The sequence below is a fragment of the Macaca nemestrina genome, chromosome 1 (genome assembly GCF_043159975.1).
Source record: "Macaca nemestrina isolate mMacNem1 chromosome 1, mMacNem.hap1, whole genome shotgun sequence".
Lineage (NCBI taxonomy): Eukaryota > Metazoa > Chordata > Mammalia > Primates > Cercopithecidae > Macaca > Macaca nemestrina.
The window spans coordinates 174,954,571-175,026,659 of NC_092125.1; the positions used below are offsets into that span (position 1 = coordinate 174,954,571).

At 38.6% G+C, this 72,089-nt stretch overlaps 1 protein-coding gene across 3 annotated transcripts; it reads left to right on the forward strand.

Annotated features, from left to right (window-relative positions):
- The first annotated feature begins 1,243 nt into the window (after positions 1–1,243).
- LOC105495142 (Myb like, SWIRM and MPN domains 1) lies at positions 1,244–45,140 on the forward strand. Of its 3 annotated transcripts, XM_011764392.3 has the most exons (21): positions 1,244–1,336; positions 6,009–6,087; positions 7,976–8,046; positions 10,797–10,874; positions 10,965–10,988; positions 12,125–12,203; positions 15,942–16,040; positions 18,031–18,791; positions 23,282–23,412; positions 24,755–24,858; positions 26,957–27,034; positions 28,616–28,704; positions 31,563–31,617; positions 31,911–31,961; positions 32,668–32,742; positions 33,365–33,553; positions 34,969–35,101; positions 39,072–39,177; positions 39,356–39,413; positions 40,437–40,591; positions 43,079–45,140. In XM_011764392.3, exons 1-21 carry the CDS (start codon positions 1,269–1,271, stop codon positions 43,227–43,229), a joined length of 2,634 nt encoding a protein of 877 aa, XP_011762694.1. In that variant the 5' UTR covers positions 1,244–1,268; the 3' UTR covers positions 43,230–45,140. The 3 variants fall into 3 exon arrangements, with proteins under 3 accessions (XP_011762694.1, XP_011762697.1, XP_011762696.1); XM_011764395.3 differs by lacking the exon at positions 40,437–40,591; XM_011764394.3 differs by having other exon boundaries at positions 40,437–43,220.
- Positions 45,141–72,089: the final 26,949 nt, after the last annotated feature.

Below are 72,089 nucleotides of genomic sequence, written 5' to 3' on the forward strand. Positions count from 1 at the left end.
CCCCCGCCACCACGCCCAGCTAATTTTTGTATTTTTAGTAGAAACGGGTTTTCATCATGTTGGTCAGGATGGTCTCGAACTCCTGACCTTGTGATTCGCCCTCCCCGGCCTCCCAAAGTGCTGGGATTACAGGCGTGAGCCACCGCATCTGGCCGTCAGTATCTACCTTCTTGAGAAACTTTAAACTAGACAGAAGTGGGGTTTATCCTCCAATTTCTAACAACGTGATTTCTACATGGTGAGCACTCAGTAGAGAGTCAACAAAGCCTGGATTCTGTTCCTAGCTGTCTTTGAAGCTACGTGTCCTTGGGCAGTCATTTCAGCTTTCCAGGCCTCAGTTACCTCACCCTGTAAAGTATTAATTGGTGATATTAGCTTTGCCTGCCTCACTGGAATATTGTAAGGATTAATGGTCATGAGCGTGATTTTTAAATTGCAAAGACATCTACAAAATAAATTACACAATCATAAGTTATATTCTTAAATATTTGTTGAATTTTAAAATAAAAGTTGTTCAGCACTTAGGTGAAATGCTGAACGACTTCACATAAGGGCTGCACGACCCTTTTCTTTAAAAAACAGAGAGACAGAGACTTAAATAACCAGCAGGTATGCAACCTTCACAGTTCACAAAGCAGGTCTGGCTTGACTTTTTCATCAGCCCAGAAAGATGTTGCTGTTATCCCCATTTTATCAATGAGAGCAGTGAGATCCCAAAGAATTTGTGCAAGAGCGGAAGCTCTTAAAAGCCCAAGCGGGCCCGGGCCTGGTGGCTCACGCCTGTAATCCCAGCACTTTGGGAGGCCGAGGCGGACGGATCACCTGAGGTCGCGAGTACGAGACCAGCTGGGCAACATGGTGTAACCCCGTATCTACTAAAAATACAAAAATTAGCCGGGCGTGGTGGCCCGTAATCCCAGCTACTTGGGAGGCTGAGGCAGGATAATCGCTTGAACCCGGGAGGTGGAGATTGCAGTGAGCCGAGATCGCGCCACTGCACCCTAGCCTGGGCAAAAAGAGTGAAACTCCGTCTCAGAAAAAAAAAAAGCTCAGGCGTAGGCCACTTCCCAAGGTCTCTACGTGTCAACAAATTAGAAAAGACGAAGCCCCAGGCCTCTGGGGGCGCCTTTGCTCTGGAAACCCCGCCTCCCGGCAAGGGAGGGGCTGGACGACGCTTCAACCCCGCCCCGTGACGCGTTAGGCCCTGCCCCCGGGCCATTTTCGTCTCGCGGGATCTCTCGGGAGGATAGACGGGGTCAGGTCCCATCATGGCGGCGGAAGAGGCTGATGTGGATATCGAAGGGGACGTGGTAGCGGCGGCGGGGGCACAGCCAGGGTGAGGCTTACAGACCGGGTCTTTCTGGGGCGGAAAGGGGACTGGATTCAAGGAGAGGGCCCTGGGAAAACTGCAGGTCCGGCAAGGGAAAAGGGAACAGAAGACTATCGCCTGGGCCAGGGTCTCCTGTGGGCCTGGGAGGCGCCGCGCCCGCCGGCTTGTCCCGAGCCCAGCGGGCAGGGGGGTTACCTGGAGCTCAGGTACTCCTGTGTCGCTTTCACCTTTTGCCGGATGCTGTGAGGGCACCGATTTCGCCTACCACATTGCGTTTGTTTTACATTTAGATTCCTTCTTCCGTTCCCTCCTTTTCAGGATCTCCTCAACTGTAACTAGAACAAGAGCGGCTACGGACGAGACCTGAGCACAGGGACTCTTACTCTGTGGCTTGCTAGGCGTGTGACTTTGGGCGAGTCGTTTCATCCCTTCCACATGGGGATAGTTGTAAAACTTCTGAGAGGCAGCTTGACTTAAAGGGGCCAGGTTTTAGAGTTGGACAGTTGTGGGTTTTCCTTCTGCATTTGCTCGCCCTACCAGTTAATAGCAATGTGACCTTGGGCAAGATACTTAACTTGTCTGAGCCTCAGACTGCTCGTATTTAAACTGAGAGTCATGATATGTGCCTCATGAAATTGTGAGGATCAAATGAAATGATTGTGAGATATACTTAAGCATACAGTAGGTGCCCTCTAAATGTATTCTTTACCATCCTGTTACCCTCGGGGACAGTACTGTGAGAATCCAGTGAGGGATCACATTTTTTAAAAATACCTCTTCCAGCAGAACAAACAGCCTAGTGTGATTTGACACGGAACCTCCTTTGACTCCTTGCTTTCTGAATGAAAAATGAGTCTCCTTTTTTTTTTGTATTTTTAGTATCGATGGGGTTTCACCATGTTGGCCAGGCTGGTCTCGAACTCCTGAGCTTGTGATCCGCCCACCTCGGCCTCCCAAAGTGCTGGGATTACAGTCGTGAGCCACCGCGCCCGGCCATGAGCCTCCTTTTAAGTCATGGAGTCTAGCCATGGAGTCTAGTCATTTAGTCTAGCCATGACTATACTAGCCAGGAATCAGAAGACCTGAGTTCTAAAGTCAACCATCTATGTCTATAATTGTGTACAATTTCCTTAGAATTGTATTAGCTTGAACCATATGAAATTGCCAATATTTAGACCATTTTTTTTCTATAAAGTGGCAATTTCATGTAGTTCAGCTTAATATCAGGGCCTCTGTGAACTGGGGAGAAGTGCTAACCCAGCGCTTGAGGTACTAACATAGTGTGTTTAGAAGTGTATCATGAACTCTAAAGCCCTATAAAGACGTGAGGGGTAATTAAACTCATATGGTCATTGTCCCTCAAAGCTTTGCAAATGAGTAAGGAGCCCTTAATAACAATACTTGTTGACATTCATGCAATGTTTAAATCTTCACCAAGTGCTTTTGCATGCTTGATTTAATTTACTTTTCACAACAAGTTAATGAAATAGGTTGGCAGGGATACTTATCTGCAGTCTAGAAAGAAATGGGTTGGCCTTAGAAACACTAAACATTGATCACCTGAGGGCGTTGGTGGTATGCTTCTTCCATAGATTTATCTTAATTTTTCTGATTGTGTTTAATTTTTCCCACTTTTCTTTTTCTTCCTATTTTAGTTGAGGCCTAGGTCTACTCACCAGTAGCACTCGTGGTAACAAGCAGGATTACAAAGGTTATTGGTTCCTGGTGATGGTTACAACCATTGTCTTATACAACCCCAGGGAGTATCATTAATATTATATTCTGGTAAATAGTGCCCAGTGGTGTTGGAGCTCCAATCATATGGAATTTAGTGTAATGGTACTCTCTGAAGTATGTAGTTACAGTTGATGATAGCATCTGTGAAACCCTTGAGGATTAATTTAATAGACACTTGTAAGCACTTGGTAAGTGCTAGATGTCAAAGTTAGAAGGTGGCATTGAAACTTTTTGGTTTCTCTTCTACTTCTACCATTCTTTCTCATCCTTCTTTTCTTAATGTTCTTTACATCCTGGTGTTGCAAGGAGTTTTCTCATCGGACTTTTATTCACTGACCACACAGTCCTTCTCAAGACTTCAACTTCTCTTTGTTAGGTTGAATGATACGAAGTCTTACCAGTGTTCAACCATTTTTGACTTGCCAGCTGATGTTTCCCAAATCTGTTACCAACCCAGATCTCTCTTAAGTGACAGATCCATTTATCCAGTTCTCTGAATCTATCTGTACTTGGATGTCCCACAGGCACCTCAGTTTCACCTTATAAGTTTTCCCCACCAAATCTGCCTCTTCACTGTACCCTAATATAGTAAATGTCACGTACACACACCCAGTCACCCAAAGCACAGACCTAAACTTCACCATTCCTTACTTCCCTCCTTCTACTCCTCTACCCTATCAGTTATTTAGGGCTGTTGATTCTGTCTAAATATCTTCTTAACTGTATTCACTTCTTCCTGTTCTCACTGTCCCATAGCTCTAAGTTATTGTCACTTTTCTCTAGTATTTTTATAATCTCTCCCTCTTAACTGCTCCTTGTCTTCTTGGCCCCCTTCTGTTCTATTCTGAAGTTAGAGTAATCTTTCTTATATCCAAATCAGATCATGTTACTCTCTTCACTCCCCAGTTGGTTTTTTGATAAAAATCTTCATTTTTTAACTTCCAGAGATCTGACTGATCCACGCCCCACCTACCTTGTTCATTCAGTCCAACAAATATTGATTGAGTACTTTCTACATGCCATGCACTGATATATAACAGTGTATCAAAACCAAGTCTGTGCTCTCATAGAACTAACGTTCTTGTTAGATGACATAAACAGCAGTCTTATACGTATGTCAGATGGAGATGGATGGAGAAAGATAAAGGAGGGGAGGTGAATGGTTTGTCAGCTTTATCTTTTACATTTATCCAGGAAAAGTATGTAAGATTGGAAGCTACAGGACCTCAGAGGCAGTATGAATATACTAGAAGGACTGGATTTGGAAAGTGGGAGAAACAACAGAATTGGGGCAGATTAAATGGGGGTTGTGAAGAAAAAAGGGCAGGCTTGGATTTTTGGCTTGGATAACTAGGGAGATGGTAGTGCCACTGAGTGAGATGGTGAACAATGGAAGAGTAGCAGATTTGGGAGGAAAGGTGATTTCAAGCTTTAAACATGCTAATATGTGGTAATCAGGCAGATATCCAGAAGTAGCTACCAGAGTATGAGTGTTGCTGATTCTTCTTATTGAGGAATAAAAAGATTTCTACAGTGAACTTGAAATGATAGTGGTTCTACTTTCTGAACTCTTGGCAGACCTAGTTATTTGAGCAAAGGTTTCCTTGAGCTAATACAAGTCTCAGAATCCTTTATTTCGCCTTCCTGGTAGTCTCTTCCAGGTCATAGTTGGCATTTAAGATTAAGCCTATTTGCCATCAACAATTGAGAGAAATGATTGCTTTTAGAGAATAGTTCATTAGTCCCACAATTTATTACAACTACTGCCTAATTAAAGATTCAAATTTATAAGCCTGTTGAAAGGTTTTTGCAGTCTTAGAGATGGAAAATTCTTACCACTAGACTAGGTCTAGAAAAAGTCAATAAGCAAAATATTAAATTTATATCATGGATTGAGCCCCCCAAAACTTATTCAGCCTTTTCAAATATGGGGTAAACAATGTAACTTTAAAGAGTTCTTATGAGCTTAATGAAAAGAGTGAGATAATTAACAAAGTTTGATCTCCCGTGCACATTGAAAAGCCTCCAAATAAAATTAATTTTTTTTTTTTTTTTTTTTTTTTTTTTTTTTTTTTTTTTTTTTTTGACGGAGTCTCAGTCTCGCTCTGTGGCCCAGGCTGGAGTGCAGTGGCCAGATCTCAGCTCACTGCAAGCTCCGCCTCCCGGGTTCACGCCATTCTCCTGCCTCAGCCTCCCCAGTAGCTGGGACTACAGGCACCCGCCACCTCGCCCGGCTAGTTTTTTGTATTTTTTAGTAGAGACGGGGTTTCACCGTGTCAGCCAGGATGGTCTCAATCTCCTGACCTCGTGATCCGCCCATCTCGGCCTCCCAAAGTGCTGGGATTACAGGCTTGAGCCACCGCGCCTGGCCAAATTAATTTTTTAAATTGTATGAGTTGTTATTAAAACCACGTTTTTCTTATCTATTCACTGTACTGCCCTTTGAGTATTTTCTGTTTTGGTTCTGTCATCTAGTTTTTTTTTTTTTTTTTTTTCCCATTTTATGAGTGGTGCTATTGATGGTGATTTTTATAATTTAGATACAGCTAAAAGGTTTAATCACAAAGTTGAATTCCTGTATACACATGGGTACTGGTACTAATCAACTGAAACTGCATTGTTGGTTCATAGTCACAGAGCACGTTGGGATTGCTGCTTTGGGGTATTGTTTTCCTCATGAGATTGTTTATTCTTGAGAACCAAAAGAAGTGAGCAGTCAGACTTGATGTTTCACAGTTGAGATGGGGTAGCTTAGCGCTACCATGTATTTCACAGGCCAAAGAGGTAGAGCAGGCATTTCCATGATGTTAAATCTGTTTGTTAAGGGGAGAAGGGAACTAAGCAAATGCTTAGTTCTGTGCCTAAGCTTCTGTGCTGTGTGAGTTACATTCATTAACCAGTATGATTTTCACTTATATACTCATTTTCTTAATTATTACAGAGGTGACAAAAATACAGCATCAGTTTTACAAAAAGATCACTATCTTGATTCATCTTGGAGAACAGAGAATGGCCTTATTGTAAGTATTTTATAAAAATATCAGGTGCATTAAGCTGTTATTTATTGCCTAGAGTGCTGCTGTTTTTTTTTTTTTAAACTTAGTGCTAGTTCTCAACTATCACAGATGTAATATTTTTCTTTTTTAGAAATTTAGAATTTTTCTTACTTTAGAAATAGAAACCTCCTCTTTTGACATTGAAAAATGGCCTGTTGAGGAACAGGATTGGAGCCCGCTAGATTTAGGTACAGATCCTTGCTGTACCACTTCTCAAATTTGTGACCTTCAGTTTCTTTACACCTAAAAAAGTGGTAGGTGGGCAAGGTGGCTCCTGCCTGTAATCCCAGTGCTTTGAGAAACCAAGGCAGGAGAATTCCTTGAGCCCAGGAGTTTGAGTTTGCAGTGAACTCTGATTGTGCCACTGCTCTCCAACCTCGGCAACAGAGTGAGACCCGGTCTCAAAGAGAAAAAAAAAATGGGATTATCACAGGGCTTATTTCTTGTAGTAATTACTTATTGAGTACTTATTGTGTGCGAGTCAGTAGGTCAGGCTTGGAGAATATGACTATAATGAAGACAGACATGTTCCTGCTCCCAAGAAGCTTATATTCTAAAAGGGAGTTAGATAATAAACAGGCAGACAGACTAGTAATAGATTTTGAAGGAAATAAGCAAGATGCTGACTGAGAGTACCAGAGTGGGAAACCTAGTTTAGATTTAATTGTCAGTGCGGGAATCTCAGAGGAGGTGAGATTTAAGTTGAAATTGATGGGAAAAAGGGCAGATGTGTGAACAGTTAAAATAAAAAATTCTAGGCAGAAGGAACAGCAACTACAGAAGCTCTGGTTGAAGGCCAGTGTCTAGAATATGGTGGGAAAGGGAGGAGTGGCAGCATGTGGCAAAGTTGGAGAGGCAGGCTAGAGTTCTGTCATGCGGGACTTATGAGTCGGATTATGCTAAAGGGTTTACGTTTTGTTTTAAAGGAACTGGGATATCATTGAAACATTTCTTATAGATTTAATAGAGATTAGCAATACATTTTTATAAAATTAATTTTGGGTACTGTGGTAAAGATTGGAGGGAAGTAAGAGTGGAGTTAAAGGGACCAGTTAGGAAACATTTACAGTAATTGAAGCAAGATTTGATGATTGGGACTTGGCCTGAGGTAGTAGCAGAAGAGATAGAATAGATGGATTTGAATTATATTTTGGAGGTAGAACTGGTTGATAGATTGGATATGGGCATCAAAGGAAAAGGAAAGAATCCACAGTGATTCCTGAATTTCTACATGGAATAACTTAGTGAGCAACAGGGCCTTTTGTAGAGTTGGGAATGCAGAGGGAGAAGCAGGTGGCGATAAGTGATGGTGAGTTCTGTTTTAGATATGTTGAGTTCTAGAAGCCAATTAGATATCCAAGTACAAATATTGGATGGGCTGTTGGATATTATGGTCTAGAGGTTGAAGAAGAGATATGAGCTGAAAATATTTAACCTGGAGCATTGAAAATGAGTAGGATCATGGAGATTGTAACTGAGGAAAAAGGAGAGTTAGTGGCGAGTTTTGGAAAGAGGTTAAGTGTCTAACAGAGCATCTGATGCCTAACAAATAATTCCTTTTTTGGGTGGTGATTATTACCTCGTCCTGGGCAGGAGCATGAGTCTGGGAATCCGACAGACTCGGGTGTAAAGTCTCTGCTCTTCCACTTAAAATGCGAGTAGTGCTATAGTCGCTCCGGTAAAGTATTAATGCCTATCTGAGTGTTACTGTGGTAATCAAAAATATGTCTGTGTGCTCAGTAAATGGTGGCTGTCATTTGTAATCATTATATCATGTATTTTTCTTTAACAAAACAGAAGATAATTTCAAAAAGCAATAATAAAAAGAAAAATATATTCTCCTTTTTAATAGCCTTGGACCTTGGATAACACCATCAGTGAAGAGAACAGAGCTGTTATTGAGAAAATGTTGTTGGAAGAAGAGTATCCTTTAATGATGATGAGGAAAGTACAGGTTTCAGGGTGAAAAATCTATAAATGCAAAAATTACAAGAGGCCACTGTTTACTAGATGGATTTTATTCAGCCCCAGACTGCTATTATATAATATCATGTTGCCTATGTATGCAAAAAGCAGCTTTTTATTCCTTGGGTTCTGTTTTACTGCTACATCTGAGATCTGATTGCATATTTTGAGTTTCTGTCACTAGCCAACTGTTTATGATATCTGAATATTGAGTAGAAATGATAGAATATTTAAGTCACTTTGAACCTTAAGTCCAAGCTTGCATTTTTAAAGTTATATAAGCTGAAACCCAGAGATGTTAATTTGTCCAAGGACACAGAGTTGGAACATGTAAAAGTTCTTCTCGCTTCATAATTTACAGGTGTTACGTGGGAGGAATCTAAATAAAAAGCACAAAACAAATACTATAGAACGAATATTTTTTTTCCCTACATTTGTGGATCCTTATTTATAGCTCAGTTTTCGTACACATAAAAGGAGAGGATTGAACAAAATGATTTCTGATTTTATGATTTATAAAGATAGCTAGTCATAGTCTAATAAGTAGTGGTTTATTAACCTCTTTCATCTTCATTTTACGGAGTTCTCCTCACTAAGCCAGAATTTCTCTGTTCCCACGATTTCCACTTATTGCCATGTTGATTTTAGAGTGTCTCTGTACCTTTAATTATCATAGGTTAACCCCATTTAGGCTTTCTTATTCTCTAATTCTCCCTAGACATTGCAGTTGTAGCCTAGATTATTGCTCTTCAGAGAAAGTCACATATAATTTAAAATTCTCCGACATCCTCATTTAACACAAAGGAAATTAATTTTAACTATATATTATATAACCTAAAATATTTTAAATATTCTCATTTTAACGTTAAATCAAGATAAACACATGAGATAATTTTACATTCTTTTTTTTTTTTTTTTTTTTTTTTGAGACGGAGTCTCGCTCTGTCGCCCAGGCTGGAGTGCAGTGGCCAGATCTCAGCTCACTGCAAGCTCCGCCTCCCGGGTTCACGCCATTCTCCTGCCTCAGCCTCCCCAGTAGCTGGGACTACAGGCACCCGCCACCTCGCCCGGCTAGTTTTTTGTATTTTTTTAGTAGAGACGGGGTTTCACTGTGTCAGCCAGGATGGTCTCGATCTCCTGACCTCATGATCCGCCCGCCTCGGCCTCCCAAAGTGCTGGGATTACAGGCTTGAGCCACCGCACCCGGCCAATTTTACATTCTTTGTTTTGTGCTAAGTCTTTGAAATCCACTGTGTTTTTGTTTTGTTTTGTTTGTTTTGTTTTTTGAGACAGAGTCTCGCCCTGTAACCCAGGCTGGAGTGCGATCTTGGCTTACTGAACCTCTGCCTCCCTGGTTCAAGCGATTCTCCTGCCTCAGCCTCCCGAGTAGCTGGGATTACGGGCGCACACCACCACACCTGGCTATTTTTTTGTATCTTTTTTTTTTTTTGAGACAGAATCTCGCTCTGTCGCCCAGGCTGGAGTGCAGTGGCCGGATCTCAGCTCACTGCAAGCTCCACCTTCCGGATTCACGCCATTCTCCTGCCTCAGCCTCCCGAGCAGCTGGGACTACAGGCGCCCGCCACCTCGCCCAGCTAGTTTTTTGTATTTTTTTTTAGTAGAGACGGGTTTCACCGTGTTAGCCAGGATGGTCTCGATCTCCTGACCTCGTGATCCGCCCGTCTCGGACTCCCAAAGTGCTGGGTTTACAGGCTTGAGCCATTTTTTTGTATCTTTAGTAGAGATGGGGTTCCACCATGTTGGCCAGGCTGGTCTGGAACTCCTGACCTCGTGATCCACCTGTGTCGGCCTCCCAAAGTGCTGGGATTACAGGCGTGAGCCTCAGCGCCCAGCCAAAATCCACTGTGTTTTATACTTAGAGTACATCCTAGTTCATGCAAATAGTGTTTCCACTATTTGCTTAGAAGTCACACATGTGATTGGTGGCCACTGTGCAAGTCTAGATAAAACACAAGTAGTCAGTGGTTCACTTCTAGATATGGAAACAAATAACGAGAGTATCTTTGTTCTCAGCACCTATTCCTAGCATGGTACCTGACATATACAGTATACAGCCAATAAATACTTGTTAAGTGAAGAATATCTCAGGCTAATCTTAAAGTATTTCATCAGACTAGTTTTAAGAACTTTAAGAGAGAAGTTCCCTGGTAGATTTGATCTAAATGTTTACTATTTTTATTAAGGTAGAGAAGATCCTTGGATTCTTTTCTGTAGGCTTTAGAAATGTGAAAAATTATTCCAAAATTGCCTTGGACAACCAACCAAATTTATCTTTTACATTCTCCATATGCTTTGGAAGAAAATATTTAAACCAGGGTGTCCAATCTTTTGGCTTCCCTGGACCACACTGGAAGAAGAATTTTCTTGGGCCCCACATAAAGTACACTAGCGATAGCTGATGAGCTAAAAAAAAAAAAATCGCAAAATAATCTCATAATATTTAAAGAAAGTTTACGAATTTCTATTGGGCCACATTCGAAGATTCTGTTCTGGGCCACATGTGGCCTGCAGGCAGAGGGTTGGACAAGCTTGATTCAAATGTGGAGGCTGTTTCTTCTTGTAGTCACTTCTAATTGCGAAGACAAGGGAACTATTAATAACATTTATGTAGCACACCTTTTGTATGAGTGATGTAAAAATTACATGACTATAATATTGTTTAAAAAGTTTCCTTAATAATTACACAGATATTATTTATCTAAAAAATCACTACCGGAAAAAGTCTGGCTTGATCAAAAGGAAGATGATAAAAAATACATGAAGAGGTAAAATCAATTTATAATATTTCTAAAAGTGTGGATTGTATTTTTTGAAACCTCACATGCTTCCTTATTTTCTTTTTTCATGTGATGCAGTCTGCAGAAAACAGCAAAAATCATGTATGTACTTGTATTTTATATTTCTAAATCTGTTTTCATTAGTTAAAAATTATGGAAGATTTTTTTTTTTTTTTAAATTATAGTTGGCCTGTGGAAAAGCCCTCTTGACCTTGGGTTATACAAAAACATAAAGTAGATATAAAAACAGGTTTTTTGGTAAAGATGTTGGAATGGCACAAGTATAATTTTATCATGTTATTTATTTGCCAGAATTTCTTTTACGGCCCTACATAGGCAGTTCTATCATATTGTGAAAAATATGGTTGTCTAGGGATTTATGGGGAAATTTTGAGAAGCTGTTATGTAATATATTGGAATTGACTTGATTTCTTTTATTCTGTCAGTTAATTTTCACTTATTTTTAACAAAATTTTCATTTGGATTTGTGACTTTCAAAAATTATCTGGAGAAATTAACTATTTTAAAAATATCCTTTCCCTATAATTGAAAAAATGTTATTTAGCATTTATGAATTTGGAAGTTTATGGTCCCTTAAAGGGTGGGTTTGCATATTTGCAATTGCCCAAGAGGTTGAGTACTGAGCAGCCTTTTGCTTTTGTATTTTGCTGAATAAACAATGAAATGAAATTAACAAAAGGATTAATGGCTTGCTTAAATTAAATTAGTGAGCTTCATCAGTTTTATTTTCAATTCCTTGAGATAATGAATTTTAAAAACAGTAAATATAATGCTGTAGTTTTTGACTTCTTTCCTATCTTAATATTTACATGGATTTACATGAAAGAACTAAAGAGAGTATTTGTGGAACCGATTTAAACTCTTACATGCCTTTCAGGATTTGGGAATATATTAACACCTGCTGCTTTGTATCCAGTCTAAGGGAGCCTATTTGTTTGTTATCACATTGACTTCCTTTAATGTCTTTTAGTGTTATCCTCACTCAGACCCAAGGATTATGTCTTTTGGGGCTCCCATCATCCTGAGCTAGAGACACGTGACAGGGTAAATCTCTGCCCCCAGGTAGAGGCTGTAGCCTTCTTGTTTTGTTTGTTTATTTTTAATTCCTAGACTCAAAGTATTGAATTTAGCCCATGGCAATCTATAACCTTTAGTTACATAAATATGGAATGTTCCATTTCAGAAATTTTTTTTGCAATTCCTTTTTTTCCCCTCAGGGTACATTCTCCTACAAAACCAGCCAGTTACTCAGTAAAGTGGACGATAGAAGAAAAAGAGCTGTTTGAACAAGGGCTGGTAAATAGAGCAATTTTAAATTTTTAGTAAAATAATTCTAGAAGCAAATATTGGTAAAGTTATAAGGTTAAATTAATTTATAGAGACCTGAATTTTCTTTTTAATTACAGTTTTAACACCTTTAGTTCTTCTGTAGTTAGAGTAATGATGTTTATAGTGTAGTGCAAGAGAATTCCTTTTAACTTAGATCTAAGGTACTAAAATACTAAAATAGATTTAGATCTGTAGTTTTCATTCTTTTGGTATTTAAAAAAATCCAAGAAATTGAGGTATATCTGTATACATGACACCAACTACCTGGATTAAAAGGCAGAATTATTTAGTAGTCTCTTTTTTTTTAAACAAAACAAAAACTTGTATATTTGACACTGTTGGGGGTGATCAGCTGAGTTTTTATTCAAATTCGGCATTGTATACACTGTCTAAATATTTCAGCAACTGTAAATGAAGACCAGAAACTTTTGTGTGTGAATGTCTATTACACTGAAATCCATTTAAATGTTCACAAGTTGCATAATGCAAAAGATATGTATTCTGGTTTCTAATTCTGAAAATACCCCTTAATATGAAGAAACTTAAAAAAAAAATACTTAGGATTTTTTTTTTTTTTTAATTATTTTACTGTCGAGATTAGTTTATATCTTTTCCTTTAAGGTGCATGTTACCTAGTAGTGTTCTAAGTAATTTTGAAATTATGTGTATTTATACATTACATATATAGAATATTTGTATATATTAAATTTATGTATGCTAATCGAAGTATCATTAACGTTTCTACAGATGATGAGAATAAAATGTTTGTATTTTAGTCAACACCATGACATCTATATACTGTATGATATTCTTATATAAATATATAAACGATCTTGAGGTTTTTATCTCTTCAAGACTTTTTCCTGTACTGATGATTTTTTTAATATTGATATTTCAGTCTGTTGTGTGATTATCATTTATATGATCTAACTTTAATTAATCATTTATTTAAGATTCCTGACAACTTTGGTGTTTTGCCTCTTATCAAAGAGCAGATACATAATGTTAGGTTTTAAAGGGAAGGTGAGGGTTAAAGAAGGACACACACATACAGAAGGAGGGCAGCTCAACAGCAAATACAGGCTTTATGTCCAGCATAAAACCTACAGAAGTGGGGGACCAACCTAATGCCAGAGCCCGCTGCTGCTTATAGCCTGGGGCAATTTATAGGTATGGGCAGAAGAGGTCTGGGCAGCAGGATATTGATAAGATGTTCCCGTCATGAGGCAGATCTGGCCCTTGTTCCAGCAGGATGTCATCATGGTATTCTGGGTGTATTTTGGACCTTTGTCGAGCAAGATAGGATAGGGACGTTTCTTTAGTTGGGCCTTTGTTTGTCTCGTGGTCAGGTGGTTAGCCAGGATATTTCTCATGGCCTGAATACCTGTGAAATGTTTCACTTTGACAAAGGTCTGCAAAATAGCAGGGAGCTTACAACATGGTGCAGTTTGTGCTAACACATACACACATACATACGCAAACAGATTGAGTTTAAGGTTCATTTTTTTAGGTTGTTATTTTTTATGTTGGTGGTACTTATGGGGACTACATTTGCATGGTTTAAAATTCAAAAGGTTCCTAAAGTTATAGGGTATTAAGTCTTCTCACACTCATCTTAGCCTTCAGTTCTCTTTGCCTGGGGTAAGCAGTGTCTTCTTTGTGTTTTCCTCCAGAGATATTTGTCCATATATAAGTAAATATGTGTTTATTTATATAGTGATATAGAGACGTCTGTTTACATTAAGGGAGATTTTAAACTCGGAATGTTTGCTTACACAACAAGCATGGAATTATTGGTTGTATTCTCAGCTTTTTTTAACCCATTGATAAAGTTTGCTTACAGACTGAATTCTCTCAGGCTTGGGAGTAGGAAATTGGGTGGTACTGAATGATGAAGAAAGGCTTTTTTCCTTCCCTTTTTTGGGCATGGGACTCTCCCTTTGCTCTATTTTGAAACTGGTGAATTTTTCTTTGCTCCTTTTTTTTTTAACCTTTTTTTTTTTTTTTTTTTTTTAAGAAACAGGGTCTCGCTATGCTGCCCAGGCTTTGAACTCCTGAGTTCAGGTGATCCTGTTGCCTCAGTCTCCTGAGTAGCTAGGACCACAGACACATGCCACCGTGCCTGGCTTCTTTGCTCCTCTTGTTCGTGTTCTTTCCCCAATTTTTCTAGTACCCAAGTCCCTACTCTTCTACTAATCATACCTTAATCCAGATCTGTCCTGTCTCCACAAATGTTCCATGCTACCTACCAGTGTTACCTATTTGTCTTCATCCCACAATAAAGATAAGTAGTTCTTCAGTAAAATTGATCTCAGCTAGGTGTTAAGAGCAATCTTAATTAATTAATTTATATTTACTAATAATTTTCAGAAGTTCTTTAAGAAATTGTCCAAATGTCATGTTTTCTAATGAATATCAGAAATTTACTTAAATTAAGGTTTATCCTTTGGGCCAGATCTTTGAAAATGATTTGCTGCTGTAAGGCATGACTGCCTGGGCTGTAAATCTGACCCTAGGGCCAACTTTCCTAAGTTGTGGCTAGTTTTTTGTTTTTTGTAGTTTTAAGAATTCTAAAAATTTAGAATTATTGAGCTACGTTAGGAAGTAGAGAATATCTTAAGTTGGGGATATTGCAAAGAGGCTTTACATATTATATTATAGTTAGACTTGATACCCAACAATCCCTTTTAGCTGTCAAATTATGTGTTCCTTTCTGTACTTGAGAACACTCAGGAGCTCCCTCACGTTCTCATTTTTTTCCCTCCACAGCTTCAGTGTTATGAGGTACATAGCCTTTGACACCAAGATGTGGGAGGTGTCAGAAGACATTAGTTGGAGGGTAGGCAACATAGTGAGACCCCATCTCTACAAAAAATAAAAAATTAGCCAGGCAAGGTGGTGCGTACCTGTAGTCCCAGCTACTGGAAAGGCTGAGGTGGGAGGATTGCTTAAGCCCAGGAGGTTGAGGCTGCATGAGCCGTGATCACACCACTGCACTCAGCCTGGGCAACAGAGTGAGACCCTGTCTCAAAAATGAAATAAAAACCGACAAATACATTAACAGGGAAAACTAGAGTTTATTAATGTGTGCAACATATACACATGCAAGAGAAACTCTGATGAGTAATGAAACGGGTAGTTAGAACTTTGGGGCTTATAGCATCTTAACAAAGAAGACATTTGTTGCAGGACTTCCTCATTTGTGATTTAGTCTTTTAGGTCAGTTCACTGTGATACCTGACAGAGTAAAATCTGCTGCAAGACACCTAATGGATATTGCAAAATAGGGAATCTGGGTTAAAAAAAAAAGTGTTGAAATTAGCACAGAACATGTTCAGTCGATCATATAAATGGAAAATGTAACCTATCCCCCTTTCAGGCACTTATTTATTTTAAAAAGTTATTTTAGATTTGGAACATCATAACTTACAATATGAATTCGTACAGTTAGGTGATATCTTCATTTAGATAGGTGTTCTTTTTAAAAAGTAGTTTCTAAATCATTTCCATCAGTTTTCAGTAGTTCAGATTCCAAAAGAAGAATGTAGGCTTTGATTTTAAGAGCATAGTCTATATAGAAGACTTTATCGTGTGCTTCAGAAAATAAAGATGTATTTTTTTAATTTTTATTTTTTAATGTGGTAGGTGCTTGGACTATTCATAAGTAAATCAAAAGCAATTTTTTTTTCAATTTTAATAATACAGGCTAAATTTGGCCGAAGATGGACCAAAATTTCAAAGCTAATTGGAAGCCGCACTGTTTTACAAGTGAAGAGCTATGCAAGACAGTATTTTAAAAATAAGGTAAGCAGAATATCAATATCCTAGTTAATAATGATAGTATTTAGAAAAAACAAAGTAAGCAGAAGTATTTCTTTCATTCAGGCATTAAGGTCTTACTGTTAAAAGTTTTTAAAGTATTTTATACCCACATAGTACTATACAAAACCTCAGAACATATCTCAGTGTTTTGAGTATTACCATTAAATAGATATCATGGTACTCTATTTAATTTTATAAAGTTAAATGGACAAAATAGTTATTGCTCAAAAATATCCTATAAAGCAAATTGTATTTCAAAGAGAAAACCTTAGAGATCTTATCTTAATGTTTCCTCTAGAAAATAACTTTTCCTTTTGAAATATTTGCATTGTAGAAACTTTTAAGAATTATTAGAGCTTAGAGGAGGTAAATGCTATACTGATTCTAAAATCTGTTAAATAGCAATGAAATTTTTACAGTTGTTATGAAGAATCGTCTGAAACTTTAATAAACTGCAGTGTTAAGAAAGGTTTGTGATCTGGTTCCTTAATGTTTCAAGTAATTTGTGCTATATGCAACCATGTCGTTTTGATATTTATAAGTTTTTAATATATCCTCTTTGAAGCCTAGGAACATAATTATATAAAATTGGTGAGTGACTTGAGTGAAATTTGATACTATCTTTTCATGTAGATGATGAGTTCTACCCTGTATGTAAGATTTGTTTCAGTGTTATCTAGACATAGGTGGTAACTAATGGAATGGATTCATCATACATCGATTGTATGCTCCATTTTTCAACAAGACAGAAGCATTTTCAAGGCAGCTCACCAAGGTTTAGTCAATACCTCAGAACAGAATAAAGCTTAACTTGGTTATTCTTACTCTTAGGCTTCCAAGATACATGCTGTGTATCTTGGAGTGCCAGTTTCACTCAAAGAACTGGGGTAGAAGGATACATTTTTCATTTTGTAACAGAGATTAGTATATTATGAAATCAGTGCAAAATTTCATCTGAATTTTTAAAATTATAGACAGGATACTTAAACAGCAGGGATGTGAAAAGCTGTTTCAGGCAATATGTCCAAATCTCTTTTTCCCTCCTGCTACCCTTTTATACTCTACATAATAAGCCAGTTAACCTCAAGTATTTAATCCTGGAATTCCGTTGCGCTACAGGATCTATAAATAACCTCTTTCTGAGAGCTGTCATATCCTTTATGTATGTTAGTCATTTATAAGACTTTTTAAAAACTTTGTATATAAGGATTTTATTTCATGTTATATTTGCTCATTCACTTTCATTATCTTTTATTGTTGTTGTTACATTACCAGATATTTATATCTGTAATAGCAGGTATGGGAGATAATTTTATGGCTTAAAATATAATCTCTCTTTTTTTTCAAGTATCACATTAAAATATCATCTCTATATTATAAGCTCATTAAATAAGCCTGCAAAAGACGGTTTGTTTCTGTTGTCCCTTGTTTAAATGAAAGGTAGTTTTAATGTACTCAGTGAAGATGTCAGATTAAGGATTATTTTAGCATTGTAAGAAACAATCAGCTATGGTATCAGATATTCTGAGAAATAAGCCTTTAAATATATTTCAATATATTGTACAATACCTTAGTATGATAGTTAATTTGTTTAGTCCATATGCTTGATCTGAGCCAGGCTGCTGTTTTCAACTTAATATTGAAAAATAAGTAGTAGTTAAATATAGGTCATGATTATTTGATTAATACAAATCACCAGACCCATGAATTAGTTATATAGTTATAGAAATTTTAAATGGTGATCCTTTACATTTGAAATGCGGTTATAGTCTCCAGTCATACCACCCTGAATACACCTGACCTTGTCTAAAATGCACTTGTAAACCCTTTAAAGAAAAGCACATTGAAGGTATAATGTACCATTTACACGTACTCAGTTTAATAACACTGTATTTATCCTTTTTTTGTGTGTGCCAGTGATTAAATTTTTAAATCTTAATATTATGGGGATTTTATTTTGATATTTAATAAGGTCAAATGCGGTCTGGAGAAAGAAACACCCAATCAGAAGAACGGCCATAATCTTCAAGTTAAAAATGAAGATAAAGGGACAAAGGCATGGACACCATCATGTTTAAGGGGACGTGCTGATCCCAATTTGAATGCTGTAAAAATTGAAAAGTTATCTGATGATGAAGAAGTAGACATCACAGATGAGGTGGACGAGTTGTCTTCTCAAACACCCCAAAATAATTCTAGCAGTGATCTCTTCTTAGACTTTTCTAATAGTAAAATGCATGAAACCAATCAAGAATTCATTGCTTCTGACAGCCAGGAAGCTCTCTTTTCCAAGCCTTCCAGGGACTGTCTTCAAAATGAAAAGCAAGATGAAATACTTTCAAGCTCAGAAATTACACTGTGGACTGAGAAACAGAGCAACAGTGACAAAAAATCAGTCGAATTAAATGACCAGAAATTTAATGAATTGATTAAAAACTGCAACAAGCAAGATGGAAGGGGAATAATAGTTGATGCCAGGCAGTTGCCTTCTCCAGAGCCTTGTGAAATTCAGAAAGATTTGAATGATAATGGAATGCTTTTTCCTTCTTCTTGCCAAGTGGTAGAGGAAAGTCATGAGGAAGAAGAGCTTAAGCCACCAGAACAGGAAATAGAAATAGATAGAAATATCATTCAAGAAGAAGAAAAACAAGCAATTCCTGAGTTTTTTGAGGGGCGCCAAGCTAAAACACCAGAACGCTATTTGAAAATTAGAAATTACATTTTGGATCAATGGTAAGAAAATTATATTTTATATGTTATTTTAAAACCTGATATTTTGAAGTATTTTAATTAAGCCTATACAGAATTTAGAATTTTGCTAGTAAATCTAGAGATCACTACAGTAGGGAAGATTTAAGATTTCTCGTAATGAATAAAAAGTTTTGGTAAACATTATCACCTATAACTCTTATAACCCATCTTTTTGCCTATTCATTAGATTGTGGGCCTGGAATAAAAGGGATAGATTATTGCTTTTTGAAGCAGTCTCCTAGAACAGTGTTAGGAAGATATAGAGAGAACACCACTGCATGGGAAAAGGGAAATAATTCCTTCAGGTTTATCATGTGCTTTGAGTACAAAGAAAGAAAAATTTGATGACAGCAATAGTATTAAATGTGGCCAGATTGCAGAAACATTTCTCCTAAGTAGTGATCTTAAAGTGCTTTTAACTTTGAACTTGTGGCAATAATGTGCTATAATTTCTTCATCCAGCTTTATCAGGATACAGTTTTCTGATAGTTGAAGCTTATTCTCTAAATTGTCAGTACTATTTATTTGAATTATTTAATGAGGGATAGGGAACAAACCCCAAAATTTCCCACCTTATTAGCCTAATTTGAATTTTTAAAAATAGCTAATTAAACCATCATTAAACATTTATAATTGCTGGCTGGGCACAGTGGCTCATTCCTGTAAATCCCAGCACTTTGGGAGGCTGAGGCAGGCAGTCACTTGAGGTCAGGAGTTTGAGACCAGCCTGGCCAACATGGTGAAACCCTGTCTCTTCTTAAAAAAAAAAAAAAAAATATATATATATATATATATATACACACACACATACACACACACACACACAGCCGGGCATCACGCGCGCGCACACACACACACACACACACACACACACACACACACAGCCGGGCATCGTGGCAGGTGCCTGTAATCCCAGTTACTCAGGATGCTGAGGCAGGAGAATCTCTTGAACCTGGGAGGCAGAGGTTACAGTGAGCCAAGATCGTGCCACTGCACTCCAGCCTGGGCAACAGAGCGAGACTTCATCTCAAAAAAAAAAAAATCGTAATTGCCAATACTGTTTCAAAAGCTATCAGATTGTACAGGGCCATCTTTACAGAGAGCTTCCTAGTTCCTTGAGCAGGGGTTCTGCTTTGTCCCTTGTTCTCTTTTGTATCAAAAGCCTTCCTGTCCTACTGCAGTAACTTTCTGCTATAACCTAGAAGGGTTACCAAAGGAAAGCAACTTGCTATAATAAATCAGTAACCTTCATTTTACCCACACAATATAAGTCTTTGGTTTTTATAGAGGGCTGTATTCTAAAAGGAGGAGGTTTGTTCTTTTTCTTGACTCTTAGTTATCTTACAGATGGCAGAGGTGCTGAAAGTACAACATGTGGGTCAGTGTGGCATCATAGTATAAAGAATACTTGTAAGGAACAACTCCTGACTTTACATAGTGCTTTACAGTTTTTAAAGAGCTTTCCTACATCATCTTACTTGTTTTTTTGAAACAATCCTGTAAAATATGCAGATGGTATTATGTTTATTTGCTAGAGAATGATTCTGAGATCAGGAGAGGTTTAGGGACCTGCCTTTGATTATACAACCAGTTATTGACACATGAGGACTAAAGTCCTTCATGTGTCTGTAAATCACTCTTTTATTCTACATGGCCTAATTCACACTATTGATAAAGACTAGTTAAATTAGATTTCTATTGGTATCTACTTTTGTTTTTGGAAATAAGAGGGCAAATGGCCAAAATTTAAGGACCTTGAAATAATAACTAACTCAAAAATGTCCATATTGGCCAGAAGCAGTGACTCACAACTTTCATCCACGTACTTTTGGAGGCTGAGACAGGAGGATTACTTGAGGCCAGGAGTTCAAGACTAGTTTGGGCAACATAGCAAGACCCTGTCTCTATAAAAAATTTTAAAAAACTCAGGCGCGGTGTTGTGTGCCTGTAGTCCTAGCTACTCAGGAGGCTGAAGCAGAAGAATCACTTGGGCCCAGGAGTTCGAGGCTGCGTTGAGCTGGGATCATGCCACTGTATACTAGCCTGGGCAACAGAGCAAGATCCTGTCTCTTAAAAATGTCCATATGAATGATCACTGTATTCTTGTTACTTTAATCAAATTCTATATTTGTTACTTTGAATTTTGAATTCCAAATGAGGCAGATTAATTTATATAGGTACTATAAATTATATGGCAGTAGTTTCCTTAGTCATTTGCCTTGGTTCATGAAACTGGCTAGGTATTGCTGTTTCATTATGGTTATTTAGCAGAACATTGTGAAAGCAAAATTGTTTTGAACAGGAACTCACATTTGTTCAGAAATAGAAGAGAGTGAGTGGTTAGGCACTGGAGGTGGTGTTTAAAAAAAATAGAAGAGTTAAAGTTTTAAAATAAGAAGCCTGCCAGATTTGTTTATAGATAAAGATCCTTTTCATAAAAGCAGATGCAGTTGATTCCCTGGTTAGGGGAATATTTTTATTAAAATAGTAACCAGTACCATTACTGAATGCCTCCCGAATACCATGTACTATATTTAAATCATCTCCAATCTTTTTGACAACCTCGTTCTCACTTTATAGATAAGAAAAAGGAGGTTCACAGAGGATAAAAAACTTGTTCCAGGTCACACTAGGTAAAGGGGATATTGGAGTCTGCAGTCTTGACTCATTATTTTCACACTTCCATCTCATGGCCTTGACCCTGACTTTTCACTCTGCCTTGGATGTTCTTCCCCCATATTTTGGCAAGTGTTGCTTTCTTGTCTCGTTGAAGTGCGGGCAAGGGAAATTAGAGGCTTATCTAAAATATCTCACATATCTCCTCCGTTTCATTCTCTTGCTCTGTATTTTATTTTCTTCATAGAACTTGCTACTACCAAAAATACTACATTTTTATTTGTGTACTGTCTCTTCTCCCCTCAACCCCCATGATAATGCAGGCAACATGAGGGCAGATATTTATCTGTTTTGTTTGTTGTTGAATCTAGTTCTTAAACAATGCTCAGAATATAGAAGGTACTCTGTTAGGGGGAAAAGATTGAACATATGAACCATCATTATTCCATGAACGGATATTTTTAGAGTCCTTACCATTTGTTCAGCACTGCTAGATTACTGAGTTCTGTTTAAAGCCTTTTACTTTGAGTAGTCTTCAGTTAGCTCAGTCTAGTTTTTTTCAGACTCCTTTGGTTTCTTGGTAGCCATACTCTTGCCTGCTTTATTGCCTTCATTTGTACAATTTTGTTTCCTTTTCTTGCAAGACACCCTGAAATCTCAACATTTCTATGAAGTTGTGATACACTCCCACATCACAAATTATTTTTACCCTCTATTCTGCTTAGTGAGGCCTACCCTAAACACCCTATCTAAAGGAGTCTATGCCTGTTTGTCCCAGTCTGTCCCCTTGACCTTCTTACTTAGCCCTGTTGCTACCTGAAAGTGTAATATATATTGTTCATCAATTGTTGACAGTCCCTCCCTTTAGAATGTAAGATCTGTAAGGTTAGAAATTTTACATTGTTTATCTGTGTATCTCTAGTGCTTAGAACAATATATTTATGGAATAAAATAATGATCACGTGAGAAATACCCATGTTATATGAGATATCTGAATACCTAAATTTATAGTATCTATACTTGAATCCTGATTCTTGCCCTTCCTTAAGTAAGTGCCTTACTCTGACCCTCTTGTTTCCTTATTTCCAAAATGAGAATCTACCTTGTATAGTCATAAAGATTAAGGATATGTAACTCAGCACAGTAATCTGGCATAAGCACTCAGTAATTTGTTTCTACTAAGTTTTTTATTACTCTAATTTTATGTTGTACCATCTAGCAAGGCACATTAAGTATATTCAATAAATACATGTTTTATTATATAAACCTCTTGTTTCTTTCATAATCTTTGGGAGTTTCTTGATTCCCCTTTGGAATCCCTTATAGTGTCTGTTTCTGTTTTCCACTGAGAGTAAGCACTTAATATTTGTTGTCATCATAATTAAAAACAAATATAAAACGTTTAAACATTTATAAGATAGCTGATAATTGAAAGACACTGTTAAGTAAAATAAGAGTAGATGAACCTAAGTAATGTATTACAAATTGGAAACTTCTAATACTAAATCTTTTCTATATATTATCAAAATGCTCTTTGTAATTAAAGATTCAGTTTGTATCTACATAAATAAATTTCTGACTTCAAGGTCCTGGGATAACTGGAATCTATGAATTTACCATTGGGGAAGAAATATTGCTTGTAAAAAATTACACTAATAAGTTATTGTATTATTTAAGGATATTTTATTTCAGAAAAAAAGTACATGGGTATTATATGTTAGTATTGTATTTGTTACACATTTATACATTGAAAGGGGTTAAAATGTAAAGATATTTCAATATTTAAAATTTTCCCCAGAAATCTTTTTTCATGTTTTTATTTATCCAAAATAATTGTACTTCCATCTCTTAATTAGGGAGATATGCAAACCGAAATACTTAAATAAGACCTCAGTACGTCCTGGCCTGAAGAACTGTGGGGATGTTAATTGTATTGGACGGATTCATACATACCTCGAATTGATAGGAGCAATCAATTTTGGATGTGGTAAAAATAAAAACTCAACATCTTTTATTTGATATTTTTTATCCTTATAGCACCTATTCATTTCTATGATGGTTAGAATTCAAGTAGTTCTAGGTATATAGAATTCAGAGATGCTTTAACATTATGAAATAAATGTTTTACTAAGATTTTACTGTTGGTTAAACTGTACTTTCATTTGACCTACAACGAAAATTGAGAGTATAATTTTAAAGCTAAAATATTCAATCTAAGTAATAGAAATAATTTAAGAATACAGTTCTTTAGCAGATAAAAGTAAAATTATTTTATGAAAAGTCTAAAAATAGCCCATTTAATTTGCAAATACTGTATTCATGCTAGAAATACTGCCTAGCAATGTTTAAATAAAGGAAATAATTTGTGAGCCTCTACACTTAAATGTAATAAAAGCGTCAAAATATTTTTCATGGAAGACAATTTCTTGTACCTTAGTTTTTTCAAATTGAAAGTTAATGAATATACATATTTTAAGATATATTTTACTCTTTTTTTTTTTGCTCTGTTGCCCAGGCTGGAGTGCAGTGGTGCAATCTCTGCTCACTGCAACCTCCACCTCCCGGGTTCAAGTGATTCTTTTGCTTCAGTCTCCAGGGTAGCTGGGACTACAGGCGTGTGCCACCATGCCGGGCTAATTTTTGTATTATTAGTAGAGATGGGGTTTCACCATATTGGCCAGACTGGTCTCGAACTCCTGACCTTGTGATTCACCTGCCACAGCCTCCCAAAGTGCTGGGATCACAGGTGTGGACCACCGTGCCTGACCTCTACTCTTTTCTTGAATTAACATGACACAACCATTCATAGCTACAAAGTTATAAGGTACATAAAACCTTGTAACCCATGGTTTAAGAAGAATATATTCTGTGTTTGTCTATGGAAGTGAGACCACTAATCAGAAAATTTTTTGTCAGATATGATTTTCTTTTATATTGAGCTAGACAGAATTTAATTTGGCCTGGAATATGTCCTTCATTTTAGTGTCTTTGTTTTCCCAAAGCCTTGAATATTGAGACTAGCTTTTCAGGAAAACTAAAGGATTTTTGCTTCCTCAGCCACCAAAAGAAAAATTATATCATGTTTTCTGTATTGGACTGCCAAAGTTAGTAAAAATTAAATTACCCATTTTCCAAATATTCCATGTTATTGAGATTTTCTTATAACAGCATTACTTTTAATTTGAGGGCTGCTCAGTAGCACATCAAATATATGATTGTGAAATAAGAGTCATAGAAGCTCCACTATAGTCAGTGTACATGTGTCTTTCTATTTAACAAATGAGTTTCACAAAATAATAGATGGTTTTGTCTTTCCTGAATTCCAATAGAACAGGCTGTGTATAATAGGCCACAAACAGTTGACAAAGTACGAATCAGAGACAGAAAAGATGCAGTAGAAGCATACCAACTTGCCCAGCGTCTGCAGTCTATGGTAAGCAGTCATCTCTCTCAGTGATCTCTCCACATTGCTGCTTACTAACTATTTAGTGCGGTTTACCTACTTCTCTTGAGCTGTTTAATAAATGGCCATTTAGTAGAAAAACATGTTTCCTCTTGTATTTCACCTTAGCAATTTGCTTTTCTTTGTTTCATTCAATTTCATGTTGCTTTCTAAGGCAAAAACAAACCTAAAAACCCTTAAAACGTGCTAGCAAACTTGATGCAGAAGCATGTTTTCCTAAAGTGGTCTTGGGATGCTTTGTTTTAATTTATAAATCTAATGTGTCTTTTAAAAGTATATAGTTCAGTTTTTTTTTTTTCTCTCATTTATTTTTCTTTTAAAATTCTTAAGAATCACCTTTTTGGAATAACTAGCCTTTTTTTTTTAATTCTTGGAGTCAGTTTTATAATATTTTAAAATTTGTAAATCATACTTTAAAAATAAAGTGACCCGCTAGGAGAAAAAGAAACATCTTGTGAGAAAAAACAAATAAAAATGTGATCCAACACTCTTTTTTTTTTTGAGACGGAGTCTCGCTCTGTCGCCCAGGCTGGAGTGCAGTGGTGCGATCTCAGCTCACTGCAAGCTCCGCCTCCCGGGTTCACGCCATTCTCATGCCTCAGCCTCCCGAGTAGCTGGGACTACAGGTGCCCGCCACCATGCTGAGCTGATTTTCTTTGTATTTTTAGCAGAGACGGGTTTCACTGTGTTAGCCAGGACTTAATGATCCGCCTGCCTCGGCCTCCGAAAGTGCTGGGATTAGAGGTGTGAGCCACCGCGCCCTGCGGATCCAACACTCTATAAGGCAGAGTCATAATATGATCTTGTTAGTTTTACTAATGGATTAAATTAGTAATAGGTAAGATATGAAAAAGAAAGTATAGGTGCTAAAATAGCTGTTTTTTCGCATTTAGGCTATAAAACATTTCTATCTAAATTTACTATCTTAAAGGATGTTATCAATTAGAGTTGCTGGATATGGTGCTAGTCATACACTGTCCTTTGGGAACTGGTCCATTTTACAGGCGTCACTATTGAGATTTGCAAAACTGGATTTTAGTAATGTAGTCAACCAACTTTGTAATTTTTCTTTTTTTTTTTTTTTTTCTGAGGCAGAGTCTTGCTCTGTCGCCCAGGTTGGAGTGCAGTGGCGTGATCTCGGCTCACTGCAAGCTCTGCCTCCTGGGTTCATGCCATTATCCTGCCTCAGCCTCCCGAGTGGCTGGGACTACAGGCGCCCACCACCACGCCCCAGCTAATTTTTTGTATTTTTAGTAGAGACGGGGTTTCACCATGTTAGCCAGGATGGTCTCAATCTCCTGACCTCATGATCCAACCGCCTCAGCCTCTCAAAGTTCTAGGATTACGGGTGTGAGCCACCACGCCCGGCCCAACCTTGTAATTTTTCATTATTTGATCAATTAGGCCATCTCCTTTCTAAAGCTGGAGATAGAATTATTTTGCTTCTAGTTTTCAATATTACACCTCTTACTGTGTGTTCTTGCAGATTTTCTACCAGAAGTGGTTGAAAAGGAAGCCATTTTCTTGGTGGTTCTTTTTGATCTTAAAAATATTTTTGTTCCTACTCGGGAGTCTGAGACAGGAGAATCACTCAAACCTGGGAGGTGGAGGCTGCGGTGAGCCGAGATCACACTGCTGCACTCCAGCCTGGGTGACAGAGTGAGACTCCATCTCAAAAAAAAGAAAATTTGTCATAGTGTTTTAGCTCCTACATGATGAAAGGAAATATAAAAGCTAAGAAGAAATGCTAGCAAAATATAGAAAATCATTACTGATTTTATTTTTTAAATAGCCCTCTGCTGCCAACACCCGGCCCACACCCTACCCACCTGGTACTGGTGCTCCTGCCCTTACCTCGCCATCACTGATTTATGATATTTGTAACCAGAGTGCTAACTATTGAACATAAATTAATAAAATTTAGTCAGGCATAGCCAGAGATTACACTATTTAAATTGATAGATTAATTGACTTTTAGATAATTATTGTTTTCATTTTGTGTGTTAATGTGCTGTGATTTCTCCATATTAATCTTGCTACCTTTTGCTTTACTTTAATCTCATCGCAGCGTACAAGGAGACGTAGGGTCCGAGACCCATGGGGAAACTGGTGTGACGCAAAGGACTTAGAAGGACAAACGTTTGAGGTAACTTTGACCTTTCAAATGGCTCATCAATGAAAACTGGTTTTTAAATATATATTTGTACATCTTAATGTCATATGTGTTGTACTTGTTTCATACATTAACATGTATGCCTTCATTCCCATGTTAATTTGTCTAAAAGTCACCAGTAAACACCAAAGTAGAAGGCATTGGTGGTGCAGTTAACTAGGAGTTTAACTCATTTCAGAACTTTGGTTCTCTGTCTCTGTATTCTTGTCTCTAACTCAAGATAAGAGTGTCAGGAAGTTGGTATGCCCAATTCGTTTCATTAAACATTTATTGGAAGAGGTTCTGATATACCAATTAAAATATTGTTCTAAACATTATAACAGCTAGTGCAGTAGAGTGAATAGAATGTGTGAATGTGTACATACTGGCTTTGTTACTTTGAGCAACTACTTAACCTCACAGAATCTCATGCTTTTTTAACTTACGAATTGTGAGTAATAATAATACCTCCCTCAAAGGATTGTTGTCAGAAAAAAATGAGGTAGACTATATAAAGGTCCTAGTACTAGGTATTCAGTAAGCCTTGTGTGCACAAGGTGCTCCACAAACTTGAGTTGTCTGTCTTTCCTCCTCCGCATTTCCTGTCCCCAATTTCTCACCTGAGTACTATTCTAGGCACAGTAATTACTAATTATCCTTCCCATAAGGGGCTTGTATTTCTAATAGGAAAGACAAAACCTATGGTAAGTTCAATAAGGTTGGTCCCAAGAATTGTAAGTTTCTCCCAAAGGGTGTGATCAGGGCAGGTTTCATAGAGTATGTGGGGTATAATCTGATCTGAAGGATCTGCAGAAGAATCTCAAAATGGAGATGAAAACACTTTAGGCTGAGGGAACAAAGCTGGAGACATGGGAAAATACCAGATATACTCTGGAAAAGGTGCATAGTTCATTTGGACTAGGATGTAAGGTTGATCATAGAAATGGAATAAATAGAGATTTACTTTATTTTATAAACACTCATAAAGGGCTTCCTGTGTGTCAGACACTGTCAGTATTTTATAAACATTAACTCAGTCTTCAAAATAATACCATGATAGTGGTATTATTGTTTACTTTTTATTATTACTTTTGTTGTTCCCATTTTTAAAGATGAGGTAGCTGAAGCATGAAAGCTTTAGAATTTGCCTACGGTCACCAAGCTAGTAAATAACTGGGCCAGACATTCTAGATCCAGAATCTGTTCTTAATCATTACTCTGCACTGTCTCTCAGTTGTGAAAGAAAACTCAACACAGTAGAATATGGTAAGTATAAATGGGAAATGAAAGACTCAGGTGATTCTGAGGTTTTTGAACCTGGGTGACTGGTACCATTGACTGAAATGGGAAAATCAAGAGGAGTAAATTTTCAGTTTGGGATGGCCGTATCTTCTGAAACGATTTTTAAAAAATACAGTCCAGCCTTTCTACATGTTGGTAGCAAAAAGGAAACCCATCTATATCAGTTTAGTCTCTCTTGTCCTCACATGCCCTTAAATTTGGTTTTAAAGGACTATTTTTATTCTGCCTCTTAGTAGTTGATGGACTCCTTAATCAGTTGGCATTTTGTTTTAGCATCTCTCTGCTGAGGAGTTGGCAAAAAGAAGAGAAGAGGAAAAAAGCAGACCTGTTAAATCTTTAAAAGTGCCAAGACCAACAAAAAGGTATAGTGTTATATAAATGTGGTTTTTAAAAATTTGTCACAAATGGCTAAATAATGTATGAAAAAATATTCAATAGCTGCATTATATTGTTCACGTTAAGTTAAAAAAATACTGCTACAATTTTTTGGATTTTTTTGTTTCACTGATTATGAATTTGGGAGACCTTGAACAAACATTTTAAATTTGTTCAGATTCATTGAACGTATGATCCAGCATATGTTGTAAAGGGGCCTTGTTTAGAACAGGTTGGTCATTCAACTCTAGACACTATGGACAGGAAACTTCATGAAATGACCGAGTTTTCTTTGGGTGGTACTAATTGTTAGCAAGTTGTTGGCATGGTGGTTGTTTTCTAATGCATGTATAATCTAAAATTTGAACCTTTTAAAATTAAGGGTCACCAAATAAGTTAAATGCCCCAATTTTCTATTCCCTCTTCCTGCAGATGTGCCATTGAATAGACTGTAGTTTTGTCAGTGTACCTTTTTAAAAAGATACCCAGGAATGCCACTAGATTATATTTTTGCCTGATAAATGTCCTTGGGTAAACCTTAGGTTCTCATTTATAAAACAATAATTAAAATAACACTGTTAGCTGTGTTTTAAGCACTTTATTAGCTCATATAATCTTTATGACAACCCTGTGCATTAGTTAATATTCTCACTCCCATTTTATAGGTGAGGAAACTGAGAGGCGTAGAGAGGTTTAATAACTTGCTCACACTGTTAAGTAGTGGAGCTGTTGATTTTAAACCCAAGTGTTAAGCTAGTCATACCCCTAGTCATTACATTATATATTCATACCCCTACCCCTAGTCATTACATTATATATTACCTCTTTAAAATAAAAATTTAAACTTACACAGTTGTCGTGAGACTAAATTAGATAAGCTATGTGAAAAATAGTCATCCATAAGCTGGGACTCCTCATCCAGTATCCAGATAATTGATTTTCTGCCTCTATATGTGAGACTTACATTTATTGTGATTTTCAAGTCGCTGTCCAAGGTCTTCAGGATCTTTTTGAGTCCAGATCCACTTTTCTTGTTTTAGCCTTTGTAGCACAGCATCATTAACATTTCAATAAGCTTGTCTTTCCTGCCATTAATCACTGATTGAAATGTTTAATTGGAAATGTAAACCTCATTGCATATATTTAAACAATGAAGACATTCATTCTTCAATCAGCTGTATAGATTACCACAATTAACCCATATATCTTTATCTTATGCAGAAGGATAATCATAACAGATGTCTTGTTTAATTTCAGATAAAATATATTTTAAGTCTTTAGTTTCTAACAGATCATTCCTATGAATAGTGTCTATAATAAGGTCTGCTGATCATGACTTTTCATGAACTCATTATTTTGCTTAGTCACCTCTTCACTTGGTTAAGGATCACAAATCAGCTGTTTCATAATTTTTTCTAGAATTTTACTACTATTCAACATCTAATTCGTCCTTTTCTGCAGTCTGCTTTTTTGTATTGTGAAACAAGCTCAATAATTGTCCATTTCTAGTCCTTCAATAACTTTCCCATTCTCTGCAGTTCCTCAACAAACATTGACAGCGGTTCCATATCCGTGGTTCTTAAGTACTCCAGGATGTTCTTTCTGTGCTATTTTCTCATCTATCTTGGCCTTCAGTTTCTTTTTTGTTGATTAAACACTTTCTAATTTAAAGGTCTTTCTTTATCCAACAAGTATCTTTGAATGTCTACGGTATATGTCAGGCACGGTTCTGATCACTTGGGATACATTATTAAACAAAACAAAATGTTCTCTTGAAGCTAACCATCTGTGGTTGAATGAGAACGGAATTGCCCTGCTCTCTTCCAGTTGTGTTAATGCGAATGTATTCCTGTGTGTTTTTCTTTCCCTAAGATAGCCTAAAAAACCTTTTTATTGTTCTTAATATAGTTTTCAAGCCTCAATTCTTTACTCGTCAAAGACTTTCTGATATTTCTCAGATTTATGTGTGCTTTTGACTTCGCTTAGGTTCTCCCTTTTTCACCTCTTTTTACTTTTTCACTTCTTGTTTTTTGGAGACAGGGTCTCACCCTGTCACCAAGGCTAGAGTGGAGTAGAGTAGAATGGTGAAATCATGGCTCACTGCAGCCTCCACCTCCTGGGCTTAAGTGATCCTCTCACCTCAGCCTCCCGAGTGGCTGGGACTATAGGCACACGCCACCATGCTCAAATTTTTAAATTTTTTTGTAGAGATGGGGTTTCACCATGTTGTCCAGGCTGGTTGTGAACTCCTAGGCTCAAGGAGTCCACCCACCTCGGCCTCCCGAAATATTGGGATTACAGATGTGAGCCACAGCACCTGGCCACTTTTTCACTTTAATACAAGAGTTTATCATAGGACTAATACATTAATATCTTTACCAGAACCGTTTGTCATTCATTCATTCAAAAAGAGTTTTAAGTTCCTACTCTATTGTTGGCACATTATTGAACTGACAAGTGTTTTTGATAAACTTCCATCTTTCTTGAACTTTTTTGGGGGTCTCATAACAGATAATTATATTTTCATTGAACTTTTTGAAATCTCCTTTTAGTGTGGGACATATGTCTGATAGTTTATAGTGTCCTCTTTGAGTGTAATAGGAAATTAAGACAATGGAGTAACTTTATCTCAAAGTTCTTGGGGTTTTTTTTTGTTCTTGTTAAATCTAAAAGAACAGTGCTTCTTTCAAAAGGGTTTATGGAATCTCCTACAAAACTCTCCTAGTTTAATATTTTTCTCATTTAGACAGAATTTGGGTTCAGATTATTGATATACACTTTCAAATTTGCAAATGTTATTTTCCTAATCTTGTTGATATTGAAAATAATTTTTTTTCTTTTTCAGCTCATTTGATCCCTTCCAACTGATACCTTGTAATTTTTTTAGTGAAGAAAAGCAGGTACTATTTATGCATTAATGAATGACCCTAGACAATCCCCGCTTCCCCCTGTCAAACAGGAAATACTTACTCTTTTTCCATATGTGCAAGGCATGACTGAAACTGAGAGACAATTTCTCCCTGCTGGGGTTTTAAATCATAATGTTTTTTAAAAATCTAGTTTGTGCTGAGCTTTGGTTAGTGCTGAGAACTTGGTGGGGTGGATGAAGGAGAACAGGGTGGGCATTCCAGGTGGGGAGAACAAAATCTCTGTTTTTATGGTCCCCCGTTTTGTTTTGTTTTTTATATTTCAGGAGCCATTTCAGGTGAAAGTGGCTTCAGAAGCACTTTTAATAATGGATTTGGTAAGGATAATCTATTGTGTTTACTTAGTTATTCTGATTTCTACTCTTGTGTATTTTTATTGCAGGCGTAAGACAGAGTATGGAAGACGTGTATTTTGGATCTTAACTATCCTCTTTTACAAGGAATCTAAAAATAAGTCTTTTCTTTTGGAGAAAAGCCAAACAATTGCATGTTTCCATATTTTAGAGAAAATAAATTAATGTGAGTTTTTGCAGACTGTTTACCATCATTAACCCTACTTTAATTTTCTAATATCTGTGTCTGCCACCTTTTAGATCACTGAAACAAAGCACAACTCCTGTAATTTGGAGGGTTTTTTTGTTTATACTAAACTACCAGTACCTCCAACAGTTTTTGTGTTTGTGATGTCTTTGTGTAGAAGGATTTAGAGTGATTTTTACTTTGTATCCTTACATAGTACCTTCCTTGAATAGGAAGAGTGTATCTTCATTTTGCAATTGCAAAAGTAGAGTCTGAGAATTTTTAAGTGTTTGGTTGAAAGCTTCTCAGCCAGCAGTGAAGATAGACCTGAAATAGTTTCTGTGCACTGATCCTAGCATCTAGTTCCTCTCCTATGCTACTTTATTTTATAAAAGCATGATGACTGTACTTACAAATGACTTTCTTACAATAAGTGAGTTTTGTTATTTTTTTTGTCAGGTGGGTTTGTGCGTTTGGGCTAAGTCTGTCTTGTATTTTTTTTAGCATGCTCATGTTTCTATGGCAGAAGTGATTGGTCTGTTAGGAGGAAGATACTCAGAAGTTGATAAAGTAGTTGAAGTAAGTTCTCTCTTTTAAAAAATGTTTTAGTTATTTAGTCCTACTACCATACCAAATATTTTTATAGAATTCAGTGAATATAATTAAAATACATACTTTACCTATGATATATATGAGAATATGCAAATGTAGCAAGTTATCTATTCCCAGAAGTAACTTAACATTCCATATGCCGAGCACCTTTTTCTTTTTACCACCAAGAGAGAACATTGCCAGGCCTTGGGTCCTCATTACCTTTATTAGCAAAAAACTACAACTTTTAAGAGGCCAGAAATATGTACAAACACTTGTAGTTGAAAGTTTGTATGCATCATTCTGTTGAAATTGTTGTCATAAGTAACAGGAGTCATTGAAAGAATACCTTTGTACGGGTATTATGTGGGCTGACCTGGAAAACTAACCATTATTATGACCTTGTTTGAGTAGAAAAATGCATGCTAAGTTCCTAGCATATAATCAGACTTTTGGAGTATAAGTCATTTGCAAGTTAAAGGCGCCTATGATATTGTCAAATAAAAGTCTTGGCCTTGAAAAGTTTCTGTATCTCTGAAAGAATTATAACATTAGAGTAATAGAATTAACAGGATTTTAGTATAATCATTTGAGGATCAATCGTTTATAGGTCTGTGCAGCAGAACCATGTAACAGTCTGAGTACAGGACTACAGTGTGAGATGGATCCTGTATCACAAACACAGGCCTCAGAAACCTTGGCTGTTAGAGGCTACAGTGTTATTGGATGGTATCATTCTCATCCTGCTTTTGATCCTAATCCTTCCTTACGAGATATTGACACACAAGCTAAATACCAGGTATTACCTGTATATTTATATTCTGTAAATGGTTGCACACCCCCTCAGTGCTCCCTTTTAAATAGATAAACTTTAAACATTTTTTGTATTTCATTTCTAATTTTCTTTATAATGGGGGTTTTATCTATTTATTTTTCTTTTTGTTTTTTTTTTTTTTTTTGAGACAGAGTTTCACTCTTGTTGCCCAAGCTGAAGTGCAATGGTGCAATCTCGGCTCACTGCAACCTCTGCCTCCCAGGTTCAAGCGATTCTTGTGTCTCAGCCTCCCAAGTAGCTAGGATTACAGGCATGTGCCACCACACCCAGCTAATTTTTTGTATTTTTAGTACAAATGGGGTTTCACCATGTTAGCCACGCTCGTCTCAAACTCCTGACCTCGGGTGATCTGCCCGCCTCGGCCTCCCAAAGTGCCGAGATTATAGGCATAAGCCACCACACCCAACCAAAAAAAGAAAAAATTATGTATACTGGGGGTTTTAAAAGAACATACATTTTTTTTTTCTGATTGAGAGATTGATAATTGTTTATGTAAACATTTAGAAAGTCAGTTATTTTATTAAGTACAGACAAGCCATGAATGTTACAGTGATAAATACTCCCAGAGCCTTTAAAAATTGATGGGAACAACTAGGACAGGTACTAAATATAACTGAAATAATAAGAGACATAATGTATTTTTTAATAGCTGGAGAAAAAGTTTTATTTTAATCTGGGATTTTACATTTGATATGTGACTGGGTTTGCTGTAGGGTATTTGTAAATTATTACTGTATTGATAAGAATTACAGATGCAGGGTGGTGAATATAATTAGTGAATATATTCATGGCAAATACAGATTGTGTAGGCCATTTTTTTATTTTTAAGGGTCATTTTGGATTTGGTTGAACACATTTTTGCCTGAAAAATGTACAGTGTGAAATGAATATTTAAGGCATTTGATTTAGTTGCAGTTGGGATGTGAACTTTTTTTGTTGTTTTTTTTTTAGAGACAGAGTCTTCTTACTCTGTCACCCAGACTGGAGTGCAGGTGGTGCGATCTCGACTCACTGCAACCTCCACCTCCCAGGTTTAAGGGATTCTCCTGCCTCAGCCTTCTGAGTACCTGGGGTTACAGGAATGTGCCACCACACCCAGCTAATTTTTGTATTTTTAGGAGAGATGAGGTTTCACCATGTTGGCCAGGCTGGTCTCAAGCCTGATCAGGCTGACCTGACCTCAGGCAATCCACCTGCCTCAGTCTCCCAAAGTTCTGGGATTACAGGCGTGAGCCACCGCTCTGGGCCAGATGTGAACTTTTTAATGCACCTTTTTGTTCCTGCTTTTCCTCATTAGATGTTTAAAATGTTAGTATGGATAAATATTGGCTTTTGAGTTTATGCAGTTGAAACTAATTATATTTTTCTTGTAATTGTAGAGCTACTTCTCCAGAGGAGGTGCAAAGTTCATTGGAATGATTGTTAGTCCCTATAATCGAAATAATCCCTTACCATATTCTCAGATTACCTGCCTGGTTATAAGTGAGGAAATTAGCGCAGATGGCTCTTACCGTAAGTTTTCAACAAAAATAACTTTATCCTATTTCTGCTCTCATTTATTTGACTCATACAAATCAAAAGATTTGCAACTGTGCAAAAGTATTTAATGCAAGAGTTTGTGCCCTCAACTAGGGAATCATTATTTGGGTGCCACCCTAGTGCAGCCACCCTCTTCCCTTTCTTAATCTCCTGCTATATTCAAGTCCCCACTTTTGTTACCATGGCCACTGGGCAAAAGGATTGAAATATGGGGAAAAGTTATGGCCAGGCAGTGTGTATGCTAGGCACTGGAGATACTGCAGTAAACAAAACAGTCTCTGTTCTCATGAAAATTTTTTTATAAATGCAGACTGGCTTTCTCTGTGATGGTATGCAAATGAAAAAAAAAAATGACCACCAACTCTCTGTCACCTCCCAGTTTAGGGGTTAACAATGACTAACTGAATTTGTATATTTCGTTGCTCCCATTGTATCTCAGGAAAGAATTTGATTGGCATAGACCATCATTTGACTTGATTCCTCCGAGGTTTATGTCCACTTGTAGTCCAGTCATTTCTGGGTGGATAGGGAATTAGTATAGCAGACTAGGAAAAGGAAGGGAGTGTGGCTAGAAAGCAAATAATCAGAGGAAACAATAGGCTAAATAACTCTAGGATATTCTGTCATTACTACCACTGCTCTAGGTCAGGTCCCCTGGACGCTGCCACTACAGTTACCCCACATTGTACTCTTTCCCATTAGATCATGAGATCTTTGAGAATAAATACTGTATTGTACCCATTTTTCTATCCAGTTTCTAGCACAAGGCCTGGCATAAAGTAGATACTAAATGAATGTTTGTTTAATAATTAATTTCTCTTCATTCTTAATGATCTCACTTGGATGCCTTATATTTTATAAAGACTTACCAGCACTGCCCCCATGTTATTTAGTATTAGTTGCTCTATTTTTTATGTATCTGCAACACTTTATTCCTCCCTTCATGGTCACTTTGTCTTTTAATGCAATTTATCTATTTAGGAAGTCCTAAACAAATTGTATGCCCGAAGAGCAGGGACTATGTCTTATTTGTCTTTTTCTCCAGTAGCACCTAATAAATTGCTTTGCATCTAGGAGGTGGTCAACACTATGTGGGTTTTTATTGAGTTAATAATATTGGCATTAACTTTAGTCTGGAATGTCTATTTTGAGCATAGCACGTAATACATAATACTCTTAAGCTCAGTACAGTTTTATAAAAAGAATCGCAATTGTTCTCTCTTTAATCATTTTATAATCTCACAGACTGCTAGGTTTTGATAATGAACCTCAATTCTGGTGGTGTCCAATACAATAGCAGTACATGTGACTTTAAATGTATGTTGATTAGAATTACATGAAACTTAAAATTTAATTCATGGAATTCTACTCTGGCCAAATGAAGTAACAAGAACTTGTCTGAAACTACCAAAACACTGGACAAAGTATATAAAATAATGGTATTTAAACACAACGTTGAGCAGCAAAGGAATGCAGTTGCTAAGATATGGGAAACAAATGAAAAGAGCCCGAAATTACCCTAGCTTACTGTTTAAGAGGGTTTTCAGATATGGCACAAGAAGGAGAAACCCACCGAGAGTCAGGCAGACTCAGTTAAGGTGATGGAGATAAGGAGACCAAGACAGCTGAGTTTGTGAGACAGCGCCCCAAGAGAACAGAAAACAGAATGGAGAGTGAACTCTGGAGATTTGTAGAAGGGTATCCCTGGAGTATTTGGCAAAATACAGATCAGCACATGCATGTGAAGAAACTAGCCCAGATGGGAAAGAACCACTTGAAAGCATTAGAGGGAACTATCCATAATGCTCCCGTGAGCTACCATTGGACACAGCTGTCTTGTAAATGACTTGTCCACGCTTAATGCTGCATATTAGATCTTAATCCTGGGTCTTTTGCTTTGCCCTTAGAAATCCTCTGGTGCAAGAATTAAGGTTTTCTAGAAGCCATGGGATACCTTGTGCTACAGTACTTTTAACTCAGGTCATATCTTTATAATATCTCTAATGGTTTAATGTTTTCTTTACTTGTGACAGGGAGGAAATATATTTAGTGATTAGTTTTCTTATATTTTAGTGGATAAAAATATTCTCTATAAAAGGAAACTTTTATTGACTTTAAAAGTACCTTTTTTTTAATTAAAAAATATTCTAAAAATACCAAATAGACCTGTATATGATTTGTGTGTGTGTTTTCATGTTTTTGCATCAGCATAGATTGAAAATGCATTATTTACCTTTCTTTATTTTCATTTTCAACTTTCACTGAGAGCAGGAGTCACTCTACTGGAATCAGATCCCAGCTCTGACATTTATTGCTTATTTTACCTTGGGCAGTTTACTCTCTCATTCTCCTTTGCCACATCTGTAAAATGAGAAAAAATTACTACCTTGCTTACAGTAGGTATATGGTTGTAAGGTGTGTCAGTAATATATGTAAAGTGCTTAGAAATAATAAGTTTTCAATGGATAGTTATGATTATATAGCTGGTATCCGTATTTAGTAAGTAATCAAAGCATGTCAAGTAAGTAATCGTTATCACCAAAAGGAGTTTGCTTAGTACTCCACGTACTATAATGTGTCACTCTTTAAGTTTTTGGAGAAGAGGAAAATTGAGCAATTAAATAAAAAAGATCAGTCATCATCATCAGGCTTGCTGTCCCCTGTCCTTCTTCTAAACACCTGAAAAAATACCTTTTTAGAGCATATTGACAGTTAAGCTATGCTTTATTTCATTATGAGGAAACAGTTGTATTTTTCCCTTTTTTTTTCCATGACTTCTGATTTGCTGGCATTTTATTTATTTGAAAAGCCTTATCATGGTAGAAACCCAGTTGAGAGGCAGTATTATGTAAAAGTTAAAAGCAGAACTCTCGAGTCTTACTGCCTGGGTTCAAATCCTGCCTATGCCTTTATATCTGATTATGAGCAGGCTAACTTTTCTATGATGTAGTGTCCTCATCAAAAAAAAAAAAAAAAAAAGGGCAGGGGGCTGGGCGGGAATAATGGCAGCTACTTCATTTAAGTGATTTCACATAAAGTTTTAGGTGGCACATAGTACACATTGTAAGTGTTACTATGATGGTATCAGCCTTTGGTAATGAATCAGCTGAGCTTTTAAAAAAATGCTACAGATACATTTGCATGGGGCTCTTGAAGGATATGTGAAAAATTGCTAAGATAGCTCATTGTTTCGTATTTTTTCCTTTCTAGATGAATATATGATGTCCACCCCTTGGGCTTCTTTCTTTCCTCCAGAGTTTAGTGTAACAACTTTGACTCAAAGCAGTTGCTGCCTCCCTAGAGTTCATCCTATCCTCTTGTCTAGTCTTAGATTAGCTCTTCTAGGGAGGTGGAATGAGTTTGGGCTCAGAAGTGAGGCGAACCTGCTGGGTTTTAACATCTATGTCCTGCCACTTTGCTAGCCTAAATATGTTTTTTAATGTATCTCAGCTTCAGTTTTCTCACCTGTTAAAAAAAAAAAAAAAAAGATATGGCATTGTTGTAAGCTTAATAACCTGTATATATGTGTTTTTTAAATTATCACTTGGATGGCAATGTGTCTCAGTTTGTCTAGGATAATCCCAGTTTAAACCTGTGGTTCAGGCATAATTATTCATAGTGCCTTCTTTCATTCAAAAAGTCTCTTGGTTTAGGTGATAAATTACATGATCATCCTATCATAGTGCCATGCATAGAGCTGTCATGTAAATGGCACTTCTACTCTTCTTTATTATTATTAATAGCTTGGCATTAATATGCTTAGTGGACCAAGTACAGTCAGGCAATAAATATTTAATGAATGCCCACTATGTTTAAAGTGCTGTTCAGCTGGTCTACGAAGCTGTGGTTGTAAAAACACTGAAGGGAATTTTAATTATAATTAAAAGGAGATTGGCGAGTTAAGAAATAGTTGATGAAAATGTGCTTCTTTATGCTTTTCTAGGCTTACCTTACAAATTTGAAGTACAGCAGATGTTAGAAGAACCTCAGTGGGGATTAGTATTTGAAAAGACAAGATGGATAATAGAAAAATACAGGCTCTCCCATAGGTATGTACTGTAGTTTGAGATGGTTGCACATCTGCAGTGTTGCTCATTAAATTATGTTTCAGAGAAAACCCAAGTTAAATATAAAATTGTGATGTATGGCATCTGTGATAGTTTATTACGAAACTGATTAGTTTATAGTATTCGTTTCATCAGTTTGTTTTCATATTTCTTCCTACAGCAGCGTCCCCATGGATAAAATCTTTCGCCGGGATTCTGACCTGACTTGTTTGCAGAAAGTAAGCTGCCTTCATTTTAATTGGTTCCATTGTTCACAGATTCTAAAGCTATTTATCTCAATGTGTTTTCCCATGATGCCTGATACTTTGTGGATAATTTTCTGTATAATTTAATACTTTTTCCTTTGGAAAATTAATTTCTAGGAGATAATTAGTAATGTGTTTTGTTGCCCAAGCTTGCACATAGAAAAAAATACTATTTTAGAATAAATTTGTCAGTGTCAGCTGATAAATTTCTTAGCAGATTATTATTGTACACAATGGAGAACATTTTTCTCATTTTATTAAATTTGAAAGTGCCATGTTTCCATTTTAGCCTTAACAATTGATCATTTTTAAGAATGGTGGTATAACTCTAACAATTACATTTAAATAGTCGTTTTATTTAACTTTCTAGTAGGAAATAAGAGTTTTGAATTCTATCAGTTCACTTCTAGGTTTTGCTTCTGTAATGATTGAAGGCTAGTAGATTTGTAACATTTGTCTTTTTTTTTTAAATAGCAGTTGGGGATAGAAAATTTAAACGTTAAGTTTCTTTTTAATATTTTTTACTCCTCTGTTATATCCACTTTTTTTCTGTGTTGTTGAAAAAGTATATGCACATTTCCAAGGAAGGAGACTCTAACTAGCATCCTCATTTTGAAATGGTAGAATCCTATGTTTTTATGTTCATAGAGTTGTGTGTGTGTGTGTATGCTCAGGATTATTTTGCTTTGTAAGTGTGACTACAAATGAAGAAAAGTCACAAATATGTCCAAAGTAGAAAGTGTCACATAAACAATCTCAGGTTTGTCTCCTTATGTAAAATCATAAAGGTACTAAGCTGAGTGTTCCTCAGCAGCAATTTCCTACATTCCAGCTCTATACTATTAAACACAAGTTAATCTTCAGCCATTTTTAAGGAGAGTGTTTCTCATTTGAGCATTAGGAAATGTGAGGTCTGGAAAGGGAAAAACTCGTGATAGTAATGCAAACCCTCATACTTTTTCTGTATTTAAATATAAAACTTTTCTTTTCAACTAGCTTTTGGAGTGTATGAGGAAGACTCTGAGCAAAGTGACCAATTGCTTTATGGCTGAAGAATTCTTGACTGAAATAGAAAATTTGTTCCTTTCCAATTATAAAAGCAACCAAGAGAATGGAGTAACCGAAGAGAACTGTACAAAGGAATTGTTAATGTGATTATTTTAAAGTTAAGACATTTTAATCTTGACACAGTAGATCTTACTTTCAAAGTTATAACCTTGAAGTGATTGTGGTTAACATTGGCACAGCTTTGGTATTTTTTCTCTATTTCACAAAATTCAAACTTTGCCACATAAATCATGTGAAAAGGAAGAGATACAGATTTGCTTTTATACAGTGATGATCAGAGTGTTCTGCAAACCAGGGTCCACCACGGTGTTCTAGACCTTTACTGAGCGATGCTGTAGGCTGTGAAACTTAGGAGCCTGGTCGGCTTTACTGTTGTGTTCAGCTTGGGATTTGGACTATGTCTCTAAGTCATTTCTTCCCTGAACTAGTCACTTATGTTCCACTGTGGTATCTCATATTTCATTTAGAAGCACTTCGATTCTTTCCATATGTTCTGGTGAGATGTGTTGATGGTTATAAATGAGATATGGATGGGTGGTCACTGAGATAATTAATGTGGTTTAGAACTACTGATTAATAAATCTAACAACAGGAGGCCAAGAGAGGCATGACAAGAAAATCTTAAAAACAGGAAAAACCCAAAGGAGAAATGACCAGTTTTTAATCATGGACACTTGCTTCCATTTCATTGTATAGCAAATGCCATTTTCTCAGCTGTCTGAAAAATTTTAACTAATTTTACACACATAAAATAATTAGCTTCAATTGTGTGTCCACTTACATTAGTAGGTTTGATAAAACCTCATTTAACTGGAACATAGGTAATCATAACTCTCAAACTGTTTTTTTCTACTACCTACTATTAGGAGAAAGAGGCAAATGATAATAAAGCTGGAATAAATCAGAGATTTAATTTTTAGAACAAGCCTTTCAGGACATACTACATATTCAGCCCAGTTTCATATGCTTTCTGAATCTATAATGGAGGTCAGGGAACTTTTTAAATGTAAAGGGCCAGTTTGTAAGTAATGTTGGCTTTTCAGGCTGCATGTGATCTCTACAAGACATTCTTCTTTGTCTTTTTTTTTTCAGTCCTTTAAAACTATAAAAACCATTGTTAACTCACAGGCCTCATAAAACATAGGTTGCTGGCTATTTTCTCCAACTCCTGATCTAGAAAATTTTAAACATTAGAATTTTGTTTTACATTTGTTAAGCCTTACATCTTCTTTAAATGACACCAAAACTCAGAATTGTGATCTGCATTTAAGCCCATTTTAAAATAAAATAAGCAGTCATGCTGCCTCATTTATTGAAATTCAATAGATTTCAGTTTATTTCTTAGTAGTCAGAGAATTGATTTATACCTATTCACCAAGCATTCTTACTAATGTTTCCTTATATCTAAACCAGATTCATTCTATATTTTTGCTTTGTTTGTAATCAGTAGCCAATGAAGAATAAGGAGTATTGGAAGAAGCAGTGAGCCAGGTTTAGGTGACCTGGTTCTTGTCTCAACTTTGTGATTTGGGGATGTCAACACAGTTTACTTTCCCTGAGCCTTAATTCTTGTGTAACTAAGTCTAACTTAACTTCTTAATGTCCTTCCAGAACCAAAATTATATTTGTTCATTTTAATTGTTGGACTACTCATGTGAAGTTTATATTTTCAGTTAATACAGTTTCCAAATTTACATTTAAAAAAAGTTTCAGTTAATACAGTTTACAAATTAACATACATTAAAAAAAAACACAGAAATTTTTCCATTTCTCTGTGTGCACTTAGGATAAACAATGAAGTATAGCTTATAAAACAATTCGTTTGAGGGCTGAGAGTGTAAGAGTAACTATACCAAAAGTCAGGAAACCTGAGCTCTTACCCTAACTCTGTTACCAACTTTGCTGTGTGACCTTAATCAAAACACATAACCTGAACCCCACGCTCACCAGTAAATCAAGGGCCTGAATTTTATGGCTTAGTATTCCCTTCCAGGCTCAGAAGTTGCATGATTCTGTGAAAGGCAGTTCTTGATTCCTTTGTACTCATCTTCTTTTTGACCTGTTTCCTTATGATATATTGGTGAAAAAATACAGAAAGTGTTTTATATTAGCTTTCTTGATTGACATTTCCCTATAATACTGATGAATTTGGGTAATGGAAAGTAATGGAAGTTGTTAAAAGTACTGCTCTCAAATCTGAGTTTCCCTGTCCTGTGTGCCAATGTTTAACCGTATTTGCTAATCTAAGCCATATTGTGAGGATCTCAAGGATGATACTTGTCAAGAGTTTGGGGCCTTGAGAGCACAATTTTCAAAGTAATATTTAGTATTTTCTGACTATAGAGTTCATTTGTCTTGTAAAATATATTTTAAAATTACAGAGAAGTGTGAAGTACAAATATCTCAGTGCTACTATTTAAAAAACGCAATTAGTGTATAAATCCTTCCCCATCTTTTTAACAGCATAATTTTGGTATGTTAACATTGGTTACTTTTTTATCTCTTCTTCCATCATTTTCCCTGCTTCCTTTTTCTTTTGTCATATTCTTAAAACAATTTTGCAACCACAGGTACCCACATTGCTGTCACTGCCAGCCTTGGGCTACTACCGAGGATAATGGAGCCAGGGCCTTGGAGAAGCACAGAGGAAGTCTAGAACTGAGGGGTCCTATGACACAGGAAGTTCAGGATGCAGGGTCTCAAAGGAACACCTGCCTCTAATGTTTACAGAAGTGAAGAAAGGACTAAGGGACTTAAAGACATGCAGGTGTCTTCATCCTGATTCTGTCTTTATTATTGCGCAATGGCTATAAAATAATGAGCTTAATTTTTTTTTTGTTTTCTGGGTTGGCTAATGGAAATCGACGCTAGCACTTCCCCAATATTAGACTTACCTAATTCCAAAGTAGCATTCAAGGAAAGAAAAAGCAGTGGAGCAGGATCAGTAAGCTCAGACTCTCCATCTCCATTATTTTAGCCTTGACCATTCTTCTCTAATCCTTTTAAATTATCTTCAGTTTCCTGTTCAAATTATATGGCTTCAGTTACAATTTGTTTGACCCAGTGTTCAGAGCTGCAATATGATTGTTGTGGGCCCTAGGTAGTTTTGCCTTCTTAGACCCCTTCTTCCATACAAAATTTAAAGTGATATTTTACAATTGTGTTTGTATGAAATGAATGTATTAATATTTTAGATTAAAACGTTTTGTTTAGTCTAAAAGTTCAGTGTTTTCTTATGAGGCTAAAAAAAAATTAAAATATTTTTCTGGGCTTCTAAAATACTGTGGGCCTTAGGTACTGTGCGTAATGGATAAGTTGGCACTGCCTATATTCTGAAGGGCATCACTGGAAAAATAGCAGTCATTATTCTGTCCCCTTCTCCCACTAGCACAGTTCTTGGGGAAGCCTTTGCCACCCCAAGCAAGAGCACTATAGTTTCCATGGTTATAGATCTATAGACTTGAACTTCCTTCCCAACCTAACCAAAACTCACGCGGGTTACTTGGGACCATTCATCTTCAGAAAAGATAGGAAGCAGTGGTTTCTTTTAGTCTTCAGATATTTTGTTCTGGTCGGTCCCTAATCTATAGTTTTGAAACTCGTGCCGCACTTGAAAGGGAAACATCCTACTACCTTTCTTTGCTCTCCATTTCCCACAAACCCTTTCCTTCATCGTCACTCCCTCCATTCTTCTCAGCATATAGATACAAGACCCTTCTTTCTATTATTTGTTGAGAGCTAGGCCTGTAGAATAGAGATGAACAGACCATTCATGTTTCCCTGAAGCTATTTAATGCTGCTCCCAGTCTTCTGTCCATACCATTCCTTCCCTGCCCCTAGGAGTGGGGTTAAGGTCTGTGACATGCAGACTATAAGCACAGTCAGAATCTGCAGCTCTCAACCCAACAGAGACTGTGGCCTCAACATGCCAACCGGAGCAGGTCTCCTCCTCTGCATTACCTTCCTCCCATTTCTCTTGCTGAGTCCTGATGAGTTGAGCTGGAGGAACTAATAGTCAGGATGCCCTGGAATTGATGCTGCTCTGTTTTGTGCTCACAAAAGAGCCGTGTAACACATGACCACCTGAGTTGAAGCCATCCAGTCGCAAGTCAACAGACAGCAGTTGATGGAATTCTCAGTAGAAATTCAGTAAGGGTGCCCACATTTTTTTTTTTCCACCTATACTCTACCAATAGCTAGATTGGTCTAAATCTAGAGTCACTTATATGGTATTTAGGAAAACTTGTTTTATCCAAGCACAAAGAAAAGCACATACATTTTTATGATCATCTGCTTCGTCAGGGTAAATAAATGATTTAAAAAGAATTTTGATCAGCAGCTCTAGTTTACCAGTACTTTAGTATTAGTTTTCTTACAAATTAATATATTTTGCAATATTACCAGAAAATCAGTGCGGGAGAATAATATAATTTAGGATATATTTCCTGACCTTTTCTTAAATGGCTTTATGTGCTATTCCCCCACATTCTGCTTTCTCTATTTTCTTTTTTATTTAACCTATAATTATACTTTCTAGTATATTCTGAGTCTATCTTCTAAGCCACCTTACATTTTTCCTGGAACAAGAGAGGGAATAAATATGTTGTCTCCTAAATCAGGAGAAAATAAAAATATCCCAGGGGAGCTGTGATTATGCCAAGAGCTCTAAACAGAAGTTTGAGAAGGTAAAATTAAGTTATAATGTCTGAGTTGTTTTTATTTTCTTCCTTTGATGTTTACAAAGGTATCCATAAGAACTTTAATTTCAGGGAAAAAATGCCTGATTTGCTCTTTTTGACGTTTCCTCGTCTCTTAAGAAGTCAGTTAAATATTTTTCATAGTTTATATTCCTATTTCATAGATTACTGTAAAATGTGTTTAAACCTACGAATTATAAAATAGTATTTAGATTCTAGCATGAGTTAAATAGATCAATCATATATCTTTAGGTTTGTGGATTTGACATGTAAATTATGTGTTGTGTATAAGTTACTAAACATACTGCATGGTTATTGATAAACTTGTTGCTTGTTTTTTCCAAATGCTATCAGTGTTTGTGGACTTTCTAAAATTAGTGTGAATTTTGGAATGTTCTGTAATAAAATATAATTTCAACTATTTTGTACATTTAAACATGCCATGTTGTATATGTCTGTATTTAAAAATATTGTAAATATCTGCATTTTTAGAATTATGAAAGATTTTCCTCAAAAATGACAACTCTCCATACTTAATTGTGACACATTATAAAATATCTGATTTTAAGCTTTTGGATTTTATCTTGTTCTAAAAATTAAGTTTAAACATGCTGAAGATTCCATAAAAATAAAATTTTGAAAATAAAGTGATCATTTCGATTCTTTCTAAATTATTAGCAATATATACATTGAATTGCAAAAAAATGCCACATATTAATTTATCAAAGATTTGTTGAGCATCTATTATACAGAACACTGTAGGGGAAGCAAAGATGAGGAAATCTTGGTTTCTTCCCACAAGAAGCCTTATCTAGTAAGTGGGAAAACAGATAAAACCCAACATGAATAGCTAAGACACTAGGATGCAAAAAGACTCCCAGGGTAATGGATGGTTAAACAAATGAGAAAATTCTCTGGAATATGAGCAGTGAGATCAATTTCTGGGGAAGAGAAACCGCCTAATCAGATTTGGTTAAATAGCATCTGTGGGAGGATGCTCCAGAGAGAAGTGTTTAGCATAGATGTGGAGATAAGGAATGAAAATGGTGCGAGTTTTGGTTAAAGGGTAGAGTATATGACGATATTCGTTATGAAAGCAATACACATTCTGTCAACGAAAGGCTATAGAAGGTGTAAAGGAAGTGAAAATCTACCTTAAAAGCAGTATTCACTCATTTATTGATCTTCAACTTTCCAGTCTGTTTGCAAAACCTATAAATTTTTTTAAAAACCCAACAGAACCATACTGTGTATCTTTAACTTCCGTAATTCTCATTGAGGACATCTTTCCATGTTGGCGCCTAAAGTCTATTCATCCTTTACAGTAAGTACATAGTATCCTGCAGTATATATTTCTCTTAATTTATTTGATCTGTTTTCAGATGAACTTCAGGTTGAATGATTTTTTCTTTTACACAGTTAATACTTCTCAGAAGAGTCCTAGAACCTTAGTTCCTAGATCAACTATGTACCCTTTAAATTTTGTTAGTATCTGCAGAAAAATTTTTAATTCCTATAAGCTAATTTTCCTTGCAGTAGTACAGGCATATTCCATCTTGTTATAGAACCAGTTTGAACTCAGGCACCTAAATGATAAAAATTTAGGTGGCAAAGTACAAGAAATAGTAAATCCAATGCAGGTATTTCTGATTGGGTCGCCCTTCCGGGCTGCTTATCTTCAGTAGGTTCCTTTCACATTAGTGTTATCCATTGGAGGACAAGGGGAACGAGGAAGAGTGGAAGGTCACGCACCTGGTACCTAACTACTTTGGAAATACTTTGGCTTGGAAATACACATGGTTTTTGCTGTTCCTTTGGCAAGAACTAAACATACAGTGCCACCTGAATGCAAAGGGAGCCGCTAAATGGAAAGGAAATATGAATCTTTGTTAGTGACTTGCTATGTCTGCTACAGATGGCTTGGGTTGATTTTCTAAAATATTATAAACTCATCTTTACATGGCCTTTAAACTACTGTACTTGAGACCCCATGTTCATAAAGAAAAGTTGACATCAAATTTCTTTGAAACCAGAGCTCTAATATTAAAATGGATAACTTGTCCCCCTTAATTCAGAGAATTTTAAAGCTGGAAAAAGTATTGTTCAGGCTTACAGTTCTATATTTTAATAGGAAACAGGTTCCCAAAAATGAAGCAAGTTGCCCAGAGTAATAGCCAAGTTTATATCAAGATCACCCCTAGAAAGACCCCAGCTCTGCCACCTAACCCAAGTGCTCTTGCAGCATCCTTTTAGTGATTTCACATTATTTTTCAGTCTCATAAAGAACTACTCAGTGTTTTATGCGAGATTCAAATATTAATATATGTTTTAATTTAAAATGTAATTGTCTCTCTTAGAACTGCAAGATCTTATCAGTGCCCAGAACATGACTTTTGTGGAACAGTTGACTAAGGAATTACTATTAGAAGTGATATAATTAGTGAGACTTTATTAGCTTTATCAAAGATTAACTTTTTTGGCATTATCTAAGAGTAACAAACCCAAATCCTCGACGTTTACATGCATGTCCACAAAGCCATGTCCTTCAATAATCTTAGTGAAAATATTAATGTCTATGGCCACTAGAGGGTGCTCTGTCACAGTGTATCAGCACTGCCATCTCAGCCCAGTACTGTTGTCTTGCCTAAGAGGCAGAAAAGACTGCACGTGTAACGGAATTTGTAAGCACTAATGCATTCACTTTTCTAGTTCCTTGAGGTTGTATGATCTAGGGATGAGTTTCCTTGTTTCATGGTATCTCCAGGTTAACTATCTTCACTTTTGTTTATAATAGTAACAGCCATCCATTGATACATGGAATATCCATATATTATATGTAAATACAGTGCTAAAAATGCTTTACATACAGTGTCACGTTTAGTTTCCACGACAGCCTTGCAGGAAGAATCTTACCACCCCCATTTTAAACTTAGCCATAGAGAGTGTTTAAGTAACTTGCCCAACGTCATGCAGCCAGAAGTGGCAGAGAGAATTCAGATTCATATATAATTCTAAAGCCAGCTCATTAAGCTATTATGTTATTGATTTCAGAGCTGGAAGAAACTTAAGGAACAATTTAGTTCAGTCTCCTCACCTTGAGATGGGAGAACTGATACCCAAGTCCAAGTCACAGACCCAGTCAAAGCCAAATTGGGAAGTCAAAGTGTGTGCATTCCTTCTCCTGCGGTCTTGGGCCACGCCTCATGGCAATCCTCGCCTTCTCTGAGCAACAAAAGAAACCCTGCGCTCATAGGTCCTGTGTCATGCCTTACCCAAACATGGTAGATGATACCAAGGGATTGTCTGTTACCCAGACAACAGAAGAAATGGACCTTGTGGATAGAAATTTTGCTCTGACATGGCTCTCTATTCTCTATTCATAAGAACCTCTTACATTGTCAAAGGGAATTAATCTTCCTGCTTCCAACAGGCCCCACTCCATCCTCTACACTGAAGCCAGAGGGATTTTTTTTTCTTTATGAAGCATAAATCTGAGCACATCACTTCTGTGCTTAAAGCTTTTTTTTCTTTTTTCTTTTTTTTGAGACGGAGTCTCGCTCTGTCACCCAGGCTGGAGTGCAGTAGCGTGATCTCGGCTCACCACAACCTCCGCCTCCCGGGTTCAAGCCATTCTCCTGCTTCAGCCTCCTGAGTAGCAGGGATTACAGCCATATGCCACCATGCCCAGCTAATTTTTGTATTTTGAGTAGAGATGGGGTTTTACCGTGTTGGCCAGGCTGGTCTTGAACCCCTGACCTCTTGATCCACCCGCCTTGGACTTCCAAAGTGCTGGGATTACAGGCGTGAGCCACCGTGCCCAGCTGCTTAAAGCTTTTTAATGACTTGGCAAGCTTTCTGCACCACTCCTGACACGGAAGCACAGAAGACCCTTACGATGTACCCCTCTCTAGTCTAACCTGCGACTCCTGCCTTCAAATACACACACACTCCTCCTGCCGGTGCTTTTCACCCCAGCCACTCAGCCCATTTCAACTGCCCATCTTGGATTAGACAAATCCGAGATGAGCAGCTTCACCCCTGCAGGCTCACCCCTTTCCCCATGCTTGGACAACACACCTTCCTGGTCCCAGCCTTCTTCAAAATTCAGCTTAAACATCACTTCCACCTGGAAGCCTGCCTGCCTTGAGTCTTCATTCACTCCAGATGGAGTTGACTGGGCCTCTCTCCCACCCTGTTCTTATCTCTCTCAGCCCCAGTCACACTGCCTTCTGCTTGTTTTCTTTTCTTTCCTACTACTAGGAGACGGAGCTTCTGAAGGGCTTGGACCCTGCCTTCTCACACTTCATACCCCCGGTGCCTTGTATAATACCTAGCATAGATTAGGAAGGCACTTAACTGATGGCAGCTTGATGAATGGATACATAATTGAATAAGTGAAAGAAAGCAAAAAGAAAGAATGGAAGGCGGATTCTTGGGGAAAAATTAGTTCTATGACAATCAGATGCTCGATTTCCTGTGAGGAGTAGAAAATAACTGAGACAAAGCTGTTTGTTCTGAAAAACAAGCCCCAAAGTCTAGGTGGGAGCTGAGAGCCCCAGAGAAACCGCATCTCTTCATTAGCTTAAGTGCAATGAGCACTTCAAGACACCTGAATCAACTGATTAGCAAGGGCAGCCTACTGGAGAATACATCTATTCTCTTGCAATTTTCTCAAAAACAGGTGAGATTGTAACACTATAAACATAATTGCATTTTCTAATCAAAAGTGCAACAAAACTTGGGTAATTATGAGGCGGCAGCGGTGTTACCACTTTATTTCCTGAGTACTTTTATCCCTATGAGCTGGGTTGTGGGGGGTAGTAACTGCTCAAACATTTTCATCCATCACCTTGTGTTCTCTTCTGTGGGGTTTATACGTGGAGAAAACAAAATGAAAACGGAAAACAAAAAACCAGAAAAACAAAACAGGCAAAGGGGTAGAATTCATTGAAAGATGACTAAGGTGGCTTAGTCATGCTGGATTTGAGGTCCAGCAGTGGGACGGGTTCTGCATTCTCTGGGCAAGCGATTTTTCTGTCAGGCAAACAGGACTAGGTGCACCATCCGCAGTCCTGGCTGAGGGGAGCCAGGAGAGACTGGTCCAGCTCCAGCCTATACCCAAGCCCTTTCTCCACTTTGAAAGATGCCTGTGAATTGCACTTCTTTTCACCCAGGAAACCAATGCAGCCCAGCTTCTCGGCCCAGGGCCTAGTGCAGGACGATATGTCATACTCTGAGCAGACCCAGAATGCAGTTAGTTACCCCACCTCCTTAGGAGGGAGAACAACAATAGAACCAAAATAGCAACGCTAAAAAGCAGACCTTTGGAGCGCCTGGGGGTCTTTTGCTGTTGTTGCTGCAAAAGGAGAAGGAAAGGATTTTGCCATGCCCCTGGGGTTTACGCGTTCAACAGCCCTCCCTCCTGATCCAGGGACCCGGGACAAGCTGTGGGACCTGCAGGGCTCCATGTGGCATGAAGTTCCTTCTGGTTTTGCAGAGAGGCAGGGGTGTACAATAGGAGCCCTGGATTTCTGGTCAAAAGCTTTCTTGGTGAAATAGCCAGATCTGGACAGGAAGAGAAGAGAGAAGAGGCACTTTAGTCAGAAGGTACCCCGCCAGCAGTGGCACAGTGCCAAGAGGTGTAGATTTCCATGGGGCTGGTGTGCATTGTGTGTGGCTAGGAGTCAGGGGCCACAGAATGGGATGTGGACATGGGGTCAGGTCCCCCAGGGTGTCCGATGCTATTTTAGAGAGGGGTGTATTCATATTCCTCATGAAAAGAGATTCAGGCAGTCAACAGCCAACATCTTCAAATCCTAAAATGAAAAGGTTTCTCTAAGCCAGTAGTATTCAGACTTTTATTTAGCTAGAAATCACTGTTGAAAACAAATCTTGCATTAAAACCAAGCGTACAAAACAAGTAATCACCAAAAAATAGAAAAAACCCAATTGGATATCAACTGATAAATGGATAAATTAAATGTGGTCTATCCATACAATGGAATATTCAGCCACAACGAGAAATAAAGCACTGACATATGTTACAACATTAATGAGCCTTGAAAACATTATGCTCAGTGAAGAAGCCAGACATAAATGACCACATATTGTATTATTCCATTTCTAGAAAACGTCCAGAATAAGCAAATCATAGATAGTAAAAGTAGATTCGAAGTTGCCAGAGTCTCAGGTGGGAAGGAGGGATTGGGGAGTGACTGCTAATGGATACAGGATGTCTTTTTGGGGTGATGACATGTTCTGGAATTAGTGGTGACAGTGTCAGTTGTACAACCTTGTGAATATACCAAAAACCACTCCAGACACTGAAAACCACACTTAAAAATGTTGAACTTGATGGTCTATAAATTACATCTAGAAAGAGAGAGAGAAACAGACAGAGGGAGGGAGAGAGGGAAAGATGGAAGGAACAAAGCAGAGCCGATTTGGCTGAAAGGAGGAGGCACTGGGAAGTACAGTGGCCCTTATGGCTGGCCTTGTTTATTTCCAATGTCTGTCCAATCTCTCACCCAAGTTTTAAGCTTGGCTTCCAGATCCCTGGGGAGCCAAGTAGGAGAAAAGATACAGACACCTCAAAATTGAGCATGTAAACTTTTACCTAATCCTCTCATTTTCCCCCACTCCAGAAAGGTTCTGCTTCACTTTCTCTAGAGACTGACCAGGCAGCGACTGCCCTCTTGGGGGTGGGAGGGTCGGTAGCCTGCTAAGGAAGCAGGAAGCCACTAAGGGATAACTACACCTTAAACCCACTTTCTCTCTCTCTCTCTCTCTCTGTTTCTCTCTCTCTCTCTCTCTGTGTGTGTGTGTGTGTGTGTGTGTGTGTGTGTGTGTGCACGCATGTGTGTTTCAGACAGTCTCACTGTGCCACCCAGGCTGGTGTGCAGTGGTGTGATCTTGGCTCACCGCAGCCTCCGCCTCCTGGGTTCAAGCGATTCTCCTACCTCAGCCTCCTGAGTAGCTGGAATTACAGGCATGCACCACCACGCCTGGCTAATTTTTGTATTTTTAGTAGAGATGGGGTTTCACCATGTTGGCCAGGCTGGTCTCGAACTCCTGACCTCAAGTGATCCTCCCCTCTCAGCCTCCGAAAGTGGTGGGATTACAGGATTGAGCCACCGTGCCTAGCCTTAAACCCACTGTCTACCAGCTGTCATCATTCTATCCCCACTGGCATCCCCAATTCCAGATGTCCCTGGTGATACAAATTCTTGAGCTTTGGGGGTTCCACAAGGTAAATCAGGTCACTTCTTGGGGGTCTGCTTCTCCCAGTCTCCAGACCTGCTAAGTCAGACGCCATGCATTGATTCGTTATTGTCACGTCTCTCAAAACAAAGCCCCACTACTACCCTGCTGTGCTTGAGTGATGTTTCAGGAGGGCATGGAATTTCATTGTGCATGACCAGTCCTTTATCTCTAACCCAAATCCAGCATGCTTTTCTATATTTTCTACATTCCCTTTGATTAACGTATATTATTATTATTTTTTAAGAGACAGGGTCTCACTCTGTTGCCCAGGCTGCAGTGCAATGGTGTTACCATAGTTCACCACAGCCTTGAAGTCCTGGGCTCAAGCAGTCCCCCCACCTCAGCCTCCCAAGTAGCAGCGACTAAAGGTGTGCACCACCATTCCTGGCTAAGTTTTAAATTTTTTATAGGACGGGGTGTCATTATTTGGCCCAGACTGGTCTTGAATTCCTAAAGTGATCATCTTGCCTCAGCCTCCCAAAGTGTTGAGATTATAGGTGTCAGCCACTGTGCCTGGCCACATTATTTTTATAATCAGAAAAGAAAAAGCAATGAGAGGGAGACAGATGGAGATTTTGGAGGTGGATTGGAAGGACCCTGGAGGCTGCCTGCAAGCCGGAGCGAGGGCCGGGCAGGAACTGACAAGACTCAGAGAGATGGCAGACGAGGTGCCGTTGGAAGAGATGTAGAGTCAGATTCCAGAAACAGGCCAGAGAGTGATCAGCCAGAGTGGAAGTTGCTCTGCTCTGCTCTGCTCTGCTCTTTGGGGAAGGGATTTGTCTTCAAGCCATGACCACAGGGCACATGAGGAAAGACCAACTTTCCAGTGTCCAAGTGGGCATGCAGTATAAGTGAGGCCTGACCCAGTGACCAAATGCCCACTGGCCTTGAAAACTGGAACCACCTGGCAACTTTCACCCTCCTACTCAGACTCAGCCCTTCTGGATATTCTGGGATCCGTTTTGACTTTAGTAGGGAAGGAGTGAGACATAGAATATCTTGGGCTCTGGAGTCTTTAGTATCTAGTCACCTCAGCCACAGATTCCTCTAGAACAGGGGTTTTCCCAAACCCTAGGCCATGGGCCAGTACCAGTCCGTGGCCTGTTAGGAGCTGAGCCACACAGCAGGAAGTGAGCAGTGGTGAGCATTACCACTTGAGTTCCACCTCCTCCCACATCAGTGGTGGCATCAGATTCTCAAAGGAGCGCAAACACTATTGTGAAGTGTGCATGCAAGGTTGTGTGCTCCTTGTGAGAATCTAATGCCTGATGATCTAAGGTAGAACAGTTTCAACCCAAAACTGTCCCCTAATCCCCGGTCCATGGAAAAATGATCTTCCATAAAACCAGTCCCTAGTGCCAAAAAGGTTGGGGACCACTGTTCTAGAACCCCCACCCCAATCCTAATAACCATCTGGTAGATAAGGCCCCACCTTAAACCCCAATCTAGCACCTGTCTACCCGACACACCTCTAAGTCCACATGTTGTTTCCTGCCCCTGGGGCCTCCCACCGGGACCTAAAATCTAAGCCAGAACCCAAGCTTTTCCCTGTGACCTGTTGCCAATCTTCTCTAACAGGCCTTGTCAAGTTTCTCCAGAGCCCTGCGCATCCAGAGCCAAAGTCCTGCTTTATCCAGGCACATTCATGATCAATAAAGCAGTTAGAATAGCCAACATCATCTTCACTTCACCCCGGAAGACCTGCGCTGATGACTCAGGGGTAAGAGAAGGAAACATTTCTTACTGGAGATGACTGTTCCAGAATTACCCCCAAATGAATTTCAGCCCCAAGGTTAAGCCCAGATCTGACCTGTCTTTCTGGAGCTCTCTGGAGCACATAAAAGCCTGATGATTTCTTCCTTATATCAATAGGTACAGTTTTCTGTCACCAATTTAGATCTAATTTAGGGAAGGCATTGTCTAGAGCTTGCCGAGCTGGTTTTGCAATGTAGATTCTGAGAAGAGATTGGATATCAGTCATAATAAATAAGATTGCATTTTCTCTAATCAGATATTTTTTGTTTTGTTTTGTTTTGTTTTGTTTTTGAGACAGGGTCTCCCTCTGTCACTCAGGCTGGAGTACAATGGCACAATCATGGCTCACTGCAGCCTCAACCTCCTGGGCTCAAGTGATCCTCCTGCCTTAGCACCCCCAAGTAGCTGGGACTACAGGCATATGCCACCATGCCCGGCTAATTTTTGTACTTTCTGTAAAGACAGGGTTTTGTCATGTTGCCCAGGCTGGTCTCAAACTCCTGGGCTGAAGGGATCTTCTGGCCTCGGCCTCTCAGAGTGCTGGTATTACAGGTGTGAGACACCGCACCCCACCTATATTGGTTCTGTATGAGTACTTAATAAAGCACTTTTATAATGTTAAAGTGATGAGGGGCTAGGGGGTCCTGAGTCTAGTGGGAGAAACGTAGAAGACATGTAAGAAAGACACCTTCCTGGCCATTGTTATTCTTACGGTATTTATGTCAGAATCGCCCGGGTTTAATCCACTTCTGCGACTGCCAGGTGTGTGACCATGGAAAATCTTTCTGTTTCTGTTTCCTCATCTGTATATGGGGTTACTAATAGTACCTAACTTGCAATGTTGTTGCAAGGATTAAATGAGTTCATACATGCAAATATATAGAACAGTGCCTGGAATGGAGCAAGTATTCAACAAATGTTAGCTACTATTAGTGTTGCATTTATTATTATTATTACTAGTGGTGTTGTTTGTGTTCTTATTTATTTATTTATTTATTATTTTTTAGAGATAGAGTCTTATTCTGTCACCCAGGCTGGAGTAAGTGCAGTGGCGTGATCTCGGTTCATTGCAACCTCTGCCTCCTGGGTTCAAGCAATTCTCATGCCTCAGCCTCCCAAGTAGCTGGAATTACAGACCCGTGCTACCATGCCTGGCTAATTTTTGTATTTTTAGTAGATTCAGGGTTTTGCCATGTTGGCCAGGCTTGTCTCGAACTCCTGACCTCAAGTGATCTGCCTGCCTTGGCCTCCCAAAGTGCTGGGATTACAGCTGTGAGCCACCGCACTCGGCCACTCTTCTTATTTGGATATCATATCAGCAAAGTTTCAGTGTGGTAAATAGAAACCATGTAAATATTTTATGTAAGAGAGGATTTAATATAGGAAATTGGATGCTTAAAAAACCATTGGAAAGGGGTGCAGCTCTGGGTTCTACTCAAGGCTGCCAGAAATGACTACCAGATGATTCTTACTGTCCAACTGAGGAAACTAGAACCTCTGAGGCCACCACTAGGGCCTGCTGGAATTAAGAATTTACCACTGCTGCAGTGACCACTGTTGTTTCTGCTGCCTCGGAACACAGGGAAGCTGTGGCTAAGACCACCCAGGGATCAGGAAGCCAAGCTAGCAGCCCTTACCACCAGTGAGTGAAGGAGCCCTACAAAGCAGTTCTCCAGAAAACTCACATCTCCGTGGTCCCACTTGCTAGCATCCCCCTCACTCCCCTTTTACATCTCCTGAACATCTAAATGGCAGAACCCAATCAGCATCAGAACTCTGATATTCTGGGGCTTGAAATGGTTTGTTTTCTAACCATTCCAGCTAGAGGAAGGAACTGGAATACAGGTGGAGAGTTGATCCACACAACCCAAAGGAGGCAGCTGCATGTGAAGGTCCTGCTAGGTGGAACGCATACCTTCTGTAGACAGGACAGTGGAGTGCCTGAAGGAGGAATCGTTCCAAGATTTAGGTTCTCTGGGGGAAGGCAAGGGTCTCTTAGATCAGGTAACAACAGAGAGGGGACTCTAATAGCTGTCTTGGCCTTCACTATGGAGTTGGGCCTGTGTCGTGAGTAGAAATATATCACTTAAGAATATACTGGAGAATATTCTTATAATGCTTGCTTTTCAACCAATGCACAAAAATCACAAGCCACAAGGGAAAAATATTGACACATTTAACCATATATAAAGCCAAACTTTTATATGATAAAAATACAAACAACAGGTTGAAAAAAATATATTTGCAATTAAACAATTAAAATCTGTAATATATAAAGAGCCCCTTAAAGACAACAAGTTTGAAACATTCAACGGCAGCAGGTCACCTACATGCTTTTCCATAGACTGGTGTGTTGTACATGCTGTATCTTCTGTCAAAAGAGCATTTCACCTCTATTAATATCTTAACCCTCTTAGTAATGTCTCTTCTTGATACATTGCCTGATTTTCTGTCTGTGGTGGATACTGAGGTGCATGGCCAGATTGCCCTTCAGGGTTGGGGGCTGGTCTCTCCAGCTGCTGAGACAGCTGAGTCTTGTACCTCTGCAGAAAGAAGCCGCTTTGCCCAAGGTTACACCACTTCCCTGGAGGCAGCCTGTATCCAATGACTGGTAACTATAGGAGTACAAATACCTGGAGTCCTTGCCTCAATAGGACAACTCAGTAGAGGCATACCAGCTCCAGAGATGCTCATGGGATTGGCTATGGCCTCTGTTCAGCATTTCCTGTGTCCAAACAATCTTGCTTCCCTCACCCCGTACAAGTGTTGTTGCCAAGAGTACTTCCCAATCAAACTCTTGCATGCAGATCCCACCAGAGTATCAGAGTATGTCTGGGAACCTGAACTATGAAACTCTACTGTTGATGGTTTATAGATGTTTCCATAGTGATATGTGTCAATTCGTTTCATTCATCTTAATGGCATCCCATTGTATAAACATACTACAGTTTAGTTATTATTCCCTTTTGATGAAAATGTAGGTCATTTTCCAGTATGTGTGATGTCACAAACAGTGCTGCTATTAATACCTTTTTGCATCTCTCTGTGAGCATGTGTGAGAGTTTCTCTGAGATGTATACCTAGAGATGGAACTGCAGAGTCAAAAGGTATCTGCAACTTCAAGTTTACAGAGATTGCCAAATTTCTCTTTGAAGTTGTATTATCCATAGACACTCCTGTTACCCTTGCATCAGTGTCACTTGGTATCGTCAGACTTTTAAATGCTTGCCAGTCTGATGGGAGGGAAGTGATATTCGATTATTGTTTTAATTCTAACTTCTTTGGTGATTGGGGAGCTTGGGCATCTTTCATTTTTGTGGAGGGTAATGGCGTATTCTTCTCCTGGGAATTACTTGTTCATTGTTTTTTTGCTCATTATATTAGGTTGTTGGGCTTTTCTCATTGATTTGCAGCAGTTTTTTATATTTGAGTTAGAGATCTTTGGTTGTTCCTATGCATTGCAAAATTATCTCCCTGTCTGCAGTTTCTCTGTTAATTTTCTTAGACTTCATTTCACATATATAAATTTTAAATTTTGAGAAAGCTGAAAATATTTTTATTATTTACATTATGACATATGGGATTTTGGGTGGGAGGGTCTAATTTCCTATACTAAGGCCCATAATGTTATTTTTATTTATTTTTTCCTCATGTGTGTACTAATTGTCTCATTTCATTTGTTGAATAGCCTATCCTTTTTTTACTGATTTTTAATGCCACCTCTAGCAAGTGTTAAATTCCAATGGGTACCTGGCTATTTGGGGCTCACTATTCTGTTCCCTTAGTCTGTCAATTTCTATGACAATTCATCACCATTTTAGTTTCTAGAGCTTTATGCTAAGTCCTGATAGGTGATGCAGCAAGTCCTCCTTTTTTTTTTTTTTTTCAAAATTATCTTTGCTAACCTTGGCCTTCTAATAAATCACGTTAATTTTAGAGTCATAACTTTAGGGAAAACTTCAGGAAAAGTTTCACCTGAAACCTGCAGCCCAAAGTGAGAACTTCCATCCCTGTGTGCCCACTCTCTCCCGATTTATTCTTTCTGAATAACGTCTTCTTACCAATCAAACGTTGCCTTTTCCAAAACCAACTACAGACTGCCCTGCTCCCATCCTGTACCTATAAAGACCCCAGACTCAGCCAGGAGAGAGAAGCATCTAGACATCAGGAAGAAGCAGCTAGGCATCCCCTAAGGGGAATGGGGCAAAGGGAATGGAGGTGATTTATAAAATGAGCCTAATGTCCATAGGAGGAAATTCAAGTACATACTCTAATGTAGATGGGCTTTGTGGAGCAGAGGACAGGCATATGCTCCCACGCATATGGTGAGAACCTCATTCTATCTTACTTGGAGCGTGGAGCAAAGTAGATCAGGAATGGAGAGTCGGGATGTGGAGGTGGCAATCTTAGGAGGCAAAACTCCCTGGTGTCATAGAGCCTCAATACTTGTGCAAAACACTATAAACTTTGTCTATTGGGAAGTAGACAAGGGGGCAACACAGAGGGAGGTTTAGGGAAATAAGGATGAGGCCCCTATTTAAAAGGCAAGAAATCTGTGTGTATTTTGGTTCACCTAGACCTTCAGGGAATCTGGGAACACATACACTGCCTCACATGTGAGAGCTTCTCTCCAGGGAAAGAAATTGAGGAAAGGGACTTGGTTTATGCCTTGTGGAAGATAACAGATATAGGTGATTCTCATTATTCACAGTACTTCCATTCTATAAAATCGCTATGAACACAGAATTATGAAAATTTGCTCCTACAGGATGTACAGAATTAGGCTCCTGTGAGCCTGTAGTCACACCTTTTTCCTCAATCTATCAATACATAACCTAATCTTATGTGTGCTTTTGTTTAAAGGCGCCTTATTTAATATATATTTTAATTCATTAACATTAAACTCATGGTCAACAGCAACATAACTCATGCTTTCACAAAACGTATTTAACACGCCTATTTTTTCCATAAGGCACATCACAGCCTTCTTGTATTTAGGAACACTAGACAGCACTTCAACCTCTGTTCAGGGGTCACTTTAAACTGCAAACTCAACTGAAATCATAAAAATATGAAAAGCATGGCACTATTTCTGTGTTGTTGGCTCTGCCTGGAATTTTATCCCTGCTCTGTCTTCCTGACTGACTGACTTAGCACCAACTTCTCCAACAAGTTTCCCCTGACTTCTCATTTCCCAACACAGACTGAGCCCCAGCAACACTGGACTTGTCGCCACTGCTTACTTCTTAAATATGAAATTGTTGTTTCCTCTCTTTTTCACAAGAGGGGGTGCTCCTTGAGGGCTGAAATGACTCATCTCTATCTCCAGGGTCTAGCACAGCATCTGTCATATAGTAAGTGCATAGTAAATGTTGGATGGATGGATGGATGGATGGATGGATGGATGGATGGATGGATGGATACATGGATGGATTGATGGGTGATCTGTTTAGGATGCATGGCCAACAGACAGAGTGACAAGGACCCAAAGGCAAACCTTCATTACATATTCTTAATTCTGTATCATCTAGCTTTAAAATCAGTTCTCCAACCTCCCCAGTTTATAAAATCAGTTCTCCAACCTTCCTAGTTTACCACATTACACCTGCTATTGCAGGCTGCTACAGGTAATAGCTACATGCCCTAGAGCCCCAGTTGCTCAGATGGAAGGCTCCGTGCCCAGTGAGTACAGGAGGTAATTTGTCGAGTAGGCTTTTTGTGTCCTGGACTGCATGTTGCAGACCCAGCTAATGAAATCTTCACTGCAATTAGAGAAAAATATTCCTGCAGCAGGTTGAAGAGATAATCACTGTCTAATTGTATTTTCCCCAGTATTTTAACCCAATGGTTTAGAAAAATAATTTCAAATTGTAATTTTTATAATTACCTTTTCAAGGGATCTGTTCAGAATTACATCATCATCATTTAACAGTTTTGAGAGCTTACAATGGTTATGCGCTATTCTGAAGGCTTTGTATGCATTATCTCCTTTAGTTATCACAAAACCCCCATGAGGTAGGTCCTATTATTTACTTTATTCTATAGGTGAGGATACTGAGGCTCAAACTGATTAAGAAACTTGCTCACCCCTGGGAATAGGGCTGAACTAGAACTCCATCTCAGGCCTGTCTGCTATCAACGAGCATGATTTTATCCACTTGTCTATGCTGCCACTACAATTTTCAAAGGGTTCATTTATCCAATCAATTTAACAGTGTTCTTATTGTTAATTAGTATCAGGCACTATTTTAGGTGCTGGGGATACAATAGAGAATAAAATAAAGTCCCTGTTTGCACGGAGCATACATTCTGAAGGCAGGAAAATGGATAATAAATAAACCAATAAACTTATCATGTATCAGGTACTGGAAAGTGCTATGAACAAAGAGAGTATGACAGCAGTATTTAAAGAATAGATATGTAGGCTGGGTGCGGTGGCTTATGCCTGTAATCCCAGCATTTTGGGAGGTCGAGGCAGGCGGATCACCTGAGGTCAGTTTGAGACCAGTAGACACATGGTGAAACCCTGTGTCTACTAAAAATACAAAGATTAGCCAGGCGTGGTGGTGCATGCCTGTAATCCCAGCTACTCTGGAGGCTGAGGCAGGAGAATTGCCTGAACCTAGGAGGCAGAGGTTGCAGTGAGCCAAGATCATGCCACTGCACTCCAGCCTGGGCGACAGAGCGAGACTCCGGCTAAAAAAAAAAAAAAAAAAAAAAAAAGAATAGATATATAGTTATGTAACTCAATATCTTAGACTACGTTCCTTGGAGACACACTCTGAGCCTGAGATTGCATGCAGGTTTGTTGGGAGGTGCTCTCAGGATATTTAATTCTAAGGAAGTGAAGACAGCAGGATTAGAGGGAGAAGCTGAACTGCAACTATAATTGCAACTGAGCCCTCAACCCATCCTACAGTGGGCCCTGCAGTTGAAAGGATCCTTCAAAGCTATACAAATTGAGGCAGAAACGGCAGGGACTTTATATCCGGGCATCAGCCAGGTGGTGATCCCTCGCAGTTGCTGGGAGAGAGTGAGACAGCTCCCTCTGACCAAAGGCAGTGCCCGGTAAGGAGCACGTTTTGAAGTCTTTAGAGTTGTTTCTGGATGGTGGATAGTCCCTGTCAAGCCTTTCTTGTAGAGTTGTTCGCTAGTGCCAAAGAATTAACTGTCTTAGCCTCCACTCTCCATCTTTATATGCTAGAACAATAATACCTCTGTCAAAAGGGTTGCTAGGAGGGTCAGAATGATAAAATATTGACGAATGACCCTAGAGAAAAATAAAGGAGATTAAATGAATTAAGGAAATACATACTGCAGAATAGTACAGATCATGTATGGAAAAAAAATGATCTTGAACAACTTGAAGTGATGTGGAAAGACAAGACATATGACAAAAATGAGGAATACAACACTATGTATCCTATGATGCCATTTATCTTTAAAAGAGATCTATTTTTATCTATATAAAAAGATAAATGGAAAGACATAAACCAGAGTGTTGACTATGGGTACAGGAGTTAGCTGGGGGGCTGGAGAGGCAGGCAGAGCTGGAGTAGAAGTAGGGCTGGAACTAGGCTTGTCAGATGGGAGAAGATGGGCATAGAAGGGGTTGCAGCAGATGTGAGCAGTGCATGGCAGTACAGAAAACAAGTCTGGGCAGGACTTTAGAGATAATTTGCTATCCAGGCTCACTTGTGTTCCGGTGTCAGCATACCTGAGTTCAGATCCCTGCTCCAGCACTAAATATATAATAGCTCCATTTAGTGGAGCAGCTTGGACAAGTCAGTGTCTCTGAATCTCAGTTTATTTATCTTTTAAATGGGGCGTGATAATCACTTTAAAGACTGCTGTCAAGATTAGACATGATTACTTCTGACACATGTTCACAGGGGATACTATCATTAACCCTAGGAGGCCACTCGGCATTTCTTCCCCTTCCCAACAAGGAGCAGGGAGTCTGAAGAACAGCTTCCCTGGCTCAACACAAACACTCCAGGATGAATAAACTCTCCAAAGGAGCAAGATTTCTGTATGCTTCCACATAGCTAGAGGAACAGTCAATTCACCTAGAACTCCTGGCAAAACAGTGGTTCACTTAGTTTTTTAACATTTTTCATTATAAAAAGTCAAAAAATAACAGATACTGGCAAGGTTGTAGGGAAAAAGAACAGTTAATACACTGTTGGTGAGAGTGTAAATTAGTTCAGCCATTATGGAAGACAATGTGGTAATTACTCAAACACCTAAAGACAGAACCATTCCACCAAGCAATCCCATTACTGGATATATATCCAAAGGAATATAAATCATTGTGTTTTAAAGACATATGCACACATATGTTCATTGTAGCACTATTCACAACAGCAGAGATATAGAATCAACCTAAATGCCCATCAGTGATACACTGGATAAAGAAAATGTACATCTACATGATGGAATACTATGCAGCCATAAAAAAGAATGAGATCATATCCTTTGCAAGGACATGGATGGCGCTGGAGGCCATTATCCTTAGCAAATTAACACAAGAACAGAAAACCAAATACCACATGTTCTTACTTATAAGTAGAAGCTAAATGATGAGAACACATGGACACACAGAGGAGAACAACACACATTGGGGCCTTTCAGAAAGTGGGAAAAGGGCAAGGATCAGGAAAAATAACCAATGGGTAAAAGGCTTAATACCTGGGTGATGAAATATTCTTTACAACAAACCCCCATGACATGAGTTTACCTGTGTAACAAACCTGCATTAGTACCCCTGAACTTAAAAGTTAAAACAGTTTTTTCATCAGCTGATAAATGCACATAGTTAAAAAAAAGTCATGACACTTATAATAAAACCCAGTTCTACACTCTAAAGGAAACCTCAGTTCACTCCTTGAGCTATCTCACCAGTTGTCTCATATTTCTAAACAAATGTGCTTCTTTTAATATTTCCTATTCTGTCAAAATTAGATGTCATCTATTATATTTCTATGATGACCCATGCCTTTAGCATTCTTATACAATCTCCCATCCCCCACCTGTCCCATATCATTTTTAAAATTTAATTGGAAATTAGTTTATATTATACTGACTATGTAAATATAGTTCTTTAATTTTGCTGAGACAGCTCATCAGATCTGCCATCTACCTATGCTTTGATTATTGTTTTCCAAAACTCTCATATCAGACTCTTCATTTATCTCATTACCTTCTCTTATTGTTTCAACATGGAGACATCTCTCCAGGAGCTCTGTCCTCCTGCTGTAGACTAGACAGGCTGCTCTCTATGCCTATTGCACAGCTGCCATCTGGGGAATTCTTTTTGTTACCCTCCTGGGTAGGATCCTCTATTGCCTGGATCTCATGTCTTTTAATGTCCCTAGTTTTGCTGGAGTATACCCTTTAAAAAGAAGATTAGAGTATGTGTTAGTCCATTTTCATGCTGCTGATAAATACATCCCCAAGGCTGGGAAGACAAAGAGGTTTAATGGGACTTACAGTTCCACATGGCTGGGGAGGCCTCAGAATCATGGCAGGGGGGCAAAAGGCACTTCTTACATGGTGGTGGCAAGAGAAAATGAGAAGAATGCAAAAGTGGAAACCCCTGCTAAAAACCATCAGATCTCATGAGACTTATGCACTACCACAAGAACAGTATGGAGGAAACTGCCATCAGGATTCAAATTATCTCTCACTGGTTCCCTCCCACAACACATGAGAATTATGGGAGTACAACTCGAGATGAGATTTGGGTGGGGACACAGAGCCAAACCATATCACTCCACCCCTGGCCCCTCCAAATTTATGTCCTCACATTTCAAAACCAATCACACCTTCCAAACAGTCCCCCAAAGTCTTAACTCATTTCAGCATTAACCCAAAAGTCTACAGTCCAAAGCCTCATCTGAGACAAGGCAAGTCCTTTCCGCTTATGAGCCTGTAAAATCAAAAGCAAGCTAGTTACTTCCTAGATATAATAGGGATACAGGTATTGGGTAAATACAGCCATTCCAAAGGGGAGAAATTGGCCGAAACAAAGGGGTTACAGGGCCCATGCAACTCCAAAATCCAGAGGGGCAGTCAAATTTTAAAGCTCCAAAATGGTCTCCTTTGACTCCATGTTTCACATCGGAGTCATGCTGATGCAAGAGGTAGGTTCCCATAGTCTTGGGACAGTTCGACCCCTGTGGCTTTGCAGGGTATAGCCCCCCTCCTGGCTGCTTTCATGGGCTGGCATTGGAGTGTCTGTGGCTTTTCCAGGTGCACGGTGCAAGCTGTCAGTGGATCTACCTTTCTGGGGTCTGGAGGACAGTGGTCCTCTTCTCACAACTCTACTAGGCAGTTCCCCCTCTGTGTGGGGGCTCTGACCCCATATTTCCCTTCAGCACTGCCCTAGCAGATGTTCTCTATGAGGGCCCCACCCCTGCAGCAAACTTTTGCCTGGGCATCCAGGCATTTTCCTACATCTTCTGAAATCTAGGCAGAGGTTCCCAAACCTCAATTGTTGACTTCTGTGCACTCTCAGGCTCAACACCATGTGGAAGCTGCCAAGGTTTGCAGCTTGCACCCTCTGAAGTCATAGCCCGAGCTGTACATTGGCCCCTTTCAACCATGACGGGAGCATCTGGGACACAGGGCACCAAGCCCTTAGACTGCACACAGCATGGGGACCCTGGACCTGTCCCACAAAACCACATTTTCCCTCCTGGGCCTCCAGACCTGTGATGGGAGGGGCTGCTGTGAAGGTCTCTGACATGGCCTGGAGACATTTTCCATGGTCTTGGGGATTAACATTAGGCTTCTTGCTACTTATGCAAGTTTCTGTAGCTTACTTGTATTTCTTCCCAGAGAATGGGTTTTCTTTTCTATTGCATAGTCAGCTTGCAAATTTTCCAAACTTTTATGCCCTGCTTCCCTTATAAAACTAAATGCCTTTAACAGCACCCAAGTCACCTCTTGAATGCTTTGATGCTTAGAAATTTCTTTCGCCAGATACCCTAAATCATCTCTCTCAAGTTCGAAGTTCCACAAATCTCTAGGTCAGGTGCAAAATGCCGCCAGTCTCTTTGCTAAAACATAACAAGTGTCACCTTTGTTCCAGTTCCCAACAAGTTCCTCATCTCCATCTGAGACCACCTCAGCCTGGACCTTATTCATATTGCTATCAGCATTTTAGGTAGTCAACTCAACAAGTCTCTAGGAAGTTCCAAACTTTCCCACCTTTTCCTGCCTTCTTCTGAGCCCTTCAAACTGTTCTAATCTCTGCCTGTTACCCAGTTCCAAAGTCACTTCCACATTTTTGGGTATCTTTTCAGCAATGCCCCATCTACCAGTACCAATTTACTATATTAGTCCATTTTCATGCTGCTAATAAAGACATGCCTGAGACTGGGAAGATAAAGAGGTTTTAATTGGACTTACAGTTCCACGTGGCTGGGGAGGCCTCAGAATCATGGTGGGAGGCAAAAGGCACTTCTTACATGGTAAAGGCAAGAGGAAATGAGAAGGATGCAAAAGTAGAAATCCCTGATAAAACCATCAGATCTTGTGAGAATTATTCACTACTAGGAGAACAGTATGGGGGAAACTGCCCTCATGATTCAAATTATCTCCCACTGGGTCCTTCACACAACACATGGGAATTATGGGAGTACAATTCCAGATGAGATTTGGGTGGGGACACAGAGCCAAACCATATCATTGTGTGTGTGTGTGTGTGTGTGTGTGTGTGTGTGTGTTTTCTGTTCACATTATCCTCTGGATTTCATATATGTTTGCAATTGGCCAATAGCAAGATTGCTTTCTTCTTGGTAATGTACTTCACGCTCCTGAAGTCAAACAGTTATAACCAAAGTGTTACATACTAATTTATGTATTTATCAAATATGACTGGAACCAAGGCCCTGTACAAGAATCTGAAATAAATAAGGGAGAGTCGCTGTTCTCGAGATATTTGTTGTTGCTGGGAAAAAATATGTAAACAGGCAATGATATAATGTGGTCAATATTATAGTGAAAACTTTATAAGATAAGGAAAGAGCACCAGAAAAAAGGACTTAGCTTGAGGAGCTCTTAGAAGATTTCCTAGAATTGCGACTGCCTAAGTTGGGCCTAAAGAATGAGAGTGCTTATTTATTTATTTATGTATTATCTTGTTACAACATGAATCTAAGATGTTGCAAAATGCTTATCACATAAGAAAATCTTCTCAGGGCCAGCTAGATCTTCCTAGCCTTCTGAGTATCAATACTTTCTCCAGTGACTCAAACAGAGCTTGGCATACAGTTGACTCTTTAATACATAGTTATTGAATGAATGAAGGTCAGACGTGGTAGTATAGATCAGTGGGGGAAAAACATTAATAAATGGTCCTAGGACAGTATATTATTCATACACATACAAGTAAATAAACAAAATTAATTCTCTAGTTTACCTCATTTGTAAAAATAAATTCAAAATAGAGTAAAGAAAATAACCTTTAAAACTTTTTGAAGACAATATATTTATGATTAGGAAAATATTACTAAAATAGGACATAATGCATAAATCGTAAAGATTGATAAAATGAAACTATCAAATGCAAAATTTGGTACAAGACATCAAAGATACTTGTTTTAGTCCATTTTCTGTTACTATAACAGAATACCTGACACTCGGTCATTTTTAATAAACAAAAATTTATTTAGCTCACAGTTTGGGAGGCTGGGAAGTCCAAGAGCATAGTGCCAGCCTCTGGCAAGGGTCATCCCACGGTGGAAGGGCAGAAGGTACAAGTGAGCACAAAGGACCGAGAGAGAGGCACCAGGGGCCAGACTCGCTTTATAACAACCCAGTCTCATGATAATTAACCTGTTCCCACGATGACAACATTAAACCATTTATGACCCCACCACCTCTTATAAGTTCCCACCTCCCAGCACTGTGGCATTATGGATTTTTTCCAACATATGAACTTTTAGGGGATACATCAAACCAGAGCATTCCACCCCTCCCCACACACACATTTATATTCTCAGAATGAAAAATACATTCATTCCATCCCTGTGATCTCAAAAGCCTTAACTCATTCCAGCATCAACTCAAAAGTCCAAAGTCTCATCTAAATCAGATATGGGTGAAACTCAAGGCACGATTCACCTTGAGGTTAATTCCTTCCAGCTGTTTGCCTGTGAAATTAAACAAATTATCTGTTTCCAAACTATAATGACGGGACAGGCATAGAACAGATATTCCCATTCTAAAAAGGTAAAATAGGCAAGAACAAAAAAGCAAAAGTCCCCAAGTAAGTCCAAAACCCAACCTGAAATAAAATTAAGGCTTAAAGATGGAGAATAATATCCTTTGACTTCACATCCTGCATCCTAGGCACACTAGCCTAGGGGTTAAACCCCCAAGACCTACAGCAGCCCCAGGCCCATGGCATTTCTGGGCTTACACTGGTAGCTCTACAATTCTCAGGTAGTCCTGCACCCATGGCTTCACTAGGCATTACCCTAGTGGCGACTCTGTGGTGGCTTTGCTTCCATGGCTCCATTCGGCTTGTCCTAGTGGGGGCTCTTCTATAGTAGCTCCATCACTGTGACAAGTCCTTGTCTGGGCCCCCGTTCTCTGTGATGTACTTTAACATCTTGGTGTAGGAAGCCATGCCCCCACCACTCTTGCATTCTGCATGCCTCCAGACCTAGCACTATGTGGATCTTGCCAGGATTTGTCACTTCTACCTTCCAGAGCTATGGGTCAAGCCACACCAGTAGTTGTTTGAGCCATAGCTAGGGCAGCCACGAGCACTGCCCAAGCAAGATGCAGGAAGCAGAGACCCAAGGCAGCCATGGGCAGTGAGCCCATGAAGGGAACCCCAGGCCCATCCCCCAGAACCATTCTGCCTTCCTAGAGCTCTTGGCTTGTGATGGGAGAGGAACCCTTGAAGATTTCTAAAATGCCGTCTGGGTTTTTCTACCATTGTCTTGATGAACAGACCTGTCTTCCTTCTATCCATGCTAATTCTCTTTAGCAAAAGGTTGTTTGATTTCCCCCTTGCACACTTTTTTTGTTCTTTACATGACCAGGCTGCAAATTTTCCACATCTTTCTGCTCTGCTTCCCTTTTAATGATAACTTCTGTCTTTAAACCATTCATTTCTTGTAGTATCTTACTGTAAGTGGTTAAAAGTAGCTGGGCAGTAGCCTGAGTGCTTTGCTGTTTAGATATTTCTTCTGCCAAATGACCTAATTCATCATTCTTAAATGCCACCTTCCATAAATCCCTTGGGCATAGACACAGTTCAGGCAAGGTCTTTGCTACTGTATAACAAGGATGGCCTTTGATCTAGTTTCCAATACCTTGTTCCTCAGTTCCATTGGAGACTTCATCAGAATGGTCTTTACTATCCACAGTCGCATCAACATTTTGGTCACAACTGCTTAAGTGATTTCTTTTTTTTTTTTTTGAGATGGAGTCTCGTTTTGTCAGCCAGGCTGGAGTGCAGTGGTGTGATCTCGGCTCACTGCAGGCTCTGCCTCCTGGGTTCATGCCATTCTCCTGCCTCAGCCTCCTGAGTAGCTGCAACTACAGGTGCCCGCCACTATGCCCGGCTAATTTTTTGTGTTTTTAGTAGAGATAGGGTTTCACCGTGTTAGCCAGGATGATCTTAATCTCCTGACTTCGTGATCCACCCACTTCGGCCTCCCAAAGTGCTGGAATTACAGGCGTGAGCCACCGCAACTGGCCTACTTAAGTAATTTCTAAGAAGAGTCAGACTTGCCCAAGTCAGCTCTTCTGAGCCCTCACCAGAATCACCCTTAATGCTCTGTTTATAGCAAACAATCTTTTACTAACCTGCTCTTCCAAATTCTTTCAACCTCTACCAATTACCCAGTACTAGGCTGCTTTCACAATTTCAGATATTTTTATAGCAACAACCCCCCTTCGTGGTACACATTGCCTCTCTTGATTCATTGCGTGTTGCTACAAAAGGATAACTCAGACTGAGTAATTTATAATGAACAGAAATTTATTTAGCTCATGGTTCTGGAGGCTGGCAAGTCCAAGAGCATAGCACCAACATTTGGCAAGGGTCATCCCATGGTGAGAAGGACAAAGGTGGAAGTGAGAACACAAGACTGAAAGAGAGGCACAAGGATTAGGACTTGCTTTATAACAACTTGCTCATGATAACTAAGCTACTCCTACAGTAACAAAATCAATCCACTCAAGAAGGCTCTGCCCTCACGACCCAATCACCTTTTAGTAGTGCCCCTCCCTCTCCCCGGCACACACACACATGCACACACACACACACACACACACACCACTATTGCTTTAGGGATTAAGTTTCTAACAGATGAACTTTCAAGGGAACACATTCAAACCATAGCAACACTTATCTATCATAGGATATTGTCAAAAATTTCTTATCCACTGGAATTTGAAAGCCATATTTGTCAATCTGATAGACTTTGATTCTAAATGTAACCTTGCCTATTACTAAATATGTGACCTTGGTCAAATAATTTAACATCTCTGAATTTAAGTTTCCTCTTCTGTAAAATGAGAATAATATAATTTTGGAGCATTACATTGTGTGATAAATGTAAAACTTTTAACAGTGTGCATGATTCATTTAGATGTCCAGTGTGTTAGGTGTTATGGTTTTTAGGATGATTGAGCTACACTCTTATCCTTCACCTTTGAAGGACTTACAACCTATTGAGCAATTAAGACAAATAAGCAAATACCTACCTACAGGGTGACAACTGCTCTTCTCTTTACAGTGACCTCTTATAGATCAAGAAGTAATGCACCCCAGTCTGAGGAGCCACTTACTGACCTCATGCATCAGTCCCATTCCTCAGGGCTTTCTCATAGTACTCCTGTTATCAACATGTACTCTCTTCTCAAGGAATCTCATCCACTTCTGTGGCTATGCTGAAAATTCCAAAAATTTTATCTCCAGCCAAGATCTGACACATCTACTTGAATGTCTAATGGACATCTCAAAGTTAGTATATCAGCAACTAAACTCTTAATCTTTTTATGTTCCTAAATAAATTCTTTCTCCACACTGACTCAGCTCAACAAATGTCTCTTATTTCACTCAGGTACTGCAATTACTTATGACAGAAACTCAGGGCCATTTTTGAGAATTCCTCCTAATTTCTTGCCCAAACCACATTCATTCTCCCATCAAAATACTTCTTAATTGTATCCACTTCCTTCTACCTCCACTTTAACCACACTGGTCTAAACCACCGTCTCTCACCTCAATTTGTGCTATAACCACCTGACAAGTCTTCCTGAAACCCCTATCACTCTTCATCCCTTTCTGGTTCTTCATCCAAATCTTTAAAAAAATGCAAATCTCATTGACTTTTTTTTTCCCCATGAAATCCTCTTTCATGAAAGAGGATACCTGTTGTACTTAAAATCTAAATCTCTTGCCACTGTCCATAAGCCCCGGATCACCAGGCCTCCACCCATCATAATTGCCTTGTTTCATCCTCTTTGCTCATCAGCCTTCAGTGACATGGGCCTTCCTCAATCTCTGGAACACACTAGGTTCTTCCTACCTCAGGCCACGGGTGCATGCTCTTCTCTCTGCCTTGAACAACCCCAACCTCCTCCTTGGTCTTGCTAACCCATCTCATTCTTTCAGGTCTCTGCTTAAGTTTCCCTGTTGCCCCTATCTAAATCAGATACTTTAAATTTCAAATCATCCCCTCTTACTCCTTCTCTGTTTATCTATTTTAAAATATCTATTTATTTGTATGATCATTGTATAGGTTTATCTCACCTAAGAGACTAAAATTTCTATAAGGATAGAAACTATGTCAATTTTGTTGAATGATAAGATAAAAACTATTATTTTGTCCTTTGTTAGAGCTTTTATATTGAGCATATTTTACTAAGCATAGCAGGAGCTTAGTTAACATCCTGGCTGCACAGGAGATTTTTATAGTGCATTTTATAAATATATAGATTTGGGGGCTTTAAAACTTATTGAATCAGAACCTTTTGGGGGTGCAGCCCAGAAATCTGCATTTTTAACAAACTGCACAAGTGATTCATTCCTATTTAGTTAGTCCATCTCTGATGCCTAAAACCAGCTAATCTCCAGAAAAATTCCCAAGATTGGAAATCAAAAGACATGGGCTTGAACTCTACTTTGTAAATTACTAAGTGTGGAATTTTGGAAAGTCATTTAATATCTCTGATACTCATTTCTATTTTTGGAAACTTGGAGTAATAAAAATATCTGCTTCAAAGTACTGCTGTGAAGCTCCAATGCACAATACATCTTAAAACACTTCATAAACTTCATATTAAAGAAATGTTAGAATTTTTATTCGTTAATGATCTCTTCCATATAGGGCTTGCCTCATCATTTCTGATAATCTAACTGGTGCAGCCCATACTTCTCCAATGAGATAGGATCCCTTTCCCTGTACTTCTGAAGAAGGACTAATAATAATAATTCACTGAGCTTTTTGCTTTTTTAAAGTTCTGGGCCATCATTAGTTAGATCTGCATCATACCATACCCACAGCCTCCCTAGCCCATTTGGCTGCTGGGGAGGAAACAGCTCAGGGGGCAGCAGCAAACACTGAGGGAGAAGGGGTGGCCCCACTTCCAGCAGGATGACAAGGATTGAATCTCTGAACAGTAACAATGAAAGGCCACAACCAGGAACTGCAGGGAACCTCTGGGCAGTTTCTTAACTCTGATTTTCCCATGCTGAATCATTATAAAACTCCCTCAATTATTATGGGCAATCACAAAATCAAGAAAACAGGACTCCCTATCAGAGATGTAATAATAATAATAAAAAGAACTCTCAAACCAAAGAAACTTGTTGTACAATCTGTGAAAATCCTGT

Bases quoted from the DNA above. Each gene is read 5' to 3' on its own strand.
- LOC105495142 (XM_011764392.3), top strand. From the start codon at position 1,269: ATGGCGGCGGAAGAGGCTGATGTGGATATCGAAGGGGACGTGGTAGCG. The intron at 31,962-32,667 runs GTAAGGATAATC...TATTTTTTTTAG, and splicing joins CACTTTTAATAATGGATTTG to CATGCTCATGTTTCTATGGC. The intron at 32,743-33,364 runs GTAAGTTCTCTC...AATCGTTTATAG, and splicing joins AAGTTGATAAAGTAGTTGAA to GTCTGTGCAGCAGAACCATG.